Below are 72,089 nucleotides of genomic sequence, written 5' to 3' on the forward strand. Positions count from 1 at the left end.
TCCGGTCTGCTACCGCCTAAGCCAGTGGAGGTTGTTCCCTCCCTCGCGGCTGCGGTGCTGTCGGTCCTTGTTTATGGGTGTCTCGTTTGGATCCGACCGGCCTCGCTTCGTTGGCCGTGGTCAGACGACGACGGTGTCCTCGTGACTGTGTTGGTGCATGTTGGTGGGTGGCGGGTGTGGTGGAGCCTAAGGTTAGTCCTGGGTGGCGGGTGCGAGGGATCGGGAGAAATCCCTGTCGTGTCTTGCCGGTACCAACGCGGTGACGCTTGCGGGCGTCGCCATCCTTCTTGAAGGGCGTCGGGTGACCCTCTCACCCCACCACCCTCCGTGTACTGGGAGAAATCCTAGGATTCGTCCGGGCAGCAGCGTCGACATCGTCGCATTCCTTCTTGAAGGTGGTGCGTGGTACACGACAACTCGGTGGCTTTAGAGCGTGGTGGTTATCTTCGGTGGGCACATCGGTCACGTGGAGCCGTAGCTTTCCTTGATCCGGTGTTGTTGGCATTTTTTCTTTTATTTTCTCTTGTATTTTCTTTTGGACGTGCTTGTGCTGTCCGTCCTAGCGTTGATCGGGATGCTGTATCTGGTGGTTGCTATATCCATATAGCGGGGCGAAAGCCTATTTCGAGAGACATAATGCATAATAATCTAGTTGGCTATATCATTACTTATAATCCATCAAGTTACTCTAAGAAAATAGTATAACTTAGTGCACCACACCATTACATAACAATTAACTGAGTTCACTACGTCACAACAATTAACTGAGTTCAGTGCTTCATTACACCACAATATAACCCAGTCCAGTACATCTACTTGACCCATTACATCACTGACTCGCGATGTAACTTAATTCAACTTAGTTTATGAAGGCACATGATTACTGCCTAAAGTCCATCAAGGACCAGACGACCCTGAATCCGAACTTCCCAGCACCACACGTAATTTCCATTTCATTTGCACCAGTGCGGTGTGGAGTTAAATCAAAGGTTCGTTCAGCACAAACACCAACAGCCATATTATTATTCATGTGAAACACCAACATTCTTTCTAAACAGATAGTAATGACACTTCGCCGAAGTTTGATAGCTCCACATTGATCACTTGTCACCATGCCATCTGTCTTGCTATTATGAATCACAATTGTTTGTTCGGTGTCCAGATTGCGATCTTTATCTGAGATGCCAACTATTATATTTCCACTGAAACAGCCCTCAAGAAGCTTGATTTCAATGGTGCACTCGACTGCATTCAGAGCAGTTGCGAATCTCACTTCCGTGGTGCTGAGCCAGCTCTCAAGGGTTTCACTTGTAACCACCACATCTTCCTCTCTGGACAATACTCGGCCATCAATGCTTATCACACCCTTGCTGAATGCCCTGTCTGGAAACACTCCATCTTCCCTGATTTTAAGATCCATCTCTAGATAGATGAAATCAACCAACACTAGACCTCGACTTGGGCCAGTTAAAGTCAGCATTCCATCCTACGAAAAGAATCACTTGAGAGATATTAGAGTATGCTAATCCAAACACTGCTCAAAATGAAGACTAAAAGCATGACATAAAAGCTCCTCCATTTACATGCAGATGAGTATCTGGATCGACAACCACCACCACTAAGATGACTCTATTTAGATGTCTATTGACAGTTCATATTAAATATATTATCAAATAAAACAAAACCCGATTGAAACGAACATAGAAGCAAGGATGTACCTCGTTGAGACGCTGGCAATCATCTCTACTGCGGTGAAAGAGATAAATGCACTTGTAGTCAATGCTGTCTCTGGCAATGACGCGGCCATAGACATTGAGTGGGAAGCCTACATCTGAGGAGAATATGCTGACGGAGAGGATGTTTGCAGAGTCTTCTAGCCCAAATTCATCTTGGTAGATACTATCGGTCTATCGCATTGCAGGGACAGATGCTGCAATGAATGAGCAAAATAAATCTATCAGATTATTTCATCACAATAAGACAGCCCCAGTTTGTGTTTTTCCCATGTATATCCCACTGAGTAAAACCATACGAGCCAGCCTAATTTCAATCTTAGCAAAACAAGTGATTCCTGTTGTTAAGTGGTACTCCGTGTTCAGGGTAGACACGGTCCGGTCCGGTCCGGTCCCGGTCCGAGCCGGCGTTTGGACCGGCCGCAGGCGGTCCGGTCCTGACCGGATCGAGCAGGCTGGCGGTCCTCTTTTCAGGGACCGCACGGGCGAGGCAAAAGCCCTGGCCGGACCGGCGGACCAGCCAACAGCTCACCGGCGGCGAGGTGGTGACCATGGCATCAACTATCGAAGGCTGTAGGTCGTAATCGGAAGCGGAGACAGAGGGAATAGGTGCGGGCACTCATGTAGAGCTCGATACCGAGGTCGGGGAGGCCGGAGAAGCAGCGACGGCAACGGAATCGACGACGAACGGCGACGGCCGGAGCTGGAGATGGAGCAAGATCCCGACTGATTCGTGGCGAATCCCATCGATTTGTTACGGGGGGAGGAGATCCGATGCTTGCGAAGCTCCTGGACATGGTGGTTCGTCCTGGAGAGGACAGTGGTCACGTCCTCCTCCATCTCGTGCTCTGGACAGCGGCGGCGGCGGCATAGCACGTCTCCCGCGCCACGCCTGAGCCGCCACACCTTCAGCACGCCCCCGCCATGCCTCGCCATGCCGCGGCTGTGCCCTCGCCATGCCGCCGGTGAGCTGTTTGGTCCGCTCGGTCGGATCAGGCTTTAACCGGACCGGACCGAGCAAATTTCGGTCTTGTTTTGAGGGACCGGACCGGCCGGTTTTTGTGATCGGGCCTGGACCGAGCCGGCTCGGACCGAGCGGTCCACGAGCGGGCCACAAAGCCCGCTCGGTACGTCCAGGCTGACTCCGTATGAATCTTCCCTAATAATAAAGCGCGCATCGCTTCTGCCGTCCGTCGTGGCAATTTTGCGAAAAACCCCCTGTATTTTGTTGAAATCAACCCGCAGTCCTTCATTAAGTGGGAAAAAAACCTGTCCCGTTACCTCCGTCTTCCCCACCCCGCAGACCTCCTGCCCCCTTCATATCCAGATCGAACCAGAGAGAGAAGAAGAGGGGAGCCACAGTTGCCCCCGCCGCCCCCGCCACAAGCCCCCGGCAAGCGCCGCCCCCCGAGGAGGAGAGGCGAGAGAGGAGAGGGATCCGGCCGGAAGGTTCCGAGAGATGGGAGTCACGGCGTTCTACAGGTGGCTGGCGGACTGGTACCCACGGACGGTGTCAGACGCGGAGGAGGAGGAGCCCGTGGAGCTCCAGCCCGGGGCCTTCATCCCCGTCGACCCCCGCCGCCCCAACCCCAACGGCCTCGAGGCCTCCGCCGTCGCGCTGGCCGACCAGCTCTGCCGCCTCCACCTCGGGCAGATGCATCCCATGCCCATGGCGCGCCTCGCCTCCTCGGATGAGAAGCTCCGTCCCCTCCACGTCGGGCAGACGCACGCGCAGGTCGTGTCGGCTCCCCCAGTGCTGCCCGCCTCCCCGACCGAGAAGCATGCGGCGATGCCCAAGAGCATCTCCATCCGCTCCAAAGGCTACCTGAAGCATCGCGTGACGAAGCCGGTGAACGTCGGCTCGGTGAGATCATCGAAACCCAACCCCTCCATTCCCCCGACTCAATCCCGCGGCTCTGTGCCAGTCCAATCCATGACGCTCACGTGTTCGACCATTTGCTTGTGTCGACGCAATGACAGCAGCAGCGCGTGTTCGTGGGCGTGGACGGCGCGAAGGCGGAGGAGCACAAGGGCGAAAGCGACGGTGGGGAGAAGGGCGGTCAGGTCGCCACGGCTCCCGATGCCAAGGTCTGGGTCTGGCCGCTCGATCGACGCTGAGGTCGTGCTCATCGCGCTGTGCAGCACTACGAGTCCCTTGCTGGGACCCAGACGTGATGTCTGCATCATCCTCGCCCCAACAGTCCCCCTTGTTCTCCAGGTAGATTACTGTCCAACTTTGCACACATCACTTTTTTAGGATAAATTGTGTAATTGGGCACGCGACTGCATAATTTATTTGTAGGTTATGACTGAGCACAACTGTACATGTTTATTAATTGCTCTTCTTCTCTGAAAACAAATCTGCTCTCCTTTTTTACAGCAAGCAACGGTGATTGCTAATTCCACCAATTTCAGAGTTCAAAGTTACTACGAGGATGGTAAAAACCCAAGAGATCACGGGGACTGGGAGACAGAGATGGGGAATCTGAGGTAAGGTTTGCTCGCCATTCTCCTTGCAGGTTAATCACAATGATTTTCCAGCTTGGAAAATGTTGTAGGGAGCTATTTGCCTTATCATAAATTAGGTTATGACGCCTGAGTACTTCTTAGCAAAGTTTCACCCAGAGATTATTGAACACACCCTTGTAATTTCTTCTGAATTAGTGGTCTAATTCTGCTTCATCAAGATGGACTTGTTGGAGTCACTGCAGGTTCTTGTAATGACTCCCCAGATTTTGTTGCATAGTTTGCGGCATTGTTTCATCAAGATGGACTCAATTGCACTTCTGATATTCGATGAACGCCATCATGCACAAGCGCATAAGCGGCACCCATATGCACAAATTATGAAGGTAGTGTCAAGATCTTCTTCCTGCAGTACAATTTGCAATGCACAGACTATTTTCATATGATGGAATAATTAGGTTGTCATTTCTTGGCCATCCAATGGTAGCATTGCATCATTGAATTTTCTTTGCACTTGAACTCGTCTCAATAAAACTACATCCACATGCCACAGTTGTTAATAAAACACTATTGGAGCTTAAATTGTTTGGTGCATGCTGATGGGAGAATTCATGCTTGTTGGTTATGTTTATAATAAATGGAGAACTAAATGAAAATAACATGTCTATGTTATTGGTTTAATATCTCCATATATTTGGTCATTAACAAATACATATGTTGGTTGCCATATGTGTCCTTGTATGTTTACCAACTAAGGATCACATTCAACTATAATTATTAAGATAACACAAACAAGTCGAATACTTGTCATCCATACTTTTCAAGGATAATTATGTTGATGCCTCACAACAATACAATGTTTGTACATGATTTGTTTGGCCGTGGAGTTACGCTCGGGCCACCTGGGATCACCAGACAACGATTTGCCTATGTTCAACCCCTCTCGATATGATCAATGGCCCTACTCTTGCTTTGCTTGGATTATATCTCCAGATGGGAGTACAATTGCTGTCACAATGAGGGAATTTGTCGAGTTGATATGCAATCGGATGACTACTAAAGACGTACTAGATAATGCACTCTAGATCTGTAGAGTTAAGCTTGGGCATTTTGCGAAATTGTTTTGTTCGAACTTCTCTTATTATACAGTTCAACTGTGAGGTTATTATCTATGTGCAGATTTCCTTTTGGCATTGCTGATTGTGCCATAAATCTACTTATTTATCTTTTTTCGGTTATACTAAACTTACATCCTTCTCTTGCCTAATGATTATTTAGAACGGATGCTACATGGTACTAGATCACCGTACCCTTCCCTATCCACCAGATAGCCGAAGGAGGAGTTGTCATCTCCCTCCTTTCCGTACACCAAAGGTTTTAACGTGTTGAATGGTAATGAAGCATTTTTATTAAAAACAAATAGCAGATGATATGCATGTTGATTCTCCGGTTCCGAAGAATATATGCACATTCGATTTTAGCTATTATAAAAAAGCTTATTACATCAAATTATATTTCAAGAAAGTTTCAGTTGGCTCCCATCCGTGGGATAATTCTAAAAAAAATCTACAAAATAACTAATATGGAAATTTCCTAGCGGTACTGTATATGTCTGGAGTAAGGACGTAATTTTATCCTATGTGACTTTTTTCTCTCTTACATTTCCTGATTTCGTTTTTCTTTCCATTTTTTTAGGTTCCAAGCCTTGGCCGCATCTAGCTTTATTTGGAGACATTTTCTGTTAGGAGTTAAACTTTGATTTTGACTTTGGAGGCATTGAGCTTTGGCTGTAACTAGCCGTGTTACTTGGTATAATCCTATCAGCATTCACATAAACAACTATCTACCACACTTTAATCTTGGATTTCCTCCCAGGTCAAATGCACCAAATCGTGCTTTCTGTGGAGATCTGATCATTCTTATATTGCTAGATTTGACTTTAATCTATATGTTGCTCTTTATGTATCTCGGCATAAATGATTCATCATATTATGATCATATGTATTGATTTTAATTATGTTCTTGGCCAATATGCACTACATTGTATTTTCATGGAAGTCTTCAGTTTCCCCTCTCTAATCATAATGCTGCTCTTATCCTTGCCTCTATATGAACAAACAAATATCATGGCTGGCATAGTGATACTCTCCCTCAGCGACATCCCGACGCGTGATGTTCCATCAACAACTTTGTAGCAAAACTACCTTTTGTTTTATGTAGAAAATTAACAGATTTTGTTATGTGTTTCAGTATGACATAATTATAAGAAAATGTTTTTTGTGAATTATGAGATTATGGGATATAAAACGTACTTTTTAGTACTTCTAATACTGTTTTGTGACTTGCAAAGTAGTTTGAGTCTTTTTTAAAATAATTGTAAGCACGTATTTATTGATTTTGTACCCTTTGGAACACATAGACCCTTTTGCTATCTTCCATAATATATATATATATATATATATATATATATATATATATATATATACCTAATAATAATAAAGCGCCTATTGTTTCCGTCGAAAAACCCATCGTGACATTTTATAAAAAAAAACCCTGTAGTTTTTGTTATTCAACCCGCGCTCCATCATTTATCTGCAACGCAAAAGGAAAAAAACGATCGTTGCAAAAATTATACCCGTACGCATCGACTCCTTCCGTCGACCCTCGGTCACCCTGGCCTCTGCCCAGGCTGCCGCCACACCACTCGCCGCCGCGGCCGACCTCAAACGCCACCGCTGCCAATCTCAACCCACCCGCCTCCGCGGCCGTACCTCTCCCCGCTCACTGCCCCCGTTGCGGCGCTCGAGCGCATCGCGTCGACCCTGGTCCACCCTGGCCTGTGCCCATGCCGCTGCCACACCACTCGCCGCCGCGGCCGACCTCAACCACCACTGCTTTCAATCTCAACCCACCCGCCTCCGCGGCCGTACCTCTACCCGCTTGCTGCCCCCGTTTCGGCGCTCGAGCACAGCTTCTGGATCAAATCAACGCGACAAGTACAGTGACTGGGGATGATGCGTCTGCTCGATGCAGAACGGCGGCGGCACGCAGATAAGGCACGGCGGAGCGAAGTACTTGCAGGTGGAGGCGGGCCTCCATGGTTCACACGGAAAACTCCGAGGTTATGACGCGGCAACGGCGAGTCCTTATGGCCAGATAGAGGCGCCTAACCCTTGCTCCCCTCATCGTATCCCCTCCTCCGGCAGGAACTCATCATCTGGTGAGATCCCCTCCTCATGCCTCCAACCGTGTGTCAAGCGTGTGGTATTTTTTCTCCCGTTGCAACGCACGGACCCTTTTGCTAGTAAAGACTAAGTAAATGAATTGAGATTCGCTGTGCACTCCAAGAAAAAACTACCATCATCGTACCATCTGTACAAAGTTAATTTCAGTCTTATCCAAATCAGTGAGCTCCTGACTTCCTGTTGTTAATTGATACGGAGTACATCAGAAACTTTCATCATGGGAACAAAAGATAGAAGCCACGTACGTACACTCCTCGTCGATGTCGAAGGCGGAGAAGTCTCTGAGAAAGAAGCGGGTGTAGACCTTGCGCCCGACCTTGGGATCGTACTCGAGGATGGAGTCCATGACCGCATCGTGTGCCTCTCGTCTCCGCCGGTTCTCCTCCGTCTTCCGCGCCGTCTCTTCTTCCTCCCGCCAACGCCTCTCCGTCTCCTCCTCCGCCCAGGCATCCCAGGTCTCCCGGTCGTAGAAGAAAGGCTCCAAGCCCTCCAACTCATCCTCCTCCTCCTCCAACTCCTCCACAGACGCCATGATGAATTAATGAATCCCTACTCGCCGCCGCCTCCAGCGAACGCTGTCGACTCCTTCCTTTCTCCTCCTTGTTGATTCTTATGTGGCTGCTGCCTTGGGCTGGGCCAAGGCAATGCAAAGCAACCCGGGACCTATCTCTTCCTCAAAAAAAAAAAAAAAAAAAGACTTATCTCTGGAACTTAAGAAAACTTTTTTTGGGCTAACTCGGATGAGAGAAATCATGGGCTTAGGTTTTCCTACTCGGACGATCAAATCGCCGTCGAGTTCCTCTTTCTCCAATCGCCCCGTGGATTGAGTTTTGCATGTTAAGAGAACTAGAGTTTTGCATGTTGAAACATTGGCTTTTTAAAACTTTTCAATGCGATTTGATTATTTATAGTTGTATAATATCTATGACAATAGAATGGAAATTCTCATGCATGTTTTAGTTAAAAAAAATAAAATTCAAATATTTTAGTTAAAAATATCTGAAAAAATTTCTACAAATAACCAAGGATGTTTCTATCTAAAGACGACGATGCCCGTCCCGCATCTTCGTCTTCGACTCGACGGCAACAACCAGCTTGAGAGGCGTCATGTTTGGACTAGGCTCCACCATGCTGGCACTAGGAGGTGCTACCTTCCAGTGCGCAGCTTGGTGAGGAATCAATGTCTGGTCGTTGACCCAGAGCTTCTTTGGTGACGGTCGTGTGGGCCACTATCGCTGCGGAGGGAGCGGGCACCCAAGGAGGTGGTATGCCGCCGTATCAGGGAGGAGGATGAGCACGTCTGCCACTACATGGTTGTGTTGAACGTTAGGTTCTCCAATACCTGGCAGAATCTTCACCGATCTCACCCGAGCACTCATCCTGTGATGGTTCCTTCTCTTTGGGTGTCCATCGCCCGCGCGTGAGGAATCGTGAGTCAACTGGATTATTCGATAATATTCGATATGATATGATAATATTTGAGATGTATTAGTGGTAATATTCGATAATATTCAATGATGCATTAAATGGCTTATTCGAGATGTATTGGTTATATTATATAGTAATATTATATGAAGTGTCCCCGACCATCGCCGTTGATATTATATGTATTAGTGATATTATATGATGATCTTACTCAAAAATTTAATCCTCCTCGCCATCCCTCACCCCTTAGAACCTCGCCCACGGTTGCCTACTATATATGATTCAATTTTTTATTAAATACTAAAATGTTAATCTTAGAATCAATGAGCATTAAGAAAAAAATTACAGGCGAATTTTAATCTTAGAATCATAAACACAGGAAATGGCGTGACCCGACGATGATAGGATTCCTGCGTGGCATTTGTGTTGGGATGACAGGGGTATATGCGATCGTTATCCTCACCTAGACAACGGTACATCCTTCACCGTCAAGCTACAAGATGACTTTGAGATTATTACGGTATGTAAGGATGACATGCATTTTTTGTTAATAAAGTATGACGTGTGCTTTTTTGCTTTAATTAATCCTTAATTTTATTTTGTATAATTCGACTGTGCGTTTCCTGCCATGCATAGGTACACCCATGCGTTTCATTTTTCACCTGGCTATGACACGACAGCCCATAGGTACACTTAGGATCAAGGTCCCCGCCTAACCCACGGCAAGATTCCTTTTGTGTCTCCCCGACATGGTCGTTTTCACCCTCCGTGTGATGGTGGCAGCGACGTTTGTGAGAGGGGTCGCACTACGGAGCCGTGTGTCGGGTGCTTGCACATGGCACCACGCTTCTAGACGTGTAAGGGGGTCCAATGCAAGACCATGTGGCATTGCTACCCCCCCTCCCCAAGTCCTCCGTCCATCTAACGTCGGCACTGTTGACCAGACGGATCTAGACCTTTGACTTCCACCGGATGGGGTTTGACCTATGGACATTTTTCACCTGGCTGTGATAGGCCAGCCCATAGGTACACTTCGGATCAAGGTCCCGGCCCAACCAACCGCAAGATTCCTGCCTTGTCTCCCCAACGTGGCCGTTTCCACCCTCCTGTGACGGCGGCAGCGACACCCGTGAGGGTAGTCATACTACGGAGATGTGTGTTGGGTGCTTGCATGTGTCACCACACTTCCAAGCGTGTAAGAGGGCAAGACCTCGCACCATTGCTACACCCCCTCCCCCCCCCCCCCCCCCCGCGCAAGTAACCCATCCTGTCTAACCCTCGCATTGTTGATTGGACGGATCTAGGCCTTTGACTTCGGCCGAACGGGGTTTGACCCATGGACATTTTCACCTGTGTGTGATAGGCCAGCCCATACGTACACTTTGGATCATGGTCCGGTCCCGACCCACCGCAATATTCCCTCCTCGTGTCCCTGACGTGGCCGTTTCCAATCTTCGTGTGACGGTCGCAGAGACGCCCCGTGAGGGGGGTCACACTTTGGAGCCGGGTGTGGGGTGCTTGCACATGCCACCCCACTTCTAGACGTGTAAGAGGGCCCAGCGCAAGTCCTGGCTGCATTGCTACCCCCCAAGTACCCTGTCCCATCTAACCCTGACACTGTTGACCCGACGGATCTAGACCATTGACTTCCGCTGGACGGGATTTGAACTATGAACATTTCACCTATCTGTGATAGGCCAGCCCATAGGTACACTTCAGAACAAGGTCCGAGCAAGGTCCGAGCACATCCCACCGCACTAGTGGGGACAGGGCCTATAGCCCCGGCCCGTAAGGGGCTTTAGTCCCGGTTCACCAACCGGGACTAAAGGGGCGGGACTAAAGGCCTAACCTTTTCGTCCCGGCCCTCTTACACGCCGGGACTAAAGGTGCTTCATGTGGGTGCCTCGTAGCGCCCCAGGGGCAGGCCCTTTAGTCCCGGTTCGTTACACGGTCCGGGACTAAAGATTTTCAGATTTTGCTGGCTTTTGGGTTTTTTTTTTGAATGAAATTATTTTTGGGTTTTAGGGTTTTAGGGTTTAGGTGTTCAGGAGATTAACGTGATGCCTCGTTTTGTGTTCGGGAATTAGTTTTCATATAATTTAAAATAGAAATAATTATGCATATATATATAAGATTAACTGATCTTACAAGCGATCATATATATACAATTATATGGAGATCTGAATTATCGGGACTAGAGCCCGTCTATTCGATTACATGGACGAACATCAGTAATGGCCCTTAGCTACACTAAATCGTCATTTGTCTTCTATAGCTTCCGTCCTCAGAAATCCCGCAAGCTCCTCTGCAACAGCAATCGCGCGTTGCTTTGGTAGGACCTTCGTCCTCATGGCCGTGTGCTATATAAGAAGAGGAGATGAATATGAATATCAATCATGATAACAAAGAATGACGGGTAAGAATAGAGGTGTGAATGTTCATTGCTTACGTCGAATCTGTGCTCCTTGAACTCAGAGGTAAACGTGCGAATGGTCTCGCAAACATAGTATCCGCATAGATGCGTTCCCCGTGGCTGCTCGTCGCACTTTACGAGAATGGAATATATATAATCAAAATAATAATCTAGCATCATAAATGTATTGAAAATTAATAGAAGTATATCATACTACTACTTACCTGAGCCGCTCTAAAGGTCAACTTCTCAGGAAAGTTACCGGGAGTCACGCACTTGAACCGATTCCAAACCCTGCCCGACAAGGATAATGATTTGCTAAGTTTTTCCTTAATTGATATATCAGAAAATCATCGAAAGAGACCGATAGAGCGCAAGAATGATTAAAATTACCCTTGGAGCATGTCCTGCAGGCTTTGGAACTGTTTCAAGGGTCTCGATAATGGGCCGAAGGCATCAACTCTTCCCTTATCAATTTGAATGTCGAACAGAATCCAATGGAAGCTGCACATGTATATATATATATATGTGTGTGTGAGTAACTTATCAATTACACTTATAAGTGAATGGACACAACAGAGTAAAGACCCTCACCTGAAGTTGTATGGAAACAGTATGTGGTCACAGAAATTTTGATCTCTTAGAAACCTTAGAAGGTTTTCCTCCGTCTTCTTGGGATAATTAGTTAGCGTCGCTATATGTATTTTATCTGGATCAATAAACCCAATATTTATGATGCTCTTACTTTTACACTCCAGAATCTTCATTCTGCATAATAGAGTACAAGTTATATATAGACAATGAATTGAAATAACTAAACAAGTTATATGTAGACAACGAATTGAAATTACAGACAATAGCAACTCATAAGTGATTTGTCGAGGGCGTCGCCATTGTACATCTGGAAGAGTTCATCAAAGTCGATATGGATTTCTTCGGAGCGGTCGTAGTACTCCTGTGGGACACTCAGCACGATCATCGTTCTCCCATTCTTTGATTCACTTAAGTACCATTTATGCAAGTAACGCATATTTGTTGGGAGATCATCTTTGCTGACCAAATGCTCTCCCACGACAAACTGTGGCTTAGGGGCTACCACAGCCTTGGGTATCCTGTCGTCTTGGGAAGCCAGCAAATTTTCAACCAAGATACCACATTCATCCGCCAACTCCTTTGCTTTTTCAAAAGCTTGCCCCTGCACCGGAGGGGGAACATTCTCGGTTAACACCTTGAGGGGTGGGATAAACTGTTTGGCCTGTTGTCCAGGCTGAGGAACGTCTGATTTTTTCTTGCTTGTAGTTGAACTTGATTTGCTCCCACTTGCACTTGCATGTGACCTGCTCTTTTTCACTTCCTTCTGCAATGTGCGTGTATAGTCATCAGGCTTATAGTGTAAGTCATACTGTGATGACGTGGTTATGAAGTCTTTTGCCCATGCTATGTTCTTCTCGGTGTATTTCGGGCGGGGCTCGGGTTCCTTCCTTCTCATCTGCGCCTCATGTTGTTCCTTTGCTATCCTGGCGTTTTCCTCGGGGGTACGATCATAAGGTCTGATAGGAAGATTAGCATGAGGTACCTTTGGGAGGGGCGATAGTTTGCGCTTTGGGGAGCTCCGTCCCTTAGAAATCATCGACGAAGCGTTCTTGCTGGCACGCTTCCGCTTAGTATCATGTGCGGGCGGCGGCGGAGACGGACGACCCAAGTCCGGCGGCGGTGATCGAGATGGACTCGTGTTGTGCTGGCCGACGTCATGTGGAGGGCTTGGAGGTAATGGAGGTGTAGGTGACCTGCGATGACTCGGAGGCGGTGTTGTCCTTGGGGCCGAGCCTGGAAGCTTGATGTAGTTCTTGTCCCATAGGATGACTCCACCCAGTACTTCTCCGAGTGTCCTCTCATCTTCGGGTCCAGCTATGTCGAGCTCCATATCATTAAACCCCGTCATGATTTCATCCACCCCGACTTTAGCAAAGCCAGCTGGAATCTCACGGCCATGCCAGCGTGCATCAGGGCCAGAAGGTAAAGCTTGTCCGACGGCCACCTTCATGGATATGTTCTTGAATTTCTGATGGAGTTCACATGATGTTGACTCCTTGATTCCATCCACGGGGTAGCCGGGACCGCCCTCTATCATTCTTCGTTCATCGTCGGGCGGGGCCTCAGATTCAGCCATGCTGCTTTTCTGCTTAGATGGGGTACCGGTAATATCAACTGTAGGATCTTCCTGGCGCGGTACTCCTCTAAGCTCATCAATCTGCTTCTGTTGCTCGTTAATCCTGGCAAGCAACTGGTTGAACTTGTCATTTTCCTCATCCCGCTGCCGCTTCTTTGCTCTCTCTCGGCTTCTGTAAGTGTCTTGGTCTCTGGCAAACCCAAGCCACCACGGGTAAGAAGGACCGAAGTATCGCGTTCGTCCTCCATGTTCGTCATTGCCGAGGACCAGTGTGAGCAAATCTTTCTCTGTATCTGCAGTGAACTTTCTTCTTCCCTCTTTAATTTCTTTCACTATCCTTTTCCAATTCTCCCTGGGTATCCTAACATTGTCATTGCAGATGAGGTCCCCTGTTGTTTCGTCGTACAACCCATCATGCGCAAGGAACCAATTTCTTGCTCTCAATTCCCACTCATCACAGAGTGGTTCAGGTACGACGCATTTATCTATCAGATCTTGCTCTTTCTTATCCCACTTTGGGATCGCAGTCTCATAGCCCCCTGGCCCCAGCTTGTGGTGATATATCTTCTTGTCGGCATTTATCTTGTTCTTTTCTGATAATGCCTCGGCATCTTCTGACTCCTTGTACTCTTGAAATGCCTTCCAGTGAATCGCCTGCTTGGCTAGATACCCCTCGAATACTGGCACTTTCTGTGTCTTCAGATAGTTTTTCCATAGCTTCTTCTTCCAGCTACGGAACAGTTCGGCCATCTTCTTCAGAGTCCACTGCTTGACTTTGGCCCTCAGTTTGTCTGCGGCGTCTTCATTCTCACATTCTGCCAGGTTAAAATGTGACATGAGATCATTCCAAAGATTATCTTTGTACCTTTCGGCGACATAGTCACTATCGGCTGCCCCTTTGCGCTTGTTCCACTCCCGAACGCTGATCGGGACGTGATCCTTAACGAGAACTCCGCATTGCTTCTTGAATGTGTCAGCAGCATTCTTAGGAAGCTTGGGTTCGCCCGTAGGAAATATCACCTCAAATGTGTAATGCGTCCGTGCATCCAACTTTCTAGTCGGGCCTCGTTTCGTAGTTTTGCTCGATGTGGAGGCCTAAGAGGGAGAAACATTCATCAAATGAATGTATATGTATACAATATAGAGCTATCTCCAATATTTTTCACATATTACAAGTGATTGTCGAACTTCATATGTATACCTCGCCGGACTTCTCCTCTTCACCGGCTTCTCCATCAGTGGAGCTATCAGCTTCTCCGTCATTGGACCTATCTCCTGCCCCATCTTCGTGTCCCTCGACCTTCATTCCAACGTCCTGGTTTAGATATAATGACGGAGATTCAGCTGGTTCAACGTCGGGGCCGTCTTTGATTATATCTTCCAGAAGTTCTTCCTCTTCGAGGTTCCTGATATGTGGATCCATAGTTCTGCAAAAAACGGATTCTCTTAACCTTTGTACCAAAAAACAAAGTAGGAGTACTTTTCCAATTTGAGACTCCTAGATTTCTGCATAGTATTCAAAGTAGGAGTAATTTTCCAATTTGAGCATTCAATAAGCAAAACCAAATCGTAAAATAAAGTAGTATTCAAATTAGCATGCATTCAATTATAAGCTAATACATCATCACTTTTGTCCGTACATCGTCGAATATTATCATTAATACTCCTCGAATACTATCATACATGTAGCATCACTAATACATCTAGAACCGTAGCGCCGACGGGTATCGGCGCGGGCGGTGGACACCCAAAGAGAAGGAACCATCACAGGATCATAGCTCCAATGAGATCCCCGAAGAACCTGCCAGGTATGCTCGAACCTGCCCTCCAACGCAACCATGTAGCGACGGACGTGCTCATCCTCCTCGCTGACACGGTGACGTACCACCTCCGCGGTGTCCGGAAGCCTCGGCACCCTCACTGGCCCAGGCGACCGCCACCAAACAAGGATCGGGTCAACGACGGGCTGGCTCCTCACCAACCTACGCCCCCCGGAAGGTAGCACCTCCTAATACCAGCCGGGCGGAGCCCAGTCCCGGACAGGGCCCCTCTGATCAAGAAGGTGTCCTCCGCCAAGTCGACGATGAGGATGCGGGATAGGCATCGTAAAATGAACTAAAAAAATAAACTAGTTCTATTAATTTTCTTGCTAAAAATAAACTATTAACACTTAAGCATATACAATAACAAAATTAAACTATTAACACTTATTTTCATTTTTCTTCTCCTCCTCTTCTTTCTTCTCTTCTCCTCCTCTTCTTTTCTTCTCTTCTCCTCCTCTTCTTTTCTTCTTTTCTTATACACTATACACTATATACACTATAGCAAAATTCCTCCTCTCCTTATACACTATACACTTAAGCATATACACTATACAGTATACACTTTTTCTTCTTTTCTTCTCCTCCTCTTCTTATTTTCATTTTTCCTAATCTTATTTTCTTATTTTTGTTCATATTTCTTCTTCTTGTAACCCTAACCTAATTCTAAATATTACTAACCCTAATAATCTAGCACAAACCTAATAACAATAGGAATTAAATGACAAAAAAATCTTTTATTTTTCTTCTTTTCTTCTCCTTTTTCTTCTTTTCTTCTCCTTTTTCTTCCTTTCTTCTCCTTTTTCTTCTTCTCTTCTCCTTTTTCTTCCTTTCTTCTATACTGGCCGGAGTGCTGGGGAGGAGGGGGCGGGGGGCTTACTGGCCGGAGTGTTGGCAAGGAGGACGGCGCGACGGCGAGGAGCACGGCACGACGGCGAGGAGGACGGCGCGAAGGCGAGGAGGACGGCGCGACGGCAAGGAGGACGGCCGACGTCGAGCAGCACGGCGGGCAGCGTGACGGCGTCGGTTAGTTCGTCGTTGTGCCGCGCTAGGCAGGAGAACGAGAGGAAGAAGAAGAGAAATGGACGAATTGGGTTGGAAATTTTCGAAGTCCCGCTTATATAGGTGGATCTATAGTCCCGGTGCGTTTTTCGGGCCAGGACTAAAGACCCCCTTTAGTCCCGGGTGGAGCCACGACCCGGGACTAAAGGCCTCTTTTCGGATAGACCAAGAGGCGGGAAGCAGGGGGTCTTTAGTCCCGGGGCGTGGCTCCAACCGGGACTAAAGGATGTCTTTAGTCCCGGGGCGTGGCTCCAACCGGGACTAAACCCCTCATCGGCTGTACTATAAGTTTAGTCCCACCTCGCCCAGCGAGGGGGACTAACACTTGTTTATAAGCCCCGTCGCAGCTTCTCCATCGAGCTCCTCTATAAAGCAGGCTTACGGGCCTAAACTCACTGAAAATTCTAACTATATTAGAAATTATAGGGAAAATTCAATCTAAATTCAAATTAGAATTTAGATTGAATTTTCTCTATGATTTCGAATATAGTTTCAATTTTTTTTTTGCATATTTGAGAATTTGACAAAACTATGATAATGAAAAGTGTTTCAAATTGAATAAATAATGCAAAACTATTTTTTAATTTCATAATTAATAATTTTGACTATCCAAACTATTATCTATTTTGTTATTTTCAATTAAAAACTATGTTTATTAAAAATTCTTTTTGCATATTTGAGAATTTGACAAAACTTATTTGAACTCCATACTTTTTGTGTGTTCAAAATGCACCATTCAAAGGCACATCACAAAATTTCAACAATTTCTGACTTCATTTGGTATATTTCGTGCATTTGCTTTTTTTTTTTGAGGTAGTTCACCCTGAAATTGAAAAGCACTACAAATGAACTCTGAAAATGTTGAAAGTTGGCATGCTAACATCATTTCACCCACATAGCATGTGTTAAAAAGTTGAGAGGGCTACGACAAAAACTGGATGCACTTCGTGTACAAAACTGACAATCTCTCTCGAAGTAGCAGGGTTTCGAACGAGAACTCATCTCTTACAAAGGGATTTCATTTTTTTTGAACTTATTTGAACTCCATACTTTTTGTGTGTTCAAAATGCACCATTCAAAGGCACATCACAAAATTTCAACAATTTCTGACTTCATATGGTATATTTCGTGCATTTACTTATATTTTTTCAAGCTAGTTGACCCTGAAATTGAAAAGCACTACAAATGAACTCTGAAAATGTTGAAAGTTGGCATGCTATCATCATTTCACCCACATAGCATGTGTTAATAAGTTGAGAGGGCTACGACAAAACTGGATGCACTTTGTGTACAAAACTGACAATCTCTCTCGAAGTAGCAGGGTTTCGAACGAGAACTCATCTCTTACAAAGGGATATCACTTTTTTAAAACTTATTTGAACTCCATACTTTTTGTGTGTTCAAAATGCACCATTCAAAGGCACATCACAAAATTTCAACAATTTCTGACTTCATTTGGTATATTTCGTGCATTTACTTATTTTTTTGAGCTAGTTGACCCTGAAATTGAAAAGCACTATAAATAAACTCTGAAAATGTTGAAAGTTGGCATGCTATCATCATTTCACCCACATAGCATGTGTTAAAAAGTTGAGAGGGCTACAAAAAAACTGGATGCACTTCGTGTACAAAACTGACAATCTCTCTCGAAGTAGCAGGGTTTCGAACGAGAACTCATCTCTTACAAAGGGATTTCATTTTTTTAAAACTTATTTGAACTCCATACTTTTTGTGTGTTCAAAATGCACCATTCAAGGGCACATCACAAAATTTCAACAATTTCTGACTTCATTTGGTATATTTCGTGCATTTAATTATTATTTTTGAGCAAGTTGACCCTGAAATTGAAAAGCACTACAAATGAACTCTGAAATTGTTGAAAGTTGGCATGCTATCATCATTTCACCCACATAGCATGTGTTAAAAAGTTGAGAGGGCTACAACAAAAACTGGATGCACTTCGTGTACAAAACTGACAATCTCTCTCGAAGTAGCAGGGTTTCGAACGAGAACTCATCTCTTACAAAGGGATTTAATTTTTTTTGAACTTATTTGAACTCCATACTTTTCGTGTGTTCAAAATGCACCATTCAAAGGCACGTCACAAAATTTCAACAATTTTGACTTCATTTGGTATATTTCGTGCATTTACTTATTTTTTTGAGCTAGTTGACCCTGAAATTGAAAAGCACTACAAATGAACTCTCAAAATGTTGAAAGTTGGCATGCTATCATCATTTCACCCACATAGCATGTGTTAAAAAGTTGAGAGGGCTACGACAAAAACTGGATGCACTTCGTGTACAAAACTGACAATCTCTCTCGAAGTAGCATGGTTTCGAACGAGAACTCATCTCTTACAAAGGGATTTCATTTTTTTAAACTTATTTGAACTCCATACTTTTTGTGTGTTCAAAATGCACCATTCAAAGGCACATCACAAAATTTCAACAATTTCTGACTTCATTTGGTATATTTCGTGCATTTACTTATTTTTTTGAGCTAGTTTACCCTGAAATTGAAAAGCACTACAAATGAACTCTGAAAATGTTGAAAGTTGGCATGCTATACTTTGGGAAACTGGTCTTCATATCACCATATGACTCGTCGATCAAGGCAACTGCCATATGAGTCATCGAAGTCCTGTCATGTCGAAGCCTGAGTATCGTTTGGAGGTCAACGAGGCAACTAGCTGGTATCTCAATACCGAAGCTGTGCCTCATCTTCAGCCTGTCGTTCCTTATGTCAACGGAAGCAAAAGTGACGCCGCTGCGAAGGAACTCCATGAGTCCAGGACAATGCTTGTCACTCCTACAACAGAAACAAATTAGAATGGAACAAATGTTACATACTGCTGCAATAAGGAAACATGTTTCACTACAACTAAAGAGAAACTTATCTTTAGGATTCAAATAGAACATATGCAATGGAACCTAGAGAGATCACTACAACTATTTGAAGCGAACCAACTATGATTCCAATGGAACATATTAAACACTAGTTCATTCTAATACGATTTTTCAGATTATGGAACACTATTCCAATCAGATTGTGTTCCCCTTCAACTAATCAAAATTGTTTCACTACAACTTTTTGAAGCGAACCAACTATGATTCCAATGGAACATATTAAACACTAGTTGATTCTAATACGATTTTTCACATTATGGAACACTATTCCAATCAGATTGTGTTCCCCTTCAACTAATCAAAATTGTTTCACTACAACTATTTGAAGGGAACCAACTATGATTCCAATGGAACATATTAAACACTAGTTGATTCTAATACGATTTTTCAGATTATGGAAGACTATTCCAATCAGATTGTGCTCCCCTTCAAGTAATGAAAATTGTTTCACTACAACTATTTGAAGGGAACCAACTATGATTCCAATGGAACATATTAAACACTAGTTGATTCTAATACGATTTTTCAGATTATGGAACACTATTCCAATTAGATTGTGCTCCCCTTCAACTAATCAAAATTGTTTCACTAGAACTATTTGAAGGGAACCAACTATGATTCCAATGGAACATATTAAACACTAGTTGATTCTAATACGATTTTTTTAGATTATGGAACACTATTCCAATTAGATTGTGCTCCCCTTCAACTAATCAAAATTGTTTCACTACAACTATTTGAAGGGAACCAACTATGATAGAAACAAATAAACTTATACAATGTCATTATCTTGGATCAAAGAAAGCCTCAAAACTTACCTCGCCCATTGGAAGATCAAGACATGGCTTGCGAAGCATATTTGGATGACGGCAACACCGCGTTGATCGGCCGTGTACTCCAGATCAAGCCCGAAGAACTTCTCATGATCCGGTGCGTGGTTAAACCATCGTTCCTTCAACTGTTGAAGGAAAAACGGCACCTCCGTGCTCAGGTTCGTGTACACGACACGGAGCTTCGTCGTTCCATGCGCGACCACCTCATGAAAGGTAGTTGGCATGGTGGAAGAAGAGAAGGGAAGAAGAGAGGAGAAGAACAGAGAGGGCGACGCGAGAGAGAAGAAGAACAGAGAGGGCGACGCGAGAGAGAAGAAGAACAGAGAAATGGCGACTGTACGCTTCGGTTCGTGCTTTTCATCGCCCGAAACGACGCGGGATGCAAACCGTTTGGGCCTTTAATCCCGGTTTGAGCCACCAACCGGGACTAAAGAGGTATACCAAACGGTTGCCACCACTACGGCAGGCCACGTGTTAGGCTTTTAGTCCCGGGTTCAACCACCAACCGGGACTAAAGAGGTATACCAACGATCGCCTCACTACGGCAGGCCACGTGTTAGTCCTTTAGTCCCGGGTTGAGCCACCAACCGGGACTAAAGGGGGATACGAACGGTTGCCACCACCACTGCCCGCCGCGTAGCCCTTTAGTCCCGGTTTGTGACACGAACCGGGACTACAGGCTCCTTACGGGCCGGGACTAAAGCCTCGAGGAAGGCATTGAGAATTGGGGCGACGTGGCCGGGCCTTTAGTCCCGGCTCAGAGGCAGGCCGGGACTAAATGGTCCAGGCCAAAGGCCCGTTTTCTACTAGTGCCGGCCGGCCCGGCTCGTGTTTTTCGGGCCGAGTCACCGGGTCAGGCTGCCCATGCCCAAGTTCAGATTGGACCAAGGCCGAGTGGTCTTTTTTAAGATCATTTATGTCCAATTAAAAAGGCATTTGCATGTTCTTCTATAAGCCAATAGATTCAGAAAAATTATGTCTTTCGTTGTGGGCAAAGGATAGGATGAACCGCTCAAATCGTGCAAATTGCTTGGCCCATTTCGACACATATGGGTAGCAGTTGGTTGTCCTTGAGAAAAAATCATGGCAGTTGGCCTCGTCGGATATGTTTCCTCTTTTCTTTTCAAATTGCGCACCTTGATTGGCACATATTACCAGATATGGGCAACAGTTGGTTCTCCATAAGAAAAAAGGACAGCAACTAGACCCGCCGGCTTTATTTCCTCTTTTCTTTTCAAATCCTGTACCTTGCTTGGCCCACTTCGACAATATGGGCATCAGTTGGTTCTCCTTAAGAAAAAGGGCAACGGCTGGCCCCGTCGGCTTTGTTTCCTCTTTTCCTTCCAAATCGCTCACCTTGTTTGGCCCATTTCGGCAAATATGGGCAGTAGTTTGGTTCTCCATAAGAAAAAAGGGCAGCAACTGATCCCGTAGGCTTTGTTTCCTCTATTCTTTTCCTGCTTATTTTTGACGGTTGAGCGTTCATTTTGTTTTCACTTTCCGCTTTTGTTTTGCTTTTTTGTTTCTTATTAATATTTTCTCGTGGTTCTCCTTGTCGTTTTCGTGTCAGTTCTTTTGTTGGTTTCTAGAATATGGTGAAATAAGTTGCCCCTTATCCAGTTTATTTTAAAAATTCAATCAAATTTATTTGTTTTACAAGCTTACTGGTTAGTACTTGACTCATAGGTTTCTTAAAAAGAAAATTTTGATTGGGTTTCTATAACAAGCTGGATAGGTGCAGGTTATTCTTGAAGCCCCAAAAAACAAGCTCAAGAACTGACCGTAGAGCAACTCTGGTAGTCATCATATCAAGAACGCTGCACAAACCCCTCTGTCTCTCCCTGCCTTCCTCCTCATCTCTCTCTCTCTCTCTCTCTCTCTCTCTCTTTGTCTCTCTCTCTAATAATATTTGTAATTCTAGAGATAATGAAACTCATAAACAATTCTTGTCGGTTGAGTACCCTTTTCAACACAAAGGCACAGCAAAATATTCAATAGTTTTGGAATCATATTTATATTTATTTATATGAAAATAAATCCATTTATATTACTATTTGGGGCTGAACTGTAAGTGTGTGACATGTTGCTCCAAAAACTATGGAATAATGTCTTCTACAGATGAGTAGCAAATAGCAGGAACAGACGAGTGATTAATGTACAGCAAATGCATCAAAGTACAAAGGACCGTAAAATCTGTATATAATGCCTAGCAAGATAGAGAAAAGTTAACATCATGCTACTGCAACATAAACTAACATTTAAACATAATGCAAGCCGAGAAGCACCATGTAACACCGGTCAGCCTTCCTTCAAGCTCCATTGAAGATATAGGGCCGGGTTGGGGCATGCTACCACCTAATCCTTTAACATTTTATCATTAGAGAATGCTCAAGCTTCATTTGCCATGTTGGGACTCTAAGAGGAAGACAGTTGATATAAGAACAATGCATTGACTGTTTAGGAAAATTAAGCCTCATCATTAATGGTGAACATCTCTGCTTGCAGTTGGATGATTACTTCACTGAAACCTTCATTTATCACCTGCACGAGTAAAGGTCGGTTCAGATGGTGACAAATTCAGTTGAACATGTCTCACAAGCAAATAAATATCGGATTTAGGGTCATTGACAATGCTAAGCATCAAAGTTTGCACTGAAGCATCAAATTGGTATATGAAAACTAAGAAAACACATTATGATGTTCTGCTCTATATTAATTGTTCTGATTATCTATAACTCTAGAATTGTATACTGACCCTCAAGATCTCTGTTCCCGGTCCAATTTATTTGTAGTTGCCATCTTCAGTTGTTACCAATCGACTGGTTTCATACCAGCCCTCAAGATGTGCAAGAACAAAATACAACATGAACATATATAAGACCACACTGTGTAGTAAGTGCACCAGCTTCTGAGCAAACCACCATTAGTTCTGACTGTTTTGTGCTGTTTAAATAGTGATTCACAGAAAATTGATCAAGATCCTGGTCATTTCTTGAATTATGGCAAGAGAAGTTCCTGGTACTCATTTTCTTAAATTATGGTCGAGAAAATCGATAAACCTCTTGGTGCTCATTTTGAAGTCAAACACGATTTCATAATATCAATGCGTTCAAAACAGCTGGATAGGTCATACCATCAGGAGTGTTACAACCAATGGTTTTTACAGGATGAGATGGCAATCATTCAAAAGTGCAGATTGAAGTAGCAAATATTAGGACATACCAACCTTTATCCTCTCATCATGGTAAATCCAAGTAGCCATGTCAGAGATTCCAACATTGTCCGATGCACTTCTCGTCACCACTAATTTCACTGAAGTAGCATAGAACAAAAAATTACCGCAGTTTAGAAAAGAGAATATGGGTAGAAAAAGTATATCTTGCGTCATGGTGCCTTGAAGACCATTCATAAAGAAGATACTTCAATTTCTTATGTACCAGCCAATTTCTGTATTGATTTGAACAGGCAACTTGGATATGAAAACAAAGCCAATTTCTCCTTCCCAACAAACATACGGCGCTGCTCATTCCAAGTACATACAAGCGCTTCATAGGATGGACAGTTGAAATCAGCATTGCATAGTATGAAAAGAATATCATGATAGATTAGAGTATGCTCATAGCCCGCTATTTCCCGCTATAGCTCTAAATTTGGAGTCATTTAGCCTGCTAAGCCGCTATACAAAACCATACTTCTGCATTATCTTTTGTTCTTGTTCATGATATATATGATGCATTGATGTAAAGTTTGGTTCTTGAATGAGGATGCCTCTTGGTGCTCGCGTTTTGATGTGCGAACATGTGTATATGTAAGGCTGCTCATAGTGGGGAGTAACATATAGTAGTATCATGCATATGTTACTATTGTATGATACTACCTTCATAGTGCATAGTATCATAAACTAGTATCATAAGTGATCTCATTTATTGACATGCATGACACATAGTAGCATAGCATTTAACATGATACGGTATCTACCTATGTTACTATAACCCTCTCTCTCTTCCTTAATTACTTGTCACATCACTATGTTTGCTAGTCCCAAAACTATGTTACTAGCTATGATACCCCCACTATGGCCACCCTAAAGTATATGCAGTATATGTCATATGTGGTGCCTGATTATATATTAATTGTTTCGATTTTTCATGATTTAAGAGAAACGCTAAATGAGGCTTAGCTCCGCTATAGCTCACCGTGGACGGCACGAGGGGTCTTTCGGACCGGCTCGTGGCCCGCTCGGTCCGAGCTAGCTCGGTCCTTGCCCGACAAAAAAAACCAGCCGGTCCAGTCCCTAGAAACTGGCCCGAAAAAATCTCGGGCCAGTCCGGTTAAAGCTCGGATCGACCGACACGACCGAAGAACTCAGCCGGCGGCACGGCGGGAGCATGGCTGAGGCGTGCCGCAGCATGGCGGGGCCGTGGAGGAGGCGTGACTGGCCCATGGCGAGAGCTTGGCGACCTAGACGTGGTGGGGCGCAAGAAACTGTTGTCATGTCTGTCCGCCGCCACGGTGGCCGTTCGTCCGCGTGGCCAATGGACTCTCTGGCCTCGGAAACCATGTCCATTGGATGTGCCCCACTTGGATCTATCGTTTCCCCCAAAGAAATAGACGTGGGAGGTCCTACATTGCCCCATCGGGCATCATCTCTTTCATCTCCGTCTGTCAACCGTCATGCCAGATTCGTCGCCGATGAGCTTCCTCCGGTGATCTTATTTGTTCCTCTAGCTTCCTATGGTTCTTGTGAAGGTCCTAGACATCTTCTCGATGAGCTTTGCTTCCTCTAGCATGTATCCACGATGAGCAGCCATCGCCGGAGCTCTAGAGCGCACTCTGCCCTTTTCTTGGCCGATCCTGGCAGTCCTCTCGGTCCGGCCCGAGCTCGGCCATTGCCGGTCCGGTCCTTGAAAACAGGACCGCGATGCAGCTCAGTCTGGTCCGGAACGCCGGCGGCCGGTCCAAACGCCGGCCCGAACCGGAGCTATAGCCTTTCATAGCTCCCGCTCAAGCCGCCGCTAAATGGCATAGCCGGCTATTTAAAACATTGATATTTTATGGTGGAGTGTGTATTATTCTCTTGAACCAACCTGAATCTAATACACCAGTGAGCATAACAAAGCAATAGAGTGCACCAAACTGAAAAGGTAGCAGATTGTGAGATAATTGTGAGGGGTTCACCGACGAGCAAATTAAAGCAACATATGCATGTCATAGAAACACACTATCAAATACAACTGTCGTACTTCTTATAGAAAATGTTGTTGTACTTAGTAGTCTTCCAAAGTTATTTCTTGAAGAAAATACGTATATACTGACAAATACACATCATCTTTGTTTTAATCCATATACCTTTGTGAGGTCTGCGAACATGAACTTCAGTTTTGCAGGGGAGGGGGGGAGGGGGGAACCTGATACTAAAATGGTTCGTTAGTACACATGCCATCGCAGGCCTAGCTAGATCCCTTCTCTCCAGTTATATATATATATTGCCATCTGAATTAATCTACGGATGCGTGTCCATCCCACGTCATTAAGAAGGCCCTTGAACAAGCAGAAGCGGAACACATAGCATTTGCATTGCATCATTTTTTCAGAACGACCACGAGTATAACAAAAGGATAAAATGTGTCTGAAGTTCGGACCCTAGAGTAAGATATATTCTGTTTGCTGAATAGGGTTGGAGCTGAGTACCTCTGTATTACAAACGGTGCAGAAGAGTGGCTCCTCGCCATAGTTTTCTTGTTGGTAAACTTCCATCTTCTTCGAGAGAATTCTCTTTCTTAAAAATAGCAGAAGAAAACAACCAGTTCCTAAACAAGGTCCATGCTTCAAGATTTCCAATCCTGATCTGCTAACTTCTTCTTCAGTGTCTACGTTCTCTTTTAATCAAAAAGATTTGCTGCATTAGTATTCAAACTTCGATAGCAGTTTCATCAGGTATCAGGACACTTCATAAATTGCGATTCAACCAATTTCCGTCTTACTCCCTCCGTTCCTAAACATAAGACTTTTAAGAGATTTCACTAAGAGACTTACATACGGAGAAAAATGAGTGAGTCTACAATCTAAAATATGTCTATATACATTCGTATGTAGTCCCATAGTAAAACCTCTAAAAAAACTTATATTTAGGAACAGAGGGAGTACTTGCTATTCCTAAATTTGTATAGTAAAAATATACTTCTATTTTGAAAGAACTTTTCTCAATTCGATCATACCAATATTTTAGGTGATGCCATTACAAGAAAAAATAACTGCAAGCAGCACCTGAGTTACTGAGTATACATACTTTTGAGCTAATCTATTTTTTCCAAGTAATGTAATAAAACTGGTTGAACGGACATTGAAGTCCAGAGTCTCAAATCTCTAAGTGGGAAATAATAATAGCGGCAGAGTATTGTGGTTGTATCAGAAAGGTAACTTACATCAATTAATAGTGCATGGTCACCTTGTGCGCACCCTTATGCCACCGCGCCTCATCATATATGTCACAGGTCCTATACTCAATCATCAGATGCTTCACACCTGAACCAACACCCCGTCTCATTTCATCCGAAGCGAAACACATCTTCCCCGGGGCATTTTTTTTTCGAAAAGGAGGCATCGTCCCGGCCTCTGCATCGAGTGATGCATGCAGCCATTTTATTAAGAAAGAAGTAGTCTGAACGAAATACAAAGAAGTCCGAAAAACCAAAGGAAAAAACAAGAAAAAGAGTTACACGGCGATCATAACGCCAATACCGACTAAAGCCATCGGTATACACTACTATGGTCCAATCCTATTAGCATGCCGTCATCCATATCGGTTAAAGATAACCTGAGCTACCATCTCCCATCGGGCACACCCAGTAACCAAAGGCTCCCTGGTTTCCACAGGAGTGAGTAAGGACCACATGCGGATCAAGGCGGTAGCCCTGAAGATGACCTGCAAAAAGTTAATATAATGCATTCTGTTAAAAACTAGATCATTTCTGCAGTTCCATATAGCCCACAGAATAGCACAAGTTCCAACTCGAATTAGTTTGGCGTAAAGTACATTAACCCCGTCCAGCCACGTTCCAAATAACATGTGAATGCTAGTAGGCGGGGTAATGTTGAATGTAATTTGGATTGAGCGCCATAATAATTTAGCCATAGGGCAGTCCAGAAAGAGGTGTTTAATCGTCTCATGCGTCTGACAGAAGCTACATCTTTTATTTCCTTTCCAGTGTCTTTTAGCCAAGTTATCCTTAGTTAAAACAACTCCTTTGTGAACAAACCACATGAAGATTTTTATCTTAAGGGGAACCTTGATCTTCCATATATTCATGCACTTTGAAATAGGAGACGTATCAATAATATGGTCATACATCGATTTCACTAAGAAAGTACCATTGGAGGTCAACCTCCAACGTATACTGTCAGGAAAATCAGACAGGGAAATATCCATTAGCCTTCTGACTAGATGTAACCATCTAACCCATCTATTTCCGATCAAGGCTCTACGAAATTGAATGTTGAGAGAAATCTGTCGTAACACTGCCGCAACGGATGTCTGTTTTCGCTATGCAATATTATAGAGTTGCGGATACTGGAGAGCCAAAGGTTGCGCTCCTAGCCAAGTATCTTTCCAGAATCTAATATTTTCACCATTGCCAGTTTTCCCCGGGGGATAACTGGGCCATTGATACGTCAACTTGTCCACTTCACTTATTTTAGTACATCAGCTCCCAAAGGCTACATTTTGCACCTAAAATTGTCCCTTGTGTTCAGATTAGTACAAATGGAGATTTGTGGTAAAGTTCTTTTTTGCCAGAAACAACTTGAATGACGAGAAATGGTGTGATGCTACGTGTTGCAATTTTTAAAATACAAACATCGGTGTTTCTCGTACACATTTCGCAGGTCCACATCCATCTCCACCATCGTGTTGGAAATATGAGCAATTTATCATAGGATTTTATTACAGGAAAAATTAGGAAAGACATAACCAATATAACAACAAGAAAGAAGGCAAGCTATATAGAGATGAGAAGACACAAGACATGCGCACGTAGGATCCAGAAAAGAGCATATGTAAAACCGTTCTACAAAGATAAGGTATCATATGGAGTAATGAGTAGAAACGGAACATATCTAGCAGAGAAACTATAGCAAAAAGGTGTGATAGAAATTCAAAAAAGAAGCACAAAAGTACGTACCGAGTTGCAGCAGCAGGAGCATTGTTGTTGGCGTTGTCGTTGGCCATAGTACCGAAGAGGTGGTCGACGTCGGGGAAGAAGTCGTCGTTCGGGAAGAGATCGTCGGAGTCCGTGATGGAAGCCAGCAGTCGCGCTGAGCGCTCCCCAAAAACCTTATCGCCCTTCTCCCGTACAGGACTCGAAGAGACGGAGTTTCGGAGGCCTACTGTCCCGACGAACGGTGCACGCCGCAGGACGGGATGAGGAAGAACGTAGCAGCAGCACAGAGAGAAGAACCGGTGGCGAGTGGGAACTTCTGATGCATCGTATCTCTGGAGAGGAGCGACCTCTCTTTTATAGGCGCAGGAGAAGGAGACGAGAGGCCAGCGACGGGATGTAGCTTTTCCCGCTCATATACCAGTCGTGCGTGGCAAAAATTTAGTTCGGCTCATTCCCGCAACCCGCGGCGCGTCGTGACAAGGCGGGCGGCGGAGGAGGAGGAGCGCGCGTGTATGTCTCTCTTGTTCTCAAGCTCATACATGTGTGAAAACATCCTCCCTTATAAGGAGGTCCAACTCCCACTAAACTAGCGATATGGGACTAAACATTTCCACCTCTTGCCTTGCACAAATGGGCTGCGTGGGCCTCTAGGATTTATTAGGAATTTCTGAAATTACATATTGGGCTGGCTCATATATACACAAAATTCCAGCAATCCCCCACCAGATCCCAGAGGCACACAAAATTTGCTTTTGGTTCCAAAACACTGTTTTATATACCGATACTACAGTGGAGACTGTTAAGTTGAAGTTCCACCTAGAAATCTATGCTACACTAGTAAGCAACTTGAACAGTGGACTAGGCCTTGAACTGCAAGTTTTCTGCGAATCTAGCTTCACACAGATCCTTGACCGATACTAGGCTGTCGTGGGACTTCCCCGCGAATGGAGCTTATGCGTCATACTCCGAGACCTTTCGTGAGTATACTAGAGAGCACCCTACTCTCATAGATTGTGACGTTTAACAATCTGACTCATATAGGTATGTTCTTCAAAAGATGTTCTGCAGGACAACATCTCTGCTTCAGTAAACAACTTAGAACATATTAAGATGTATATCAACCTGCCATGCAGTTCAGGAAAGTATTGCATCTTCATGGAGTGGTATCATTAATGATAAGGATACTTTCCTCTCAGTTGACCAACAACTTGTCTTCCACATCTAATTCACGGGATCTCCGATCACAAAGAATAGGTTACCACTGTGAACAACTCAAATTGTGGGTCTCATACCCATCTCCCTCGATGCATTATCTATCACATTACGTGATAGACCCTTAGTAAAAGGATCTGCCAGATTTTTAGATGTTTGGATATAGTCCAATGCAATAACTCCGGAGTTTCTCATTTTCCTGACAGATTTTAACCTTCTCTGTATGTGTCTTGATGACTTCATGTTATCCTTAGAGCTTCTCACTTTCGTGATCACAGTTTGATTGTCGCAGTTCATAAGGATTCCAGGTACTGGTTTCTCAACAACCGGCAAGTCACTCAAGAGCCGACGAAGCCAATCTGCTTCGACCGAAGCTGTATCCAGTGTTGTGAGTTCTGCTTCCATTGTTGACCTTATTAAGATCGTTTGCTTGCAAGACTTCCAAGAAACAGCGCCACCTCCAAGAGTGAATACATATCCGCTAGTGGCTTTTATCTCATCAGCATCAGAGATCCAATTTGAATCACTATACCCTTCAAGCACCTTTGGGTTTCCAGTATAGTGAATTCCATAATTTGCAGTGCCTTTCAAATAACGCAAAACTCTCTCTAGAGCTTTCCAATGCACATCTCCTGGTTTTGAGACAAACCGACTCAGTTTGCTAACAGCAAAAGAGATGTCAGGTCTTGTAGCACTAGCTAAGTACATAAGCGAGCCAATAATCTGAGAATATTTCAATTGATCTCTAGCAAGTCTTCGATTCTTTCTAAGCAGCACGCTCGCATCATATGGTGTGGGAGAGGACTTGCAGTCACTATACCCAAAGCGACTCAAGATCTTTTCCACATAATGAGATTGACGCAATGTAATCCCACCATCTTCGTCTCTCAACAACTTGATGTTCAGAATGACATCAGCCACTCCTAAATCCTTCATCTCAAAACATCGAGATAGGAAATCCTTGACCTCTTTAATAACATTCAGATTTGTTCCAAAATCAGTATGTCATCAACATACAAGCAAAGGATAACTCCCTCGCCCCCACCATGGCGATAGTACACACATTTATTAGCTTCGTTTACTACAAAGCCTGCAGTAGTTAGAGTTCTTTCAAATTTCTCATGCCACTGCTTTGGTGCTTGCTTAAGTCCATATAGAGATTTCAGCAACTTGCATACTTTCCCTTCCTGACCATGTACTACAAACCCATCTGGTTGTTCCATGTAAATTTCCTCATCCAACTCTCCATTTAGGAAAGCAGTCTTAACATCCATTTGATGAACGAGAAGACCATGTGAGGCGGCTAGTGAAAGTAGTACTCGAATAGTGGTCAGTTGAGCCACGGGTGAGTAAGTATCAAAGAAGTCTTCACCTTCCTTCTGGGTATAACCCTTCGCCACGATCCGTGCCTTGTACTTTTCGATAGTACCATCAGGCCTAAGCTTCTTCTTGAATACCCATTTGCATCCTATAGGTTTGCACCCATAAGGACGATCAGTGATCTCCCAAGTTTCATTTGCCAAGATGGAATCCATCTCACTACGGACTGCCTCCTTCCAGTAGTCAGCATCTTCAGACGCATAGGCCTCTAAAATAGAACTGGGAGTGTCATCTATGAGATATACAAGAAAATCATCACCAAAGGACTTTGCAGTCCTCTGTCTCTTGCTCCTGGTAGGAACTTCATTGTTCTCCTCCACAATATTTTCAAAGTGTTCCATCGAAATGATAGGTTCAGTAGATGTAACTAATTCATGGTTTGATGAATTAGGCATCTTCTGATTAGATGAGGTAGATATATCCTTCATGGGAAAGATATCTTCGAAGAAAGTCGCATCATTGGACTCCATGATTGTACCGACATGCATGTGAGATACCTCAGATTTTACAACCAAGAATCTATATCCAATGCTATGAAAAGCATATCCCAGAAAAACACAATCCACAGTTTTTGGTCCTAGCTTGCGCTTCTTTGGGATTGGCACATTGACTTTTGCCAAACAACCCCAGGTTCATAGATAAGAGAGTTTTAACCTTTTCTTTTCCCATTCCTCGAATGGAGTTATCGCTTTGTTCTTTGTGGGAACTCGATTTAGGACATGACATGCAGTCAATATCGCCTCCCCCACCATGCCTTGGAGAGACCCGATGTGTCTAACATGGCGTTAACCAAATCAGTTAGAGTAAAGTTCTTTCTTTCGGCTATCCCATTTGATTGAGGTGAATAGGGAGGCGTCCTCTCATGGACTATACCATGTTCCGCACGAAAGGAATCAAATTCATTTGAGAAATACTCTCCACCACGATCGGACCTAAGCCTCTTGATCTTTCGATCAAGTTGGTTTTCTACTTCAGCTTTACAGATCTTGAAAAAGTTCAAAGCCTCATCCTTAGATTTCAAAAGATACACTCGGCAATATCTAGTGGAGTCATCAATTAGTGTCATGAAATATTTCTTTCCACCTTTTGTCAAAATACCATTCATTTCACATAGATCTGAATGTATGAGTTTTAGTGGTGCAAGATTCCTCGTTTCGGCAGTCGTGTGAGACTTACGAGGTTGTTTGGCTTGCACACAAACTTGACACTTAGATCCCTTGACGGTGTTAAAGCTAAGGATTAAGTTCAATTTGACTAGTCGCGGCATGCAACCAAAGTTAACATGACAAAGACGTGAATGCCACACATTTGATTCACTATTGTTGTAAACATGATTAACAACTTTATTGCAAACGTCTGCCAAGGATAAACGAAACAGGCCTCCTGACTCGTAGCCCTTACCAACAAAAGTTCCATACTTGGATATTACAAATTTATTAGACTCAAAGACAAGCTTGTAGCCATCTCTACACAAAAGAGATCCGCTAACAAGATTTTTATTGACGGAGGGGACATAATGCACGTTCTTCACCCGCACGACTTTTCCCGAAGTAAACTTCAGATCGACCGTGCCAACACCACGAACAGAAGCACGTGAACCGTTGCCCATCAGGACGGTGGAAGTCCCTGCGGACTGATAAGATGAAAACATGGAAATATCACCGCATATATGCACATTAGCACCCGTGTCAATTAACCAATCAGGAAACTGACATACTGAAAGAATAGTGGGTAATATACCATACCCAACATCCTCCACGTCAGTGTCAGCAATAACGACATTAGCACACTTGCCGCCTTTCCCATGTTGACGCTTGTCATAACGATTAGGGCAGTTAGGTGCCCAATGATCAGGATCTCCGCACACATGACAAACACCTTTCTTCTTGTCATTCTTCTTCTTGAAGTTGGTGTGCTGCACAGCCTTGTTTTTTCCATCAAACTTTGCTTTACCATCGAACTTGCCCTTGTTCTTGAAATTGTGGGGCTGGAAGTTTTTCTTCTGTACCAGATTGGCACTAGAACCTCCCTCAATAGCTCGAGCACGTGTGTCTTTTGCTCTCGCCTTTTCTTCCACATCAAGAGTACCTATGAGATCCGGAACGGAAAACTCCTGTCTCTTATGCTTCATTAAGGTAGCAAAGTTCCTCCATGAAGGAGGAAGTTTAGTTATGATGCCTCCGGCAACAAATTTGTCCGGTAGCATGCAATTGAAGTGCTCAAGTTCTCTTGCAAATGACTGTATTTCGTGAGCTTGCTCAACCACGGAGCGCTCTTGAGTCATCCTGTAATCATAGAATTGTTCCATGATGTACAACTCAGTGCCAGCATCCGAGACCCCAAACTTGGTCTCGAGAACATCCCACATATCTTTTCCATTATCAATTGACGCATAAGCATCAACTATGTTCTCACCAAGAACGCTCAAGAGAGCAGCCTTAAACAAGGTATCCATTTTCTGAAAAGCTACCTCATGTTGAGCATCATGATCTCCTTCAGGTTTGCCAAGAGTGGCGTCATAGCAGCTCATGGTTTGAAACCATAGAACAGCTCTCACGCGCCACCTCTTGTAGTGAACACCCTCAAACATAGGAGGCCTCATGGAGTCAGCAAAACCACTCGGGGTAAATTGCCTATAATAAGGTTTTTGGATTGTTGGAAATATGAGCAATTTACCATAGGATTTTATTACAAGAAAAACTAGGAAAAACATAAACAATATAACAACAACGAAAGAAGGCAAGCTATATAGAGATGAGAAGACACAAGACATGCGCACGTAGGATCCAGAAAAGAGCATATGTAAAACCGTTTTACAAAGATAAGATATCATATGGAGTAATGAGTAGAAACGGAACATATCTAGCAGAGAAACTATAGCAAAAAGGTGTGATAGGAATTCAAAGAAGAAGCACAGAAGTACGTACTGAGTTGCAGCAGCAGGAGCATTGGTGTTGGCCATAGTACCGAAGAGGTGGTCGACGTCGGGGAAGAAGTCGTCGTTCGGGAAGAGATCGTCGGAGTCCGTGATGGAAGCCAGTAGTCGCGCTGAGCGCTCCCCAAAAACCTTATCGCCCTTCTCCCGTACAGGACTCGAAGAGACAGAGTTTCGGAGGCCTACTGTCCCGACGAACGGTGCACGCCGCAGGACGGGATGAGGAAGAACGTAGCAGCAGCACAGAGAATGCGTTGTATCTCTGGAGAGGAGCGACCTCTCTTTTATAGGCGCAGGAGAAGGAGACGAGAGGCCAGCGGCGGGATGTGAAGCGAACAGACGCAGCCTCGAAACTGCAGTGTGAGAAAATTTAGTTCGGCTCGGCTCATTCCCGCAACCCGCGGCGCGTCGTGACGAGGAGCGCGCGTGTATGTCTCTCTTGTTCTCAAGCTCATACATGTGTGAAAACATCCTCCCTTATAGGGAGGTCCAACTTTCACTAAATTAGCGATGTGGGACTAAACATTTCCACCTCTTGCCTTGCACAAATAGGCTGCGTGGGCCTTTAGGATTTATTAGGAATTTCTGAAATTACATATTGAGCTGCCTCATATATACACAAAATTCCAGCACATCGTACCCAGTTGAAGATGGAGGGGATGAAATAATCAAGAGTGAAAAAATTATCGTCCCCTGTAGGGTTTCTAAACAAATGTGTTATTTGTTCTGCATGCAGAAGGAAATATTATTATATATGTGCATTCTTGATCAATTCTTGACAAAAGAGGTTTGTGGCGCATCACTCTGTGCCGTTTAGCAACATATTTAGATCTAGGTAGCGCGTTGTAGCGAGCTAATGCTTATTCAGCCATTATTTCACATAGACCACTATTTACTGTTTTGAAAATTATTTTCATTTGGTTAAATCAGTATATTATAAATGAAAACAACTAAAGAAGATAATTTTATTTTTCTTTCTTATGAACTTTGTTTTTTGCAGTACATATGGCGAGGTTGCATAGGACAACGAGAATAAATACTATGCGGCATCCTTATGTTTTTCATGTTTGTATCAAGATCATACATAATCATTGTTCATGATATTGTAGTTTTTTTCGTAAATGTGAGTGATTTATTTCCTCGCTTTTTATTCCCTTTCACCAATCAAAACACAAAAAATAGTGTTTTCTGAAGTGTGGTACGTTCCAGACTATGTGGTACACCATGATGATGATGTAATAGAGGAATTTAACAGGATGTTCATAATGTAGTTATCATGATGCTTCGTCATACAGATTCAAATATATTATCAGACACATGCTACAATTTTTTTATATTTTTTTGAATAATGTCACAACAACCGCTTGTGTTTATTGATTGTATAAGAAAAACTAAGTAACATTATTTATCAATTTTACTGCGCTCGTCTTACCACACGGGAAGTTATATGGATTTGTTGACAATGTTTTACAATTTATAATCGAATCAAGCCTACCCTAATGCACCCATGGATTCATTATTTTCCCTTTATTTTTGTATCTTGTTTTGCATTTTTTTATGTTAGACTTGTATCTCTGTCAAATTGTGTTTGTTTCTTATTTATTGCCTTTCGCATCTCATAAAAAATTTATTTTCAGTATGGATGTGTTGTTCTACTTCTTGGGATTTTTTCTTTGTTAAAAAAGAGGAGGACTGTAGCCATTCGATCTCATTAACGGACTTTTTAATGACATTGATGGTGCAGCTTAGCACACTTCTGCTTTACAAATAAGCATCAGTTCATCTACAGATATGCACCCAAATAGATAACACAAATTTATTTTTAATGATACATATGAAATGTGATATCTTTTCACCTTGAACCATCCATGACGTGAATTCATGAAGTTTATAATCCTTGCGTTAACACGTTTTCTCTTGCCATTTTCTGTACATTTTCTCTTTTCTTTTTTGCTAAAATTTTCTGTACATTTTCCATATGTCAACCTGTTTCGTTGCTTTCCTGGTAATTAAGTACATGTTGTGTCTCGTCCCCAAGAAAAACTAGGGCACGTCATGCATCTTCTATTAAGAGATTAAATGATGACAAACATGGATGCACATATACATTTGGATTTTCATCAGTTACCTATTTCTTTGTTTACGATAGATAAGCATCACTTTATCTAGTGATGTGTAGCCACGTCAATCATGCTTATCAAGACAAAATTGAGCATGATATAATGTCATGTTGCTGCACACCATGTGATGATTACTTGGTGTGTACACTATGGTGTACTTCTCAAGTTAGTTAACTGCCTAGTATAAATAAGATCCACAAGTAGATGCTATACCATCAACATCTTCTTACGCAGAGAGGACATCTAAATAATTCTTCGGGTGAATGTGTGTAACACATGATCGTTCTTTTGTTATCCCATTTTTTAAGGATTATATTATTAATGTTGTAATTATGTTGGTCCTAGAGTTAATTGAAGAACATGCGTTCCATGGAGGGAAGTGTACCGAAGTACCCGGAGCCTACCGAAGGGAGCATCGGAGCCAGCGGTGCTAAAAGATCATGGCCGGAGGTGGTAGGGATGTCCGCGGAGAAGGCCAAAGAGATCATTCTCCGGGACAAGCCCGATGCCCAGATAGAGGTCATCCCGGTCGATGCGATGGTCCCCCTGGACTTCAATCCCAACCGTATCTTCATTCTCGTTGCCGTCGCCAGGACCCCTACGGTTGGCTAACAATATTATCGTGCATGGATAATAAATAACTATGTAATGGTGAAATAAAGACATGCTTAGTATCAGCATATCATGGAATAACTTTCTGTATGGTATACTTATATTATGGAGGAATAAAGACATGTTGAACATCAGCATACCATGGACGTAATTTTGGTTTCATATAGTTTTACTCTTACCAGACATGGAATGAGACCTGGCGCACAACAGGTGAGTAACTATGTTAAATCTATGGTTTAATTAATAGGTAATTTTTAGGTGGTCATTTTATCATGTTGCCCGAGGAATCCTGTAAACTTAAATAGTTGATTTGCATTAACTCCAATTTCTTACCATTCAACGATGCATGAAAAAAATCCGCCTTTAAAACACATTTTGCATCCTACTCATTCTTGATGAATATTTTACAATTTACAATATTATATCTTAGCTTCTATACCTAAATAGCTGCTCCCACTACATGATTTTCCTAGGACTCCCTTCAGCCATGTCATCACCATTCCTACCGGAGTCGCCTACATTCTTTATGCAAACAAAACCACCAACATACTCATTGTGATTTACCAATCGTATTTAAGCCAGAATTGCATTGTACAAAGACATATTTTCACCTGGCTTTCCTAGCATAGGTGGTTAAGTCTAACGCAGGTCATCGTGCTAGCACATCCCATATAATTAACGCATCAGGACCCTCAGGTTCATCTGCCCCCGGAGATAAATGCGCCATTGATACGTCAACTTGCCCACTTCATTTATTTTAGTACATCATCTCCCAAATGCTACATTTGGCACCTAAAATCGTCCCTTGTGCTCAGATTAGTACAAATAGAGATTCGTGGTAAAGTTCTTTTTCGCCAGAAACACCATGAATGACGAGAAATGGCACGCCGGTCACATCACACGCGATGCTACGTGTTGAATTTTTTTAATACAAACATCGGTGTTTCTCATACACATTATGCAGGTCCACATCCATCTTCACCATGGTACTCAGTTGAAGATTGAGGGGATGAACTAATCACGATTGAAAATTTATTGTTATGCATGGAGAAGGAAATGTTATTGAAAATTTCTCATACACATTATGTAGGGTTTCTAAAAAATTGTGTTATTTGTTCTGCATGGAGAAGGAAATGTTATTACACTAGTAGAAAACGGGCCTTTGGCCTGGATCATTTAGTCCCGGCCTGCCTCTGGGCCGGGACTAAAGGCCCGGCCACGTCGCCCCAATTCTCAATGCCTCCCTCGAGGCTTTAGTCCCGGCCCGTAAGGAGCCTTTAGTCCCGGTTCGTGTCCCAAACCGGGACTAAAGGGCTACGCGACGGACAGTGGTGGTGGCAACCGTTCGTATCCCCCTTTAGTCCCGGTTGGTGGCTTAACCCGGGACTAAAGGACTAACACGTGGCCTGCCGTAGTGGTGGCGACCGTTGGTATACCTCTTTAGTCCCGGTTGGTGGCTCAACCCGGAACTAAAGGCCTAACACGTGGCCTGCCGTAGTGGTGGCAACCGTTTGGTATACCTCTTTAGTCCCGGTTGGTGGCTCAACCCGGGATTAAAGACCCAAACGGTTTGCATCCTGCGTCGTTTCGGGCGATGAAAAGCACGAACCGAAGCGTACAGTCGCCATTTCTCTGTTCTTCTTCTCTCTCGCGTCGCCCTCTCTGTTCTTCTCCTCTGTTCTTCTCCTCTGTTCTTCTCCTCTGTTCTTCCACCATGACAACTATCTTTCGTGAGGTGCTCGCACATGGCACGACCAAGCTCCGTGTCGTGTACACGAACCTGAGCAGGGAGGTGCCGTTTTTTCTTCAACAGTTGAAGGAACGATGGTTTGACAACGCAGAGGATCATGAGAAGTTCTTCGGGCTTGATCTGGAGTACACGGCCGATCAACGCGGTGTTGCCGTCATCCAAATATGCTTCGCAAGCCATGTCTTGATCTTCCAATGGGCGAGGTAAGTTTTGAGGCTTTCTTTGATCCAAGATAATGACATTGTAAGTTTATTTGTTTCACTCATAGTTGGTTCCCTTCAAATAGTTGTAGTGAAACAATTTTTATTAGTTGAAGGGGATCACAATCTAATTGGAATAGTGTTCCATAATCTGAAAAATCATATTAGAATCAACTAGTGTTTAATATGTTCCATTGGAATCATAGTTGGTTCCCTTCAAATAGTTGTAGTGAAACAATTTTGATTAGTTGAAGGGGAGCACAATCTAATTGGAATAGTGTTCCATAATCTAAAAAATCGTATTAGAATTAACTAGTGTTTAATATGTTCCATTGGAATCATAGTTGGTTCCCTTCAAATAGTTGTAGTGAAACAATTTTGATTAGTTGAAGGGGAGCACAATCTGATTGGAATAGTGTTCCATAATCTGAAAAATCGTATTAGAATCAACTAGTGTTTAATATGTTCCATTGGAATCATAGTTGGTTCCCTTCAAATAGTTGTAGTGAAACAATTTTGATTAGTTGAAGGGGAGCACAATCTGATTGGAATAGTGTTCCACAATCTGAAAAATCGTATTAGAATCAACTAGTGTTTAATATGTTCCATTGGAATCATAGTTGGTTCCCTTCAAATAGTTGTAGTGAAACAATTTTGATTAGTTGAGGGGAACACAATCTGATTGGAATAGTGTTCCACAATCTGAAAAATCTGATTGGTTCAATATGTTCCATTGAAATCATAGTTGTAGTGATACAATTTTATGCGGTGTTCTTTGATGCAAGGTTATGAAAATTGAATATAGCTAGTGATCTCTCTAGGTTCCATTGGATAGCAATATGATATGTCATAGTCATGAAAATTGCATATAGCTAGTGATCTCTCTAGGTTCCATTGGATAGCTATAGTGATCTCTCTAGGTTCCATTGCATATGTTCTATTTGAATCCTAAAGATAAGTTTCTCTTTAGTTGTAGTGAAACATGTTTCCTTATTGCAGCAGTATGTAACATTTGTTCCATTTTAATTTGTTTCTGTTGCAGGAGTGACAAGCATTGTCCAGAACTCATGGAGTTCCTTTGCAGCGGCATCACTTTTGCTTCCGTTGACATAAGGAACGACAAGCTGAAGATGAGGCACAGCTTCGGTATTGAGATACCAGCTGGTTGCCTCGTTGATCTCCAAACGATATCCAGGTTTCGACATGACAGGACTTCGACGGATCATATGGCAGTTGCCTTGATCGACGAGTCATATGGTGATATGAAGACCAGTTTCCCAAAGTATCAGCACAAACTTTGGGAGAAGGGCCCACTTGATGATATCAACATTGAGTATGCAGCAAAAGATGCATACGTTTCATACGAGTTGTACCGCAAGATTCGAGTTGTCAACTATGGCCAGCGTCACCTCGAGGAACGTGGACATTCTGATTTAGATGATTCAGACGAGTAGTGTTCTGAACGTCGAACACTTGTATATATATCTATGGTAGCTATTATTATGTACTGTTTGGACTAGTATCATGTACTTCTTGGACCAATTTATATACGTCTAGTTTCTGTTTGTGCCATTATAGTTTCCAAATTTGAATGGTTTAGCCCTTTCTAACTTCATTGGCTACTTTTGAATGGTTTAGCCCTTTCTAACTTCATGGTATCATGCATTTCGACCACATATATATACAAAAAGTCTTCAGTTCAAATAAGTTTAAAAAATGAAATCCCTTTTGTAACAGATCTGTTTTTGATTAAAACAATCATTTAAAAATGAAAGACCATTAGTCCCACGTGGCGTGCAGCGGAACCACGTGGCGTGCTGCGGAACCACTTTTGATGTGGGGGTCGCTTCTCCTTCTTCTCCTTGTGCTAGATATTGGTTATGCACTAGGGGAAGTAGGAGTAGCGACCATCATCGACAGTTGAAAAATCAGGTGAGCTAGTGTCCACCATATATGAGAGAAGAAGAATGTCGTCTCTTATTGTGGGAGGCGCTTCTACTTCGAGAGATATTGTCCATTTTGTGATGTGCCTTTGAATGGTGCATTTTGAACACACAAAAAGTATGGAGTTCAAATAAGTTCAAAAAAATGAAATCCCTTTGTAAGAGATGAGTTCTCGTTCGAAATCCTGCTACTTCGAGAGAGATTGTCAGTTTTGTACACGAACTGCATCCAGTTTTTGTCGTAGCCCTCTCAACTTTTTAACACATGCCATGTGGGTGAAATGATGATAGTATGCCAACTTTCAACATTTTCAAAGTTTATTTGTAGTGCTTTTCAATTTCAGGGTCAACTAGCTCAAAAAAAATAAGTAAATGCACGAAGAATACCAAACGAAGTTAGAAATTGTTGAAATTTCGTGATTTGACTTTGAATGGTGCATTTTGAACACACAAAAAGTATGGAGTTCAAATAAGTTCAAAAAAATGAAATCCCTTTGTAAGAGATGAGTTCTCGTTCGAAACCCTGCTACTTCGAGAGAGATTGTCAGTTTTGTACACGAACTGCATCCAGTTTTTGTCGTAGCCCTCTCAACTTTTTAACACATGCTATGTGGGTGAAATGATGATAGCATGCCAACTTTCAACGTTTTCAGAGTTCATTTGTAGTGCTTTTCAATTTTAGGGTCAACTAGCTCAAAAAAATAAGTAAATGCACGAAATATACCAAATGAAGTCATAAATTGTTGAAATTTTGTGATGTGCCTTTGAATGGTGCATTTTGAACACACAAAAAGCATGTAGTTCAAATAAGTTCAAAAAAATGAAATCCCTTTGTAAGAAATGAGTTCTCGTTCGAAACCTTGCTACTTTGAGAGAGATTGTCAGTTTTGTACACGAACTGCATCCAGTTTTTGTCGTAGCCCTCTCAACTTTTTAACACTTGCTATGTGGGTGAAATGATGATAGCATGCCAACTTTCAACATTTTCAGAGTTCATTTGTAGTGCTTTTCAATTTCAGGGTTAACTAGCTCAAAAAAAATAAGTAAATGCACGAAATATACCAAATGAAGTTAGAAATTGTTGAATTTTGTGATGTGCCTTCGAATGGTGCATTTTGAACACACAAAAAGTATGGCGTTCAAATAAGTTCAAAAAAATGAAATCCTTTTGTAAGAGATGAGTTCTCGTTCGAAACCCTGCTACTTCGAGAGAGATTGTCAGTTTTGTACACGAACTGCATCCAGTTTTTTTCGTAGTCCTCTCAACTTTTTAACACATGCTATGTGGTTGAAATGATGATAGCATGCCAACTTTCAACATTTTTAGAGTTCATTTGTAGTGATTTTCAATTTCAGGGTCAACTAGCTCAAAAAAATAAGTAACTGCACGAAATATACCAAATGAAGTCAGAAATTGTTGAATTTTTGTGATGTGCCTTCGAATGGTGCATTTTGAACACACAAAAAGTATGGAGTTCAAATAAGTTCAAAAAAATGAAATCCCTTTGTAAGAGATGAGTTCTCGTTCGAAACCGTGCTACTTCGAGAGAGATTCTCAGTTTTGTACACGAACTGCATCCAGTTTTTGTCGTAGCCCTCTCAACTTTTTAACACATGCTATGTGGGTGAAATGATGATAACATGCCAACTTTCAACATTTTCAGAGTTCATTTGTAGTGCTTTTCAATTTCAGGGTCAACTAGCTCAAAACAAATAAGTAAATGCACGAAATATACCAAATGAAGTCAGAAATTGTTGAAATTTCGTGATGTGCCTTTGAATGGTGCATTTTCAACACACAAAAAGTATGGAGTTCAAATAAGTTCAAAAAAATGAAATCCCTTTGTAAGAGATGAGTTCTCGTTCGAAACCCTGCTACTTCGAGAGAGATTGTCAGTTTTGTACACGAACTATATCCAGTTTTTTTCGTAGCCCTCTCAACTTTTTAACACATGCTATGTGGTTGAAATGATGATAGCATGCCAACTTTCAACATTTTCAGAGTTCATTTATAGTGCTTTTCAATTTCAGGGTCAACTAGCTCAAAAAAATAAGTAAATGCACGAAATATACCAAAAGAAGTCAGAAATTGTTCAAATTTTGTGATGTGTCTTTGAATGGTGCATTTTGAACACACAAAAAGTATGGAGTTCAAATAAGTTCAAAAAAATGAAATCCCTTTGTAAGAGATGAGTTCTCGTTCGAAACCTTGCTACTTCGAGATAGATTGTCAGTTTTGTACATGAACTGCATCCAGTTTTTGTCGTAGCCCTCTCAACTTTTTAACACATGCTATGTGGGTGAAATAGTGATCGTGTGCCAACTTTCAACATTTTCAGAGTTCATTTGTAGTGCTTTTCAATTTCAGGGTCAACTAGCTCAAAAAAAAGTAAATGCACGAAATATACCAAATTAAGTCAGAAATTGTTGAAATTTTGTGATTTGCCTTTGAATGGTGCATTTTGAAAACACAAAAAGTATGGAGTTCAAATAAGTTCAAAAAAATGAAATCCCTTTGTAAGAGATGAGTTCTCGTTTGAAACCCTGCTACTTCGAGAGAGATTGTCAGTTTTGTACACGAACTGCATCCAGTTTTTGTCATAGCCCTCTCAACTTTTTAACACATGATATGTGGGTGAAATGATGATAGCATGCCAAATTTCAACATTTTCAGAGTTCATTTGTAGTGCTTTTCAATTTCAGGGTCAACTAGCTCAAAAAAAAGTAAATGCACGAAATATACCAAATTAAGTCAGAAATTGTTGAAATTTTGTGATGTGCCTTTGAATGGTGCATTTTGAACACACAAAAAGTATAGACTTCAAATAAGTTCAAAAAATGAAATCCCTTTGTAAGAGATGAGTTCTCGTTCGAAACCCTGCTACTTCAAGAGAGATTGTCAGTTTTGTACACGAACTGCATCCAATTTTTGTCGTAGCCCTCTCAACTTTTTAACACATGCTATGTGGGTGAAATGATGATAGCATGCCAACTTTCAACATTTTCAGAGTTCATTTGTAGTGCTTTTCAATTTCAGGGTCAACTAGCTCAAAAAAATAAGTAAATGCACGAAATATACCAAAAGAAGTCAGAAATTGTTCAAATTTTGTGATGTGTCTTTGAATGGTGCATTTTGAACACACAAAAAGTATGGAGTTCAAATAAGTTCAAAAAAATGAAATCCCTTTGTAAGAGATGAGTTCTCGTTCGAAACCTTGCTACTTCGAGATAGATTGTCAGTTTTGTACATGAACTGCATCCAGTTTTTGTCGTAGCCCTCTCAACTTTTTAACACATGCTATGTGGGTGAAATAGTGATCGTGTGCCAACTTTCAACATTTTCAGAGTTCATTTGTAGTGCTTTTCAATTTCAGGGTCAACTAGCTCAAAAAAAAGTAAATGCACGAAATATACCAAATTAAGTCAGAAATTGTTGAAATTTTGTGATTTGCCTTTGAATGGTGCATTTTGAAAACACAAAAAGTATGGAGTTCAAATAAGTTCAAAAAAATGAAATCCCTTTGTAAGAGATGAGTTCTCGTTTGAAACCCTGCTACTTCGAGAGAGATTGTCAGTTTTGTACACGAACTGCATCCAGTTTTTGTCATAGCCCTCTCAACTTTTTAACACATGATATGTGGGTGAAATGATGATAGCATGCCAAATTTCAACATTTTCAGAGTTCATTTGTAGTGCTTTTCAATTTCAGGGTCAACTAGCTCAAAAAAAAGTAAATGCACGAAATATACCAAATTAAGTCAGAAATTGTTGAAATTTTGTGATGTGCCTTTGAATGGTGCATTTTGAACACACAAAAAGTATAGACTTCAAATAAGTTCAAAAAATGAAATCCCTTTGTAAGAGATGAGTTCTCGTTCGAAACCCTGCTACTTCAAGAGAGATTGTCAGTTTTGTACACGAACTGCATCCAATTTTTGTCGTAGCCCTCTCAACTTTTTAACACATGCTATGTGGGTGAAATGATGATAGCATGCCAACTTTCAACATTTTGAGAGTTCATTTGTAGTGCTTTTCAATTTCAGGGTTAACTAGCTCAAAAAAAAAGTAAATAACAAAATAGATAATAGTTTGGATAGTCAAAATTATTAAGTATGAAAATAGAAAATAGTTTTGCATTATTTATTCAATTTGAAACACTTTTCATTATCATAGTTTTGCCAAATTCTCAAATATGCAAAAGGAATTTTTAATAAACATAGTTTTTAATTGAAAATAACAAAATAGATAATAGTTTGGATAGTCAAAATTATTAATTATGAAAATAGAAAATAGTTTTGAATTATTTATTCAATTTCAAACACTTTTCATTATCATTGTTTTGTCAAATTCTCAAATATGCAAAAAGAATTTTTAATAAACATAGTTTTTAATTGAAAATAAAAAAATAGATAATAGTTTGGATAGTCAAAATTATTAATTATGAAAATAGAAAATAGTTTATAATTATTTATTCAATTTCAAACACTTTTCATTATCATAGTTTTGTCAAATTCTCAAATATGCAAAAAGAATTTTTAATAAACATAGCTTTTAATTGAAAATAACAAAATAGATAATTGTTTGGATAGTCAAAATTATTAATTATGAAAATAGAAAATAGTTTTGAATTATTTATTCAATTTCAAACACTTTTCATTATCATAGTTTTGTCAAATTCTCAAATTTGCAAAAAGAATTTTTAATAAACATAGTTTTTAATTGAAAATAACAAAATAAGTTAATAGTTTGGATAGTCAAAATAATTAATTTTGAAAATAGAAAAAAAATTGAAACTATATGAGAAATCATGGACAAAATTCGACCTGAATTCACTTTGAATTCGGATTGAATTTTATCCACAATTTCAAATATAGTTTCAATTTTCAGTAAGTTTAGGCCCGTAAGCCTGCTTTAGAGAGGAGCTCGATGGATAAGCTGCGACGGGGCTTATAAAAAAGTGTTAGTCCCCCTCGCTGGGCGAGGTGGGACTAAACTTATCGTGCAGCCGAGGAGGGGCTTTAGTCCCGGGTGGAGCCACGACCCGGGACTAGAGACACCCTTTAGTCCCGGCTGGAGCCACGCACCGGGACTAAAGACCCCCTGCTTCCCGCCTCTTGGTCTGCCCGAAAAGAGGCCTTTAGTCCCGGGTCGTGGCTCCACCCGGGACTAAAGGGGGTCTTTAGTCCTGGCCCGAGCCACGCACCGGGAGTATAGATCCACCTATATAAGCAGGACTTCGAAAATTTCCAACCCAAGTCGTCCATTTCTCTTCTTCTTCCTCTCGTTCTCCTGCCCGGCGCGGCACAGCGACGAACTAACCGACGCCGTCAGGCTGCCCGCCGTCCTGCTCGCCGTCGGCCGTCCTCCTCGCCGCCACGCCGTCCTCCTTGCCGTCCTCCTCGCCGTCGCTCCGTCCTCCTCGCCGTCGCGCCGTTCTCCTAGCCATCGCGCCGTGCTCCTCGTCGTCGCGCCGTCCTCCGCGCTGTCCTCCTCGCCAACACTCCGGCCAGTAAGCCCCCCGGCCCCTCCTCCCCAACACTCCGGCCAGTATAGAAGAAAAGAAGAAAAAGGAGAAGAGAAGAAGAAAAATGAGAAGAGAAGAAGAAAAAGGAGAAGAAAGGAAGAAAAAGGAGAAGAAAAGAAGAAAAACAAAAGATTTTTTGTCATTTAATTCCTATTGTTATTAGGTTTGTGCTAGATTATTAGGGTTAGTAATATTTAGAATTAGGTTAGGGTTACAAGAAGAAGAAATATGAACAAAAATAAAAAAATAAGATTAGGAAAAATAAAAATAAGAAGAGGAGGAGAAGAAAAGAAGAAAAAATGTATATTGTATAGTGTATAAGGAGAGGAGGAATTTTGCTATAGTGTATATAGTGTATAGTGTATAAGAAAAGTAGAAAAGAAGAGAAGGAGAAGAGAAGAAAAGAAGAGGAGGAGAAGAGAAGAAAAGAAGAGGAGGAGAAGAAAAATGAAAATAAGTGTTAATAGTTTAATTTTGCTATTGTATATGCTTAAGTGTTAATAGTTTATTTTTAGCAAGAAAATTAATAGAACTAGTTTATTTTTTTAGTTAATTTTACGATGCCTATCCCGCATCCTCGTCGTCGACTCGGCGGAGGACACGTGCTTGATCAGAGGGGCCCTGTCCGGGACAGGGCTCCGCCCGGCTGGTATTGGAAGGTGCTACCTTCCGGGGGGCGTAGGTTGGTGAGGAGCCAGCCCGTCGTTGACCCGATCCTTGTTTGGTGGCGGTCGCGTGGGCCAGTGAGGGTGCCGAGGCTTCCGGACACCGCGGAGGTGGTACGTCACCGTGTCAGCGAGGAGGATGAGCACGTCCATCGCTACATGGTTGCGTTGGAGGGCAGGTTCGAGCATACCTGGCAGGTTCTTCGGGGATCTCACTGGAGCTATGATCCTGTGATGGTTCCTTCTCTTTGGGTGTCCACCGCCAGCGCCGATACCCGTCGGGCGCTACGGTTCTAGATGTATTAGTGATGCTATATGTATGATAGTATTCGAGGAGTATTAGTGATAATATTCGACGATGTACGGACAAAAGTGATGATGTATTAGCTTATAATTGAATGCATGCTAATTTGAATACTACTTTATTTTACGATTTGGTTTTGCTTAATACTATGGATCCACAATGCTCAAATTGGAAAAGTACTCCTACTTTGAATACTATGCAGAAATCTAGGAGTCCCGGGTGGAGCCACAACCCGGGACTTAAGTTGTTTTGGAACGGAGTTCCTGATAGAATAATTCTTTTTTGGTACAAAGGTTAAGAGAATCCCTTTTTTGCAGAACTATGGATCCACATATCAAGAACCTCGAAGAGGAAGAACTTCTGGAAGATATAATCAAAGACGGCCCCGACGTTGAACCAGCTGAATATTCGTCGTCATATCTAAACGAGGACGTTGGAATGGAGGTCGAGCGATATGAAGATGAAGTCGATGGGGCAGGAGATAGGTCCAACGACGGAGAAGGTGATAGCTCCACTGATGGAGAAGCCGGTGAAGAGGAGAAGTCCGGCGAGGTATACATATGAAGTTCGACAATCACTTGTAATATGTGAAAAATATTGGAGATAGCTCTATATTGTATACATATACATTCATTTGACGAATGTTTCTCCCTCTTAGGCCTCCACATCGAGAAAAACTACGAAACGAGGCCCGACTAGAAAGTTGGATGCACGGACGCATTACACATTTGAGGTGATATTTCCTACGGGCGAACCCAAGCTTCCTAAGAATGTTGCTGACACATTCAAGAAGCAATGCGGAGTTCTCGTTAGGGATCACGTCCCGATCAGTGTTCGGGAGTGGAACAAGCGCAAAGGGGCAGCCGATAGTGACTATGTCGCCGAAAGGTACAAAGATAATCTTTGGAATGACCTCATGTCACATTCCAACCTGCCAGAATGTGAGAATGAAGACGCCGCAGACAAACTGAGGGCCAAAGTCAAGCAGTGGACTCTAAAGAAGATGGTCGAACTGTTCCGTAGATGGAAGAAGATGCTATGGAAAAACTATCTGAAGACAAAGAAAGTGCCAGTATTCGAGGGGTATCTAGCCAAGCAAGCGAATCACTGGAAGGCATTTCAAGAGTACAAGGAGTCAGAAGATGCCGAGGCATTATCAGAAAAGAACAAGATAAATGCCGACAAGAAGAAATATCACCACAAGCTGGGGCCAGGGGGCTATGAGACTGCCATCCCAAAGTGGGATAAGAAAGAGCAAGATCTGATAGATAAATGCGTCGTACCTGAACCACTTCGTGATGAGTGGGAATTGAGAGCAAGAAATTGGTTCCTTGCGCATGGTGGGTCGTACGACGAAACAACAGGGGACCTCATCTGCAATGACAATCTTAGGATACCCAGGGAGAATTGGAAAATGATAGTGAAAGAAATTAAGGAGGGACAAAGAAAGTTCACTGCAGATAGAGATAAAGATTTGCTCACACTAGTCCTCGGCAATGACGAACATGGAGGACGAACGCGAGGTTTCGGTCCTTCTTACCCGTGGTGGCTTGGGTTTGCCAGAGACCAAGACACTTACAAAAACCGAGAGAGAGCAAAGAAGCGGCAGCAGGATGGGGAGAATGACAAGTTCAACCAGTTGCTTGCCAGGATTAACGAGCAAGAGAAGCAGATTGATGAGCTTAGAGGAGTACCGCGCCAGGAAGATCCCGTAGTTGATATTACCGGCGCCCCATCTAAGCGGAAAAGCAACGTGGCTGAATCTGAGGCCCCGCCCAACGATGAACGAAGAATGATAGAGGGCGGTCCCGGCTACCCCGTGGATGGAATCAAGGAGTCAACATCATGCGAACTCCATCAGAAATTCAAGAACATATCCATGAAGGTGGCCGTCGGACAAGCTTTATCTTCTGGCCCTGATGCACGCTGGCATGGCCGTGAGATTCCAGCTGGCTTTGCTAAAGTCGGGGTGGATGAAATCATGACGGGGTTTAATGATATGGAGCTCGACATACATGGACCCGAAGATGAGAGGACACTCGGAGAAGTACTGGGTGGAGTCATCCTATGGGACAAGAACTACATCAAGCTTCCAGGCTCGGCCCCAAGGACAACACCGCCTCCGAGTCGTCGCAGGTCACCTACACCTCCATTACCTCCAAGCCCTCCACATGACGTCGGCCAGCACAACACGAGTCCATCTCGATCACCGCCGCCGGACTTGGGTCGTCCGTCTCCGCCGCCGCCCGCACATGATACTAAGCGGAAGCGTGCGAGCAAGAACGCTTCGTCGATGATTTCTAAGGGACGGAGCTCCCCAAAGCGCAAACTGTCGCCCCTCCCAAAGGTACCTCATGCTAATCTTCCTATCAGACCTTATGATTGTACCCCCGAGGAAAACGCCAGGATAGCAAAGGAACAACATGATGCGCAGATGAAAAGGAAGGAACCCGAGCCCCGCCCGGAATACACCGAGAAGAACATAGCATGGGCAAAAGACTTCATAACCACTCCATCACAGTATGACTTACACTATAAGCCTGATGACTATACACGCACATTGCAGAAGGAAGTGAAAAAGAGCAGGTTACGTGCAAGTGCAAGTGGGAGCAAATCAAGTTCAACTACAAGCAAGAAAAAATCAGACGTTCCTCAGCTTGGACAACAGGCCAAACAGTCGATCCCACCCCTCAAGGTGTTAACGAGAATGTTCCCCCTCCGGTGCAGGGGCAAGCTTTTGAAAAAGAAAAGGAGTTGGCGGATGAATGTGGTATCTCGGTTGAAGATTTGCTGGCTTCCCAAGACGACAGGATACCCTAGGCTGTGGTAGCCCCTAAGCCACAGTTTGTCATGGGAGAACCTTTGGTCGGCAAAGATGATCTCCCAACAAATATGCGTTACTTGCATAAATGGTACTTAAGTGAATCAAAGAATGGGAGAACGATGATCGTGCTGAGTGTCCCACGGGAGTACTACGGCCGCTTTGAAGAAATCCATATCGACTTTGATGAACTCTTCCAGATGTACAATGGCGACGCCCTCGACAAATCGCTTATGAGTTGCTATTGTCTGTAAGTTTTTCAATTCGTTGTCTACATATAACTTGTTAGTTATTTCAATTCATTATCTATATATAACTTGTACTCTATTATGCAGAATGAAGATTCTGGAGTGTAAAAGTAAGAGCATCCTAAATATTGGGTTTATTGATCCAGATAAAATACATATAGCGGCGCTAACTAATTATCCCAAGGAGACGGAGGAAAACCTTCTAAGGTTTCTAAGAGATCATAATTTCTGTGACCACATACTGTTTCCATACAACTTCAGGTGAGGGTCTTTACTCTGTTGTATCCATTCACTTATAAGTGTAATTGATAAGTTACTGACACAAACACACACACACACATATATATATATGTATATATATATATATATACATGTGGAGCTTCCATTGGATTCTGTTGGACATTCAAATTGATAAGGGAAGAGTTGATGCCTTCGACCCATTATCGAGACCCTTGGAACAGTTCCAAAGCCTGCAGGACATGCTCCAAGGGTAATTTTAATCATTCTTGCGCTCTATCGGTCTCTTTCGATGATTTTCTGATATATCAATTAATGAAGAACTTAGCAAATCATTATCCTTGTCGGGCAGGGTTTGAAATCGGTTCAAGTGCGTGACTTCCGGTAACTTTCCTGAGAAGCTAACCTTTAGAGCGGCTCAGGTAAGTAGTAGTATGATATACTTCTATTAATTTTCAATACATTTATGATGCTAGATTATTATTTTGATTATATATATTCTATTCTCGTAAAGTGCGACCAGCAGCCACGGGGAACGCATCTATGCGGATACTATGTTTGCGAGACCATTCACACGTTTACCTCTGAGTTCAAGGATCACAGATTCGACGTAAGCAATGAACATCCACACCTCTATTTTCACCCGTCATTCTTTGTTATCATGATTGATATTCATATTCATCTTTTCTTCTTATATAGCACACGGCCATGAGGACGAAGGTCCTACCAGAGCAACGTGCGATTGCTGTTGAAGAGGAGCTTGCGGGATTTCTGAGGACGTTAGCTATAGAAGACAAAGGACGATTTAATGTAGCTAAGGGTCATTACTGATGTTCGTCCATGTAATCGAATAGACGGGCTCTAGTCCCGATAATTCACATCTCCATATAATTGTATATATATGATCGCTTGTAAGATAAGTTAATCTTATATATATATATATATGCATAATTATTTCTATTTTAAATTATATGAAAACTAATTCCCGAACACCAAACGAGGCATCACGTTAATCTCCCGAACACCTAAACCCTAAAACCCTAAAACCCCAAAAATAATTTCATTCAAAAAAAAACCCAAAAACCAGCAAAATCTGAAAATCTTTAGTCCCGGTCCGTGTAACGATCCGGGACTAAAGGGCCTGCCCCTGAGGCGCTACGAGGCGCCCACGTGGAGCACCTTTAGTCCCGGCGTGTAAGAGGGCTGGGACGAAAAGGTTAGACCTTTAGTCCCGCCCCTTTAGTCCCGGTTGGTGAACCGAGACTAAAGCCCCTTACGGGCCGGGGCTATAGCCCTGTCCCCACTAGTGTTATATATGTGCATTCTTGCTCGATTCTTAACAACAGAGGTTTGTGGGGCATCACTCTATGCCGTTTAGCAACATTTAGATCTATGTAGCGCAATGTAGCGAGCTAATGGTTATTCAGCCGTTATTTCTCATAGAACACTATTTACTTCTTTGAATTTTATTTGCATTTGGTTAAATAAGTATATTATAAATAAAAACAACTCAAAGAAGAATTTTTTTCTTTTTCTTTCTTATAAACTTTGTTCTTTGCAGTACATATGGCTAGGTTGCATAGGACAAGCGAGAATAAATAGTATGAAGTATTCTTATGTTTTTCCTGTTTGTATCAAAATCATACATAGTCCTTGTTCATGATATTGTAGTTTCTCGTAAATGTGAGAGATTTATTTCCTCCTATTTTATTCCCTTTCACCTGGAATCTACTTAAGTTCTTCTCCTTCGCCAATCGAAACACAATGAATAGTGTTTTCTAAAGTGTGGTATGTGCCAGACTATGTGGTACACCATGAGGATGGTGTAATAGCGGAATTTAACACGATGTTCATAATGTAGTTATCAGGGTGCTTCATCTTACAAAGTCAAATATATTATCAGACGCACGCTACACAATTTGTTTAATATTTTTTTGAATTATGTCACAACAACTGATTGTGACTATTGATTTTATAAGACAAACTAAGTAACATTTATGCATCAATTTTACTGCGCTCTGTCTTACCACACGGGAAATTATATGGATTTGTGGACAATTTTTTACAATTTATAATCGGATCAAGCCTACACTCATGCACCAATCGATTCATTATTTTTCATTTATTTTTTGTATCTTTTTTGCATTTATTTATGTTAGACTAGTATCTCTGTCAAATTATATTTGTTTCTTATTTGTTGCTTTTTGCTTCTCATCAAACATTTCTTTTCAGTATGGATGTGTTGTTGTACTTCTTGGGATTTTTTTCTCGGTTAAGAAAGAGGAGCTATTGTAGCCATTTTATCTCATTAATGGACTTTTTCAATGCTATTGGTGGTGCGGCTTACCACATTTTTCCTTTACGAATTAGCATCAGTTTATCTACTGATATGCACCCAAATAGATAACACAAAATTATTTTTAATGATATATATGAAATGTGATATCTTTTCACCTTGAACCATCCATGACGTGAATTCCTGAAGCTTATAATCCTTGCCTTAACACGTTTTCTCTTGCCATTTTCTGTACATTTTCTCTTTTATTTTTTTGCTAATATTTTCTGTACGTTTTCTATATGTCGACCTGTTTTGTTGATTTCGTGGTAATTAAGTACATGTGGTGTCTCGTCCCCAAGAAAAACTAAGGGCATCTCATGCATCTTCTGTTAAGAGAGTAAATGGTGACAAGCATGGATGCACATGTACATTTAGGTTTTCATCAGTTACCTATTTCTTTGTTTATGATAGATAATCATTACTTTATCTAGCTAGTGATGTGTAGCCACGTCAATCATGCTTATCAAGACAAATTTTAGCATGATATAATGTCAAGTTGCTGCACACCATGTGATGATTACTTCGTGTGTACACTATCGTGTATTTCTCAAGTTCGTTAACTGCCTAGTATAATTAAGATTCACAAGTAGATTCTATGCCATCAACATCTTCTTAAACAACGAGGACATTTAACAATTCTTCAGGTGAATGTGTGTAACATATGGTCGATCTTTCGTTAACCCATTTTTTAGGGATTATATTATTAATGTTGTATTTATGTTGGTCCTAGAGTTGATTGGAGAACATGAGTTCCATGGAGGGAATTGCACTGAAGCACCCGGAGCCTACAGAAGGGAGCATCGGAGACAGCAGTGCTAAAACATCATGGCCGGAGGTGGTCGGAACGTCAGCCGAGAAGGCCAAAGAGATCATTCTCCGGAACAAGCCCAATGCCCAGATAGAGGTCATCCCAGTCGATGTGATGGTCACCCTGGACTTAAATCTCCCAACCGTGTCCGCATTCTCGTTGCCGTCGCTAGGACCCCTATGGTTGGCTAAAAAGATTATCGTGCATGGATAATAAATAACTATGTAATGGTGAAATAAAGAGATGTTGAGTATCAGCATATCATGGAAGAACTTATATTATGGAGGAATAAAGACATGTTGAACATCAGCATACCATGCATGCAATTTTGGTTTCATGTACGTAGTTTTACTCTTACAAGACATGGAATGAGATCTGGCGCCCAACATGTGAGTTACTGTGTTTAATATAAGGTTTAATTAATAGCTAATTTTTAGATGGTCATTTTATCATGTTTCCCAGGAATCTTGTAAAATTAAATAGTTGATTCGCACTAAATCCAATTTCTTACCATTCAACCATGCATGAAAAAAAATCCACCTTTAAAACACATTGTGCGACCTACTCATTTTTAATGAATATTTTACAATTTACAATATTATATCTTAGCTTCTATATCTAAATAGCTGCTCCCCTACATGAGCTTCCTAGGCCCCCCTTCAGCCACGTCATCACCATTCCGACCGGAGTCGCCTACATCTATACCTAATAATAAAGAGGCTATTGCTTCCGTCGGAAAACCCATCATGTTATTTTTATAAAAAAAACCTGTAATTTTTGTTATTCAACCCGCGTTCCATCATTATTTTAATAAATCATAAATCAAAATGATTATAAAAAGATTAAAAGCGTGTGATTTTTTTTCTCCCGTTGCAACGCACGGGCCCTTTTGCTGGTGATTTACAAAAAGAAAACCACGTACATACTCATTGTGATTTAGCAATCGTATTTAAGGCAGAATTGTTTTGTACAAAGACATACATTAGTAGAAAACGGGGCTTTGGTCCAGGCCTGAAATCCCATCAATTCCGGTTCACTCACGAACCGGGACCGATGGGTCCCGGTTCGGGAGGCCAGGGCGCCGGTCGGGCCTCGTGGGTCGTCATTCGTCCCGGTTCATCTGACCCCTTTGGTCCCAATGGGCCTTGCTCCTATCCCACAACCATTGGTCCCGGTTTGTGGCTGGAACCGGGATCAAATGGTGTCCATTAGTCCCGGTTTCAGCCACAAACCGGGATCAATGGTTGGCCTATATATACCCCCTGCTCGCGAGCAGAGCAGTGCACTGCTCTGTTTTTTTGGCGGGCCGTGGGAGAACTTTGTGCTGCTCTATCTCACCTGCTATGCATATGAGGTGTTCGGAGCCACACTTAAGATTTCTCCTCTCGAAGCTCCTTGTCCAAGCTCCATTTTCCTCAAGATTTTTCTAGGTTTGACGGTCCTTCCTGTCCCGTCCCCGTCCTCACCGTCGTCGATCGCCCGCACCTATCTCGGTGCCAGCACCACCGTGGTTACCCTCTTCTTCTTATCTTCTTTCTAAAAGAAAATAGTTCTTACTTGTATGATTTAGATAGATACTTGTGTAATTTTCTTACTTTTATTATTGGTTGTTATTATATAGTGCGATGGTTTTTGGTATTCGCCTCCATCGGCCCTCGTCCTGTCTATGATTCGGATGTGGTATATATTATCTTTTATAACTATTTATTTTATTTAGTGTTTATGACAATTATGCCGACCAACGTGACATAGATTTTTTTTAATCTAGGAGGTATGTGAACTGGAAATTCCAACCAACATAGAAATTCTTGTCGAGAAGTTAAATTTTGTTGAAAAAGAAAACAATTACTTGAAAGAAAAATTACAAAGAGCTGAAGAGGAGAAGATGAAATTGGAATTGAATGTTGTCGATGTCGTCGACGATCACAAGATCAAGATGGATGCAATGCGCTTGAAGATTAGAATGATTAGAAAATATGCCATTCATACTGAGGCCTGGTATCATTATGTCGTTGGATCAATTGGTACCTTAGTTGCGGTTATGGTCGCATTTGTTGTTGCATTTAAATTTTGTAGTTTCAATGTATGTTTTAATTAGATGCTCTAGAGAGCTATGTTTTGTTCAATAATGAGAACTATGTATGAAGGTAATGTATTTATTTTGGTCACTACTGTACTTTGGCTTTAATGTGATGATAAATTTCTATTAATTGGGTCACTTCTCTATTCATGATATGTTGTAATGGTTTTTAATACACTTTTATTATATAACGCACGCAGATGAACCGGCAATGGATGTACGGTGGCCGACGCACCTCCGAGTATAATAAGGGTCTGCATAAGTTTCTCGAAGCGACCGAGGCAAACAAGAAGAATGATTTTATGCATTGTCCATGTATGGTCTGTGGGAATACGAAGGCTTTCTCCAACTCTAAAACCCTCCACTTCCACCTGCTTGAGAAGGGTTTTATGCCACATTGTAATATTTGGACCAAGCACGAAGAAAGAGGGGTTATGATGAAAGACAAAGAAGAAGAAGATGATGATGACAACTACCCATCCCTGAATAAGGTGATGTTGCAATCGGGGAAGCTGAAGATCAAGAGGAACCAGACATGTTCCCAATCATGATCTTCGCCGGGTCATTGTTGATGCACAGAGAGAATGCATGCCCTAATGAATGCATCCTCTACCGCAGTGCATACAAAAATTTGAACGCATGCCCCGTATGCGGTGCATTACGGTATAAGATCAGAAGAGATGACCCTGGTTATGTTGAGGGCCAGCGCTCGGGAAGAGGGTTCCTACCAAGGTGATGTGGTCTGCTCCTATAATACCACGGTTGAAACGTCTGTTCAGAAACAAAAAGCATGCCGAGTTGATGCAATGGCACATAAAATACCGTAAGAAATACGGGAAGTTGAGAGCACCCGCTGACCGGTCGCAGTGGAGAAAGATCGAGAGAAAGTGGAGGGACTTTACAAGTGACCCAAGGAACGCATGGTTTGGTTTAAGTGAAGATGGCGTTAATCCTTTTGGGAGAAGAGCAGCAAGCATAGCACATGGCCTCTGACTCTATGTATGTATAACCTTCCTTCTTGGTTGTGCATGAAGTGAAAGTTCATTATGATGCCAGTGCTCATCCAAGACCCTAAGCAACCCGGCAATGACATTGATCTGTACCTAAGGTCATTAGTTGATGAACTTTTACAGCTATGGACTGGAAGAGGTGTACATGTGTGGGATGAGAACAAACATGACGAATTTGACCTACATGCTTTGTTGTTTGTAACCATCAACGATTTTCCTGCTCTCAGTAACCTTTCAGGACAGACAAACAAGGGATATCACGCATGCACACACTGTTTAGATGACACTTACAGTATATATTTGGACAATTACCGAAAGAATGTGTACCTAGGGCATCGTAGATTTCTTCCGACCAACTATCAATGTCGAAAGAAAGGAAAGCATTTCAAAGGTGAGGCAGATCATCAGAAGAAGCCAGCCCTCCGTACTGGTGATCGCATACTTGATATGATCAATGATTTACAAGTAATCTTTGGAAAGGGTCCTCACGAACTATCTGTTCCGACTGATGATGTGGGACGCGCACCCATGTGTTGCAAATTTTATAATACAAACATCGGTGTTACCCGTAGACATTTCGTAGGTCAACATCCATCTCCATCTTGATGGAGGTGCTGAAATAATCACAAGAGAAAATTATCATCCACCGCAGGGTTTTGAACCCGAAATCTTATGCCATGCCAATGCTGCCGCATGCTGGCATGCTATCCACTAAACAAAATGTGTTCTTTGTTCTGCATGCAGAAGAAAATGTTATTATGTGTACATTCTTGAGCGATTCTTGACAATAGAGGTTTGTGGGGTATATATCACTCTAAGCCGTTTAGCAACATTTAGATCTATATAGCGCAATGTAGCGAGCTAACGTTTCGACCGTTATTTCTCATAGACCGCAATTTGATTTTTTGAAATTTATTTGCATTTGGGTAAATGAGTATATTATAAATAAAAAGAATTGAAAGAAGAACTTTTCCTTTTCTTTCTTATAAACTTCGTTTTTTGAAGTACATATGGCTAGGTTGCATAGGACAACGAGAATAAATACTATGCGGTATTCTTATGCTTTTCCTGTTTGTAGCAAAATCACACATAGTCATTGTTCATGATATTGTAGCTTCTCGTAAATGTGAGAGATTTATTTCCTCCTTTTTTATTCCCTTTCAGCTGGAATGTACTTAAGTTCTTCTCTTTCGCCAATCAAAACACAATAAATAGTGTTTTCTAAAGTGTGGTACGTGCCAGACTATATATGTGGTACACCATGATGATGATATAATTGCGGAATTTAACACGATGTTCATAATGTAGTTATCATGATGCTTCATCGTACAAAGTCAAATAAATTATCAGACGCACCCTACAATTTTTTAATATTTTTTTGAATAATGTCAGAACAACCGCTTGTGTTTATTGATTGTAGAAGACAAATTAAGTAACACTTCTGCATCAATTTTACTGCGCTCGTCTTACCACACGGGAAATTATATGGATTTGTGGAATTCTTTTTACAATTTATAATCCGATCAAGCCTACACTCATGCACCCATCGATTCATTATTTTCCTTTATTTTTGTATCTTTTTTGCATTTATTTATGTTAGACTAGTATCCCTGTCAAACTATGTTTGTTTGTTATTTGTTCCTTTTTGCATCCCATCACAAATTTCTTTTCAGTATGGATGTGTTGTTGTACTTCTTGGGATTTTTTCTTGGTTAAGAAAGAGGAGGACTGTAGCCTTTTGATCTCATTAATGGACTTTTTTAATGACATTGGCGGTGCAGCTTACCACATTTTTCCTTTAGAAATAAGCATTAGTTCATCTACAGATATGCACCCAAATAGATAACACAAATTTAATTTTAGTGATACGTATGAAATGTGATATCTTTTCACCTTGAACCATCCATGACGTGAATTCATGAAGCTTATAATCCTTGCGTTAACACGTTTTCTCTTGCCATTTTCTGTACATTTTCTCTTTTATTTTTTGCTAACATTTTATGTACGTTTTCTATATGTCAACCTGTTTTCTTGCTTCCGTGGTAATTAAGTACATGTTGTATCTCGTCCCCAAGAAAAACTAAGGGCATCTCATGCATCTTCTATTAAGAGAGTAAATGGTGACAAGTATGGATACACATGTACATTTAGATTTCATCAGATACCAATTTCTTTATTTATGATAGATAAGCATCACTTTATCTAATGATGTGTAGCCAGGTCACTCATGCTTATCAAGACAAAATTTAGCATGATATAATGTCATGTTGCTGCACACCATGTGATGATTACTTGGTGTGTACACTATGGTGTACTTCTCAAATTAGTTAACTGCCTCGTATAAATAAGATTCACAAGTAGATGCCATACCATCAACATCTTCTTACATAGCGAGGACATCTAAACAATTATTCAGGTGAATGTGTGTAACACATGATCGTTCTTTTTTTAACCCATTTTTCAGGAATTATATTATTAATGTTGTAATTATGTTGGTCCTAGAGTTCATTGAAGAACATGAGTTCCATGGAGGGAAGTGTACTGAAGTACCCAGAGCCTACCGAAGGGAGCATCGGGGCTAGCAGTGCTAAAACATCATGGCCGGAGGTGGTCGGGATGTCCGCCGAGAAGGCCAAAGAGATCATCCTTCGGGACAAGCCCAATGCCCAGGTAGAGGTCATCCCGGTCGATGCGATGGTCCACCTGAACTTCGATCCCAACCGTGTCTTCGTTCTCGTTGCCGTCGCCAGGACCCCTACGGTTGGCTAACAATATTATCGTGCATGGATAATAAATAACTATGTAATGGTGAAATAAAGACATGCCGAGTATCAGCATATCATGTAAGAACTTTCTGTATGGTATACTTATATTATGGAGGAATAAAGACATGTTGAACATCAGCATACCATGGACGTAATTTTGGTTTCGTATACTTTTACTCTCACCAGATATGGAATGAGACCTGGCGCGCAACAGGTCTGTAACTATGTTAAATCCAAGGTTTAATTAATATCTAATTTTTAGGTGGTCATTTTATCATGTTGTCTGAGGAATCCTATAGTTTATTCGCACTAACTCCAATTTCTTACCAATCAACGATGCATGAAAAAAGTCCACCTTTAGAACACATTTTGCATCCTACTCATTCTTGATGAATATTTTACAATTTACAATATTATATTTTAGCTTCTATATCTAAATAAATGCTCCCACTACATGATTTTCCTAGGACCCCCTTCAGCCATGTCATCACCATTCCTACCGGAGTCGCCTACATTATTTACACACACAAAACCAGCCTACATACTCATTGTGATTTACCAATCATATTTAAGCCAGAATTTCATTGTAAAAAGACATATTTGTTGGAAAAAGTCGCATGGGAAACAAAAACTATTACAACATGATCATCTCATATATCCAATATATCACATCACGTCATTGGTCATATCACATCACAAGCATACCCTGCAAAAATAAGTTAGACGTCCTTTAATTTGTTGTAGCATGTTTTACGTGACTGCCATGGGTATCTAGTAGGATCACATCTTACTTAAGAAAAACCACAACGGAGATGTGCAAATTGCTATTTAACCTATCTCTAAGGACCTCCTCGGTCAAAAACAATTCAACTAAAGTTGAAGAAACCGACACCCGCCAGTCATTTTTATGCAACAGGGTTGCATATTAGTCGATGAAACCAGTCTCTCTTAAGCGTACGAGTAATGTCGGTCCGGACGCTTCAATCGAACAATACCGCTGAATTGAGAAAAGACTAAGGAGGGCAGCAAATTGAACATCACCGCCCATAAAACCTTTTGTTTTCTACTCGAGATATCATATGCGCATGAATCTAGCTCATGATGCCATTGTTAGGGAACGTCGCATGGGAAACAAAAAAAATCCTACGCGCACGAAAACCTATCATGGTGATGATCATCTACGAGAGGGAGATTGGATCTACGTACCCTTGTAGATCGCTCAACGGTAAGCGTTAAGAAATGCGGTTGATGTAGTGGAACGTTTCCGCGATTCAGATCGCCGTAGTCGTACTATCTCCTCACGATCTTTCCCGCGAACTTCATCACGATCCGTCCCGTGAACTTCATCACGATCCGTCCCGCAAAATTCATCACGATCCTTCCTGATCTAGTGCCGAACGGACGGCGCGGACACTTCATCACGATCCGTCCCGTGAACTTCATCACGATCCGTCCCGCAAAATTCATCACGATCCTTCCTGATCTAGTGCCGAACGGACGGCACGTCCGCGTTCAGCACACGTACATCTCGACGATGATCTCGGCCTTCTTGATCCAGTAAGAGAGACGGAGAAGTAGATGAGTTCTCCGGCAGCGTGACGGCGCTCCGGTGGTGGTGACGATCTACTCCACCAGGGCTTCTCCTAAGCTCTGTAGAAATACGATCTAGAGGAAAAACTGCGTGGTATAGGGTCGAGCATCACGTGGCAAAGTTGTGTCTCAATAACCCTCAATACATCTAGTATATATAGGAGGGAGGGAGGGGAGGAGGCAGCCTCAAACCCTCAAGGTTTGGCCAAAATTGGAGGTGGAGGAGTCCTACTCCAATCCTACTTAGAGTAGGATTCCACCTTCCCACTTGGAAACTCTTTTCACCTTGTGTTTTTTTCCTTCTCAAACCTGATGGGCCTTAGTGGGAACTTATTCCATCCCACTAGGGGTTGGTTTATCTCTTTTCATAGCCCATGAGACCCCTTGGGGCGTGACACCCCTCCCGATGGTCCCCGGCACCCCTCCCGGAACTCCCGGTACACTACCGATGAGCCCGAAACTTTTTCGATGACCAAAACAGGACTTCCTATATATCAATCTTTACCTCCGGACCATTCCGAAGCTGCTCGTGACGTCCTGGATCTCATCCGGGACTCTGAACAACTTTCGGTTACCAACACCTATAACTCAACTATATTAAAACATCATCGAACCTTAAGTGTGCAGACCCTGCGGGTTCGAGAACTATGTAGACATGACCCGAGACACTCCTCGGTCAATATCCAATAGCGGGACTTGGATGCCCATATTGGATCCTACATATTCTCCAAAGATCTTGTCGGTTGAACCTCAGTGCCAAGGATCCATATAATCACGTATGTCACTCCCTTTGTCCTTTGGTATGTTACTTGCCCGAGATTCGATCGTCGGTATCCGCATACCTGTTTCAATCTCGTTACCAGCAAGTCTCTTTACTCGTTCCGTAATACAAGATCCCGTGACTTACGCTTAGTCACATTGCTTGCAAGGCTTGTGTGTGATGTTGTATTATCGAGTGGGCTCCGAGATATCTCTCCGTCACACGGAGTGACAAATCCCAGTCTTGATCCATACTAACTCAACGGACACCTTCGGAGATACCTGTAGAGCACCTTTATAGTCACCCAGTTACGTTGTGACGTTTGATACACACAAGGTATTCCTTCGGTGCAAGTGAGTTATATGATCTCATGGTCATAGGAACAAGTACTTGACACGCAGAAAACAATAGCAACAAAATGACACAATCACATGCTACGTTCATAATTTGGGCATAGTCCACCACATGATTCTCCTAATTATGAGATCCCGTTATCAAGTGACAACACTTGCCTATGCATAGGGATTGATTGCACGTTTTCATACTATATTCTCCGATAGAAATCATGGGGTGCTCCTTAAAGTTCTTTGTGTTGGATTATATATAAAGAAACTGAAATTGTTTGATGCATGTCGTATAATTAGCCCACACATACTTGAGGTGACATTTTAGTATCTAGACGACACTATATATGGTTGATTGATATGTATCATGGGTGTTATTCTACTACGAACTTTAGGCCTGTTTGTGACATTTATAGCAATAAGTCAAAAGATTGATAAAATAATAATTTTGAGGTGGTTCTACTACCTACGCCGGTTTTGGGTACCTTCTAGAAGGATTGTCCATTTTGTTTGGGATGGTTTCTTTTGGAACAAGTTCTTTATGTTTGTTTTTCGTCATTCTATTTATTTTTTAATTTTTTTTCATCTTCATGAAGTTCTTGGAATTCGCAAACATATTTATGATTTCGGCCCATACCAACATTGAAACTTTGTTTTTTAAATTTGCAAACTCGTTTAAATTCGATAACTTTCTTCATAGTCATGAACATTCTTAAAAACACATGATCATTTTTCAGTTTGTCTATTTTTTATTTAAATTTTTGTATTCGCGATTTTTTTAAAGTTTGCAAACATTTTTGTTTTTACGATTTATTTTTAAATTCATGCATTTTACGGTTTTTTGCGACCATTCCTTTCTCAAGTCCATGTTTTTTAAATAATTCATGCATTGCTTTATTCGTGAACTTTTTGAAAATTGGAAAGGTCAATGGGTCAAACAGTCAACCAAGGACCGAGCTATTGTTCTTTATGGGCCGGCTCAACTGACCATGCGTCAGAGCGCTAGCACGCCGACTTGCACATAAAGTTTCCTGCAGGAGGAGGTCTTGTAGGTCAGTCCGACAGAAAAAGAAATGAGACGAAAAACATGCTCGAAGAGCTGTTACAAACTTGGAAATGGTTCATTTCTTAAAGATTTAGATGTTACTGTTTTTCTATAACTAATTTTCGAAATACATCAGAAATATTCAAAAATCGTCAAAAAACTAAAAAATGTTGAAAAATGTATTTAATTTCATAAGTTGTTCACGTTTTCCTTTTAAATGTTTAAACAATATAAATTTTCCGAAAATAATTGTTCGTGATTTAAAAAATTATTCACATTTTAAACAATTATGTGCTTTCTCCAAGTAAATATTGCGGTTTAAATAAGCAATTCACATTAAAATGCTATTGTGTTTCAAAAAGTATTTCTTTCTCAAAAACTATATTCGAGATTTAATATTACGGTCAAAATTTCAAAAAACGTTAACACCTTTTGCAGAAATGTTTTGTGTTTTTGTTCATGTTTTTTTTAAAAACAAATTGTCATTTTTATATTTATTTTGCATTTTCAAGAGTTTAAAAATTGCTGATGCTTCTAAAAAGAACTAAATTCCAAAAAATGATGATATTTTCTTGTAAAATTGGAATTTTAAAAATGTTCCTATTTTTTTAAAAATCAAACTATCTTTCATTGTTTAAGGTATTTGTTTTCTTAATGAAAAACCAAATGAGTAGGTACACTGTCCATGCCGCTACAGGACCAACAACCATAGTATGGACTGCCTAGCCATGGGACCAAACTGCTACAGTTGCTTCACAGACTGCTATAACACGTTTCTCGCTAAATGGCCGACCAACGCTCACGGGAGTGCTTGTGCAGATGTCCCAAATAGGAGATGCCGCTGGCCAACCAACGGTCACGGGCCCGCTCTTATGGACAGACCGAAAACAACAAGTGCTTGCTCGCTTGTCTGCTCGGATTGCACTATTCTTTTCTGACGGTTGACGAACAATGGTCCTGGTTGGATACTCTAACTCGATTAGAGTTAGATTCTAACTCTAGACTAACCCTGAATCAACTCTAATCAAAAAGTTGTTTAGATGAAAGGGTTAAATTGTCAATAAATGCACTTTTTCAATCATTTGGCTCCTTTATCCAGGATTTTGTGTGGTGGAGATAGAGGGAAAAATAACTTTTTCTGGCCCCACCTAACTCTAACACAAATAAGCACCTCTTGGGTGGGTTAGTTTTTTTAGATGGGTTAGATGCATCTAACCGACTCTAACCCTCCTGTTTGCATGTTTTGGGATTAGTTGGATCCAATCTAACCAACTCTAACTTTAACCTATGATGACCCACGATTGACAAGGTCGCTGACACGTTAACGGTTGATCGTTGACTTTTGAGAAAAAGTTCACACGCTCGAAAGAAATTTATGAATTTGAAAAAGCTCATGGATTTGCGACAAAATCACGTGTTGGAAAAACGTTCACAAATTCAAAAAAGTTCATGGACTTGAAAAACTTTACGGATTTGGGAAAAAGTTCATGGAATTGATTCTTTTTGTAGATTTACAAATGTTTGATAATAAGAAAATTTTATCAATTTGGAAAACAAAGTGTTGTCAATTCTGAAAAATATCCATGAATTTACAAATAATCATGAATTTGAAAATAGTTCATGAACTAAAAACAATATACATGAATTTTCAAAACTTAAACCATCAAAAATAATTCACGAACTAAAAATTTAAGATGAAATAAAAAGAAAAAGAAATTGACAAAGCTAAACGGAAACCGTCTAAGATAGACATACAAAGGACCAACAGAAAAAACTCAGCTGAAAGTTTCTATAAGCTTACTATAAAACGAGAAAAACCAGATGCTGTACAGGGTACTTTACATGGGCCTGGCTGTTAGTTCGAGAGGATGCAGGTGTCATGTAGCATAAACGTTTAAACGGTGCCATACGCACCAAATAGGAGTTGGCCCGTGTATCCTATTCTACGCCTTCATCGTCGGTTTGTATTCGATAACTTTTTCTAAAATCACAAACATAATTGTATCCATGATATTTTTTACGAATTTGTGCACATTTTTGTATTCATGATTTCTTTCAATTTCACATTAGTTCAAAATTTTAAAAATCAATAGTCAACAAACAGTCAGTGGTCTAAGTGTCAAACGGTGAACGAACGGCCCATGCTTGCTTGGCCGGCACAACTAACCATGGGCGTGAGCGCCAACAAGCCGTTTCAAAATATAAGACCTTTTAGAGATTTCACTAGGAGACTACATACGGAGCAAAATGAGTGAATGTACACTCTAAAATATGTTTATGTACATTCATATGTTGTTTATAGTGCAATCTCTAAAAGGTCTTATATTTAAGAACATAGGAATAGTTCATAAGGCGCCGCATAGGAAGTCTCCTACCTCAGTTCGTGAGAAAAATAAAAGAGATGAAAGACATGTTTGACGAGCCGTTAGGGCATCTTTAACGACGGCCCTTAAACCATCTGCAACCGTCTGATTCATATGGTCCGGACGTATTTTTTCATCTAACACGGTCATGCATCGGTTTGTAAACCGGTTTGGGCGTGTTTTTCCCGTAAACTGGAGACAAAGTGTCTATGTGTGTGTGTGTGGGGGGGGGGGGGGGGTGAGGGGAGGGGGAGGTGCGGCCGCCCGGACCGATGCCATGTCCGCTCCTGACTAGTCTGGCCCACTAAAAACCCTTCACACGCGCTCGTGTGCGTTCCCACCTGTCGCTAGCTGCCCGCATTTATTGTACTGTAGAGCGCCCGCTCGGGGTTGACGCTGGCCCAAAGCAGACGCAACCTCTCACTGCTGGCATTAAAGTGGTGCGCCGGCCAAGAGGCACCGGCCAGGGCGTGTCTCCATTGTCCACGCATGTTTAATGGCGGAGTAAAGTTTATAAGACATGACAGGACGAATATCTACCATGCCCGTTTAAAGCCCGTCCATTTATATGCCGCCATTAAGCAGGTTTGTCGGCCGAGTAACCAACTCTGAAGCCCCGCATTGATGCACCCACACGCTGGACTTCACAAGAATAGGCTATTTAGAGGCTGCCACACCACAACACACCACATCTGCACCACATTCTCCTCCCTTGCAGCGCATCCACCATGACCGCAAGCTCTAGAGCTTTTTGGAAAAGCACGTCATTGGAGCAGAAGCACGAGATGACTGCTCTTGCTACCGTCTGGCAGACTGGCCACGCCTGGTAGATCGAGCACAACATGCTGGCTAGCTCGCCCAAGGTCTCTGACGGCGATCCCACGACGGAGACGGGTTCGAACGACGACATTGCCCTTGACCACGCCCCTGTGCATGTTGTGTTGACCATGGAGCAGGCGCATGCACACTTCGACGCAACCATGGACAAGGAGGTTCAGCCTGCATTGGCTCATATGTCGGTGTTCAGGTAGGCGCATGCGGAGAAGTGGTACAACTTCTTCTTCCTCGAGATGTACCTACTCGCGGTGGGACAAATCTACGGCGAGCGCACAAGCGAGGAGGCCATGGACACCATGGTTTCCATGAATATGAACTTCGTTGCGGCACAATGTGCGATTTACAAAGTCATTAGTGCTCAACTCACCGCTCGTAATGAAACGACAACATAGCTCGACGCAGACGCGGCAACACACACACGCGCGAGCTGGCAGCGCAGACGGCCGAGAACGAGAACGCCACCAGCTGCACATCCTACGCACCACCGTGCAACTTTCGGGGGCACATGTGGCACATGGACAGTGACGGATCGTCCACCGACACCGATGACAAACAAGTTGCAGACTCCTCCGAGGATGAGTAAGGCATGGGAGACGACAGAGCTTTGTGTCCCATGTGAGCCGTGTTGGAAATATGCCCTAGAGGCAATAATAAATTAGTTATTATTATATTTATTTGTTCATGATAGTCATTTATTATCCATGCTATAATTGTATTGATTGGAAACTCAAATACATGTATGGATACATAGACAACACACTGTCCCTAGTGAGCCTCTAGTTGACTAGTTCGTTGATCAAAGATGGTCAAGGTTTCCAGGCCATAGAAAAGTGTTGTCACTTGATAACGGGATCACATCATTAGGAGAATCATGTGATGGACAAGACCCAAACTATGAACGTAGCATGTGATAGTGTCATTTCGTTGCTATTGTTTTCTGCGTGTCAACTATTTATTCCTATGACCATGAGATCATATAACTCACTAACACCGGAGGAATGCCTTGTGTGTATCAAACATCGCAGCGTAACTGGGTGACTATAAAGATGCTCTACAGGTATCTCCGAAGGTGTCCGTTGAGTTAGTGTGGATCAAGACTGGGATTTGTCACTCCGTGTGACGGAAAGGTATCTCGGGGCCCACCCGGTAATACAACATCACACACAAGCCTTGCAAGCAATGTGACTAAGTGTAAGTCATGGGATCTTGTATTACGGAACGAGTAAAGAGAATTGTCGGTAACAAGATTGAAATAGGTATAGGGATACCGACGATCAAATCTCGCGCAAGTAACATACCGAAGGACAAAGGGAATGTACGGGATTATATGAATCCTTTGCACAGAGGTTCAACCGATAAGATCTTCGTAAAATATGTAGGATCCAATATGGGCATCAAGGTCCCTCTATTGGATATTGACCGATAAGTGTCTCGGGTCATGTCTACATAGTTCTCGAACCCGCAGGGTCTGCACACTTAAGGTTCGATGATGTTTTAGTGTAATTGAGTTATACGTGTTTGTGACCGAAGGTTGTTCGGAGACCCGAATGAGATCACAGACATCACGAGGGTCTCCGGAATGGTCTGAAAACGAAGATTGATATATAGGAAGTTGGTTTTTTGGATTCCGGGAAGTTTTCGGGCATTGCGGGGAGTGTACCGGGAGTGACGAATGGGTTCCGAGGGCCCACTGGGTGGGACCAGCACGCCCAAGGGGTCCACATGGGTTTATTGTATGCACAATAAGGTATAATAGGCTGAGAAAGTCATCCAAGGAAAGCCCATGAGGGAAAAGTGGAAAATCCAAAAGAGGTGGGAAAATAAAGAAGGAGTCCTAATCCAAGTGGGATTGGAGAACGACTCCTCCCTCCCACTTCAGCCGACCCAACGTGGCCACCTTTGGCCGGCGCCCTAGGGCTTTGCCCCACCCCTTTACTCCTCCTATATATACTAGAGGTGTAGGGCTGTTTGAGACACAACTTTGCCACATGCAACTCAAACCTACACCTCGTAGTTCTTCCTCTAGATTAGATTTCTACGGAGCTTCGGCGGAGCCCTGCAGGAATAGATCATCACGAACACCGACGCGCCGTCGCGCTGCCGGAGAACTCATCTACTTCCCCGTCTCTCTTGCTGGATCAAGAAGGCCGAGATCATCATCGAGTTGTACGTGTGCTGAATGCGGAGGTGTCGTCCGTTTGGCGCTAGATCGGAACGGATCATGGGACGACGCTGATTTGAATCACGAAGCTGTATCACTACATCAACCGGGTTTCTTAACGCTTCCCTCTGAGTGATCTACAAGGGTATGTGGATCTAATATCCTCTCGTAGATGAACATCACCATGATAGGTCTTCGTGTGGGTAGGAAATTTTTTGTTTCCCATGCAACGTTCCCCAGCAGTGGCATCATGAGCTAGGTTCATGCGGAGATGTTATCTCGAGTGGAACACAAAAGTTTTTGTGGGCGTTGATGTTTGATTTGCTGCCCTCCTTAGTTTTTTCTTGATTCAGTGGTATTGTTGGATTGAAGCGGCCCGGACCGACATTATTCGTACGGTTACGAGACACTGGTTTCATCGACTAACATGCAACTCGTTGCATAAAGATGACTGGCGGGTGCCTGTTTCTTCATCTTTAGTTGAATTGGATTTGACCGAGGCGGTCCTTGGAGAGAGGTTAAATAGAAATTTGCTCATCACCGTTTTGTGTTTGCGTAAGTAAGATGCGATCATACTAGATACCCATAGCAGCCACGTAAAACATGCAACAACAAATTAGAGGACGTCTAACTTGTTTGCAGGGTATGCTTGTGATGTGATATGGCCAAAGACATGATGTGATATATTGGATGTATGATATGATCATGTTGTAATAGTTAATATCGACTTGCACGTCAATGCTACGGCAACCGGCATGAGCCATAGGGTTGTATTTAAACTAATGTTTGTGTTTACAGATGCGTTTACTATATTGCTAGATTGTAACTTTAGTAGTAATAGCATACATAGCACGACGACCTCTATGGAGGCACGATGATGGAGATCATGTTGTGGCGCCGGTGATGATGAAGATCATGCCGGTGCTTTGGTGATGGAGATCAAGAAGCACAGGATCATGGACATATGATGTCACTTATGAATTGCATGTGATGTTAATCCTATTATGCACCTTATCTTGCTTAGAACGACGGTAGAATTATAAGGTGATCCCTCACTAAAATTTCAAGATAAAATTGTGTTCTCCCCGACTGTACACCATTGCGACAGTTCGTCGTTTCGAGACACCACGTGATGATCAGGTGTGATAGACTAAATGTTCACATACAATGGGTGCAAAACAGTTGCACACGCGAAACACTCCGGTTAAACTTGACGAGCCTAGCATGTATAGACATGGCCTCGGAACACATGAGACCGAAAGGTCGAGCATGAATCGTATAGTTGCTATGATTAGCATAGAGATGTTTACCACTGAAACTATACTCAACTCACGTGATGATCGGACTTGAGTTAGTGGATTTGTATCATGCACCACTCAAATGACTAGAGGGATGTACTTTTTGAATGGGAGTTCTTAAAGTAATATGATTAATTGAACTAATCATCATGAACACAGTCAAAAGGTCTTTGCGAATTATGATGTAGCTTGCGCTATAGCTCTACTGTTTTTTATATGTTCCTAGAGAAAATTTAGTTGAAAGATGATAGTAGCAACTTTGCGGACTGAGTCCGTAAAACTGAGGATTGTCCTCATTGCTACGTAGAAGGCTTATGTCCTTAATGCACCACTCGGTGTGCTGCACCTCGAGCGTCGTCTGTGGATGTTGCGAACATCTGACATACACGTTTTTGATGACTACGTGATAGTTCAGTATGTAATACTTAATGGCTTAGAAGCAAGGCGCCGAAGACGTTTTGAAACATCACGGAACATAAGAGATGTTCTAAGAGATGAAATTGAGATTTCATGCTCATGACCTTGTTGAGAGGTATGAGACCTCCGACAAGATTATTTGTCTACAAAGTAAAGGAGAAAAGCTCAATCGTTGAGCATGTGCTCAGATTGTCTGAGTACAAAAATCGCTTGAATCAAGTGGGAGTTAATCTTCCAGATGAGACAGTGATGGTTCTCTAAAGTCACTACCACCAAGCTACTAGAGCTTAGTGATGAACTATAACATGTCAAGGATAGATATGATGATACTTGAGCGATTCGCAATGTTTGACACTTCAAAAGTAGAAATCAAGTAGGAGCATCAATTGTTGATGGTTAGTAAAACCACTAGTTTCAAGAAGGGCAAGGGCTAGAAGGGATACTTCATGAAACGGCAAACCAGTTGCTGCTCTAGCGAAGAAACCCAGAGTTGAACCCAAACCCGAGACTAAGTTATTCTGTTATGAGGAAAACGGTCACCGAGGTGGAATTACCCTAGATACTTGGTAAAATGAGAAGGCTAGCAAAGTCAACAGAAGTATATTTGATATACATGATATTGATGTGTACTTTAGTAGTACTCCTAGTAGCACGAGGGTATTAGATACCGGTTCGGTTGCTAAGTGATTAGTAACTCGAAATAAAAGCTACGGAATAAACGGAGACTAGCTAAAGGCGAGCTGACGATACGTGTTGGAAGTGTTTCCAAGGTTGATGTGAACAAAACATCGCACGCTCCCACTACCATCGGGATTGGGGTTAAACCTAAATATTTGTTATTTGGTGTTTGCGTTGACCATGAACATGATTGGATTGTGTTTATTGCAATACGATTATTCATTTAAAGAGAATAATAGTTATTCTATTTGCTTGAATAATTATCCTCAATGGTTTATTGAATCTCGATTGTAGTGTTACACATGTTCATAATATTGGTGCCAAAAGATACAAAGTAATAATGATAGTACCACTTACTTCTGGCACCGTCACTTGAGTCATGTTGGTGTAAAATGCATGAAGAAGCTCCATGCTGATGGATCTTTATACTCACTCATTTTTGAAACGTTTGAGACATGAAAACCATACCTGTTGGTACAATCACATGAAGAAACTCCATGCAGATGGATCGTTTGGACTCACTTGATTTTGAATCACTTGAGACATGCAAATCATACCACATGGAACAAGAAAGTAACTTGTTGGAAGTAATACATTTTTTATGTGTGCAATCCAATGAGTGCTGAGGCACGCGGTGGATATCGTTATGTTCATACTTCACTGATGATTTGAGTAGATACAGGAGTATTTACTTGATGAATCACAAGCCTGAAATATTGAAAAGTGCAAAACTATTTCAGAGTGAAGATAATCGTGACAATAGGATAAACTGTCTATGATATGATCATAGAGAAGAAAAACTGAGTTGCAATTTTTGGTACATGGTTAAGACAATGTGGAAATTGTTTCGCAATTCATGCCACCTAGAACACCATAGTGTGATGGTGTGTCCGAACGTCATAGCCGCGCCCTATTGGATATAGCGCATAATATTATGTCTCTTATCGAATTACCACTATCGTTTATTGGTTATGCATTAGAGACAACCGCATTCACTTTAAATAGGGCACCGTGTATTGCTACTGCAAAAAAGACCTTCCAATGGCGCCAGAAATAGGCACGCTGACGGGAGAATACTTAACTTGATAATCCTCAGCAACAGCACCAGGAATCCTTCTGCTGCGGCTACGCCTTAAGGGACTTCCTAGGCAAGTATGCAAAGGATTTCCCCCGTGGCCTTGGAGCCTTGCGTTGGTGTTCCCTCGAAGCGGAAAGGGTGATGTAGCGTAGAGGTGGTAAGTATTTCCCTCAGTTTGAGAACCAAGGTATCGATCCAGTGGAGGAGTATCACAAGAACCTGCACAAACACAAAAAGCTTGCTCCCAATGCTATGAAGGGGTTGTCAATCCCTTATAGATTGTTTGCCAAGTGAGAACTGAACGCAACAAAGTAACAAAGGAAAGTAAAAG

At 42.2% G+C, this 72,089-nt stretch overlaps 2 protein-coding genes and 1 long non-coding RNA gene across 4 annotated transcripts; all 3 read left to right on the forward strand.

Annotated features, from left to right (window-relative positions):
* The first annotated feature begins 3,192 nt into the window (after nt 1–3,192).
* LOC123405800 (zinc finger CCCH domain-containing protein 39-like) lies at nt 3,193–3,851 on the forward strand. Its single transcript, XM_045099352.1, has 2 exons — nt 3,193–3,597; nt 3,714–3,851. The coding sequence occupies exons 1-2, from the start codon at nt 3,193–3,195 to the stop codon at nt 3,849–3,851; spliced, it is 543 nt and encodes a 180-aa protein (XP_044955287.1).
* Nucleotides 3,852–36,037: 32,186 nt separating this feature from the next.
* LOC123405811 (subtilisin-chymotrypsin inhibitor CI-1B) lies at nt 36,038–36,628 on the forward strand. Of its 2 annotated transcripts, none has more exons than XM_045099359.1 (2): nt 36,038–36,147; nt 36,228–36,628. In XM_045099359.1, the coding sequence occupies exon 2, from the start codon at nt 36,243–36,245 to the stop codon at nt 36,492–36,494; it is 252 nt and encodes an 83-aa protein (XP_044955294.1). In that variant the 5' UTR covers nt 36,038–36,147; nt 36,228–36,242; the 3' UTR covers nt 36,495–36,628. The 2 variants fall into 2 exon arrangements, with proteins under 2 accessions (XP_044955294.1, XP_044955298.1); XM_045099363.1 differs by having other exon boundaries at nt 36,065–36,141.
* Nucleotides 36,629–58,722: 22,094 nt separating this feature from the next.
* LOC123405827 lies at nt 58,723–59,325 on the forward strand. Its single transcript, XR_006611982.1, has 2 exons — nt 58,723–58,838; nt 58,925–59,325. It is a non-coding gene; the product is annotated as an uncharacterized LOC123405827 (long non-coding RNA).
* The last annotated feature ends 12,764 nt before the right edge of the window (nt 59,326–72,089 follow it).

This window comes from Hordeum vulgare, chromosome 1H (genome assembly GCF_904849725.1).
Source record: "Hordeum vulgare subsp. vulgare chromosome 1H, MorexV3_pseudomolecules_assembly, whole genome shotgun sequence".
Taxonomy (NCBI): Eukaryota; Viridiplantae; Streptophyta; class Magnoliopsida; order Poales; family Poaceae; genus Hordeum; species Hordeum vulgare.

Excerpts from the sequence above, each read along its gene's own strand:
- LOC123405811 (XM_045099359.1), top strand. The coding sequence starts at position 36,243 with ATGCGTTCCATGGAGGGAAGTGTACCGAAGTACCCGGAGCCTACCGAA.
- LOC123405800 (XM_045099352.1), top strand. The coding sequence starts at position 3,193 with ATGGGAGTCACGGCGTTCTACAGGTGGCTGGCGGACTGGTACCCACGG. Across the intron at positions 3,598-3,713 it reads AGCCGGTGAACGTCGGCTCG|CAGCAGCGCGTGTTCGTGGG; the intron begins GTGAGATCATCG and ends ACGCAATGACAG.